This window comes from Oncorhynchus gorbuscha, linkage group LG18 (genome assembly GCF_021184085.1).
Source record: "Oncorhynchus gorbuscha isolate QuinsamMale2020 ecotype Even-year linkage group LG18, OgorEven_v1.0, whole genome shotgun sequence".
Classification (NCBI taxonomy): Eukaryota; Metazoa; Chordata; class Actinopteri; order Salmoniformes; family Salmonidae; genus Oncorhynchus; species Oncorhynchus gorbuscha.
The window spans coordinates 34,359,528-34,431,616 of NC_060190.1; the positions used below are offsets into that span (position 1 = coordinate 34,359,528).

Below are 72,089 nucleotides of genomic sequence, written 5' to 3' on the forward strand. Positions count from 1 at the left end.
ACCATTCTAGTTTGTTGGTGATGTGGACACCAAGGAACTTGAAGCTCTCAACCTGCTCCACTATAGCCTCATCGATGATGCTGCCACCACCATGCTTGTCCTTCTGGAAGATTCTCCTATCTCCACAGAGGAGCTCTGTCAGTGACATTCAGGTTCTTGGTCACCACCCTGACCAAGGCCCTTCTCTTCCGATTGTTCAGTTTGGCCGGGCCGGCAGTTATAGGAAGCGTCTTGATGGTTCCAAACTTCTTCCATTTAAAAATGGTGTTCTTGGGGACCTTCAATGCTGCAGAATTTTTTTTTTGGTACCGTTCCCCAGTTCTGTGTCGACACAATCCTATCTCGGGGGTCTGCGGACAATTCCTTCAACCTCATGGCTTGGTTTTTGCTCTGATGTGCACTGTGTGGGGTGTGTTTTCAAATCCTGTCCAGTCAATTGAATTTACCACAAGTGCTCTAATAATTTTGTAGGAATATCTTAAGGAGGATCAATGGAAACAGGATGCACCTGAGCTCAATTTTGAGTCTCCTAGCAAAGAGTCTGAATACTCAAGGTTTTTATATTTTTAGATGGGGGGGGGGGGGGGGCGTATTTTACCCAATTGAGAATACGGCTGTAGAGGGAAAGGCGTCTGAATACTTTCCGTGTTTGTGTGGTATCATGATTGGCTACGTTTTGATTCAAATGTATTTTGTCAAGAACAGATTGTCTGAAGTGAATCCCACATTGATGAAAATAACTTGGTACATGCTACCATGTCACAAGCGGTAGCCAAACTTGATCCTCCAAGGTGTTTTATGATTTAATTTGGACGGTGCACAAATCGGCATGATGTTATTCCTCTCGAACAACTCGCTGTGTGAATACACCCGCATTCCACCCACTCAATTATATCATACATGCATGACTGGTGATCTCATTTTTTTATGTCAGGCCTTATCTCAGTGATGACCATGCTTGTAAACTAAGCTATTTGAACAGGTTATGGTTTATCGCTGTTGACAGAAAACAACAAGACTCGTCACTGCACATGGACGCTTCCAGGGATCTGTAATATAGCCATTTGAATAAATTTTAAACTTGGTACTTAGCCATTTCTTGTCAAATGTTTATTTATAAAATATTTTAAAATGCCAAATAAAAAAATAATCTTCCCAATACTTTCAGGTTAACATTACTGTAAATGTTTGGAATAATTGGTTTCTTCATGCCTAAGAAGCCTAGTGGGAAAGATGTTTTTTTTAAATTACCAATGCTAGTACTAACTGTTTTTAGTAGATTACTTGTTTTAGAAAATTGTATGTCAAATATTTTGTCTTTCAGGTTGGCACTTCCCCTTTCTAAGTTATTTGTATGTGTTAACATTTTTATGTTCACTAGAAGCAGTTTTTTTTTATTTTGTAAGGGTTTGATTTCTTGTAAACAATTTTAAGCCGTTTATGTTTTGTAGAAGGATTGCTATGTAATTGTTCAGGGGAACTGAAATTGAGCCATATCATTTGTATGGGGGAATAAATATGCTGCTTTGTCACAACGAGATGTGATGCTCAATTGAGTGTAGAAGTCAATAAATCATTGATTTCTGCACGCAGGTTCTGATTATATTTGGGACTAAAGCTATTTTTATGCACATGAATGGTTGGCTCAGTCTCTGTATTCCAGAGGTTTTCAATTCTCAATGCTGCACAAAGATTTGTGAGTTTTCCTGTATACATTACTCTTGTTGCTAGGGCAGTTCACCTGTTTTATTAACCCAACAATTTAATAGGAGCTATAACACCAGAGCTTATGGTGTACACAAGGTGTATGTACGTCATTTAGCAGATTCTCTTATCCAGAGCGACATACCCACAACACCGGTGTTGCAAGCACCCTACTGGAACGACTGAGCACCCTGGGATGGCCTGTACCCTGACATAAGACATCCCCAACATGATTATTCCCTGTACTTGTCCTAATGTTTGAGTACAGGACTGGTGTACTGTAGAACACTAGCTGTTTTGAGTCCACTCTTGATGAGATCAGTCTCGCCCCCAAATTGGCACATGCTCTTTCCATCAGCATAGTCTGTAAAGAGACCGCACCATCCTGATACATCAGAGATGGGCAACTGTGAAGGTGTAGAGGGGCTGCAGTTGCTCACGGGTCTCTGGGTAGTGAGGTTTCTTTACAGACTATGCTGCTGGAAAGAGCATGTGCCAATTTAGGTGCGAGACTGATCTCATCAAGAGTGGACTCAATGCATAGTACATAGTGAACCATTTCAATAACCAAAAACACTATGTCCTCTTGACTCGCCTCTTGACAGCAGAAAATTATTTTGTTTGTGTAATTCTACACATTTTGCAATACGATGGAGAGAAATGTTTGTAGTGTTTGATATCGGAGTGAGACTGATTAACAAGATCAATGGGGGGGAGGCCTCACAGATGGTATTTCGACCATGATTACTACGTTTAGATGGCTGGTCGCTAGACTCATTTGCAATCTACGAACATGTAACTGACATAAGAGAAACTGCTGATGCACAACCAAATGTTGAAATTGCACCTTGTGTGTTCTATTATTTTAACAGTCAGTTGAGACCCGACTGAGTTTGGGGGAATTGATACGAGGGCCAGTTGCCCATCCCTGTGATACGACTTGATTTTTTTTTTTGTCACAATCTTTGAGTGTAGGACAGGTGTTGTGAACCTGATGTACTTCCACCGCAGGACAGTAGCTGTTTTACCGTCTATAGATAGACCTAACCTCTGAAACAGCACATGTTCTTACCTTGCTGCTGGGATGGTTTTGTATGACACTCCCAGCACAGCTGACTGTGAGTACTGTGTTGTTGACGCCCAGACAGAATGGGGAAGCATGCTGATACCTGTTTCTGATGCTGTGCTGCGGGGGAAAGCGCTGGTTGAAGATGTTTCATGTAATCACCCTTTCAAATAGTAAGACCATTTAATGAAAATCCTTATTGTGGGATGTTTTCGCAAATAATTCAGGATCGTTCATCTAAAAAATTATCATGCTGCGTTGCTTGGATCGTGTCCCTCTAATTTGGTCATTGCCTCATTCAACCTGTCTGGGTTTCTCGTTTCAGATTTGTTTTGAGAGTTTTGGAACGCACTGCATTCGACTTGGATATTTTGGGGCGGGAAATTTCCAAATGCAATACTGCCAGGCACACTTTGACCAAATCAATCAGGTCTACTCACTGAACCATTATATTAGGATATAATTGTATAAGAGTGTTTCAACATCTTTCCCAAAGTGTTGAACTTGAAACATTGAGGTAGACAGGCTTTGTCTTGACTCAAGTACAGCTTCGTTCTTATTACGTTTCACAAGCTGTTCTTGAATTTTCTCACCCAGGACAGAATTTATTCTGTAAGCTGGTGCTGTCTGATATATGAACAGGAAGTCCGGGATAAAAGATGAGAGCTCCCCCCCAGAGTCAAAGGGCAAATGAAGATGGATTCCAGGAAATTACACTGAAGTTGGAGCTCTTTGTGGGGATTGCATTCTCAAATGAAGTTCAACGGATTCGTAATCTAGGGTCGCCACAGTCGCTCATTGAACTAAACACGATTAGTTTCAATGTAGTCACTCACTGACTGCATTAACTATCTATAGTGAGCTCGTGCCATGGGGTGTCACAGCATACATTTGGAGTTGTGGTTTGCCTCCAGTTCCCATATGCTGTCAGAGCTATTTTGGATTTAGGGTGGTAGTTTCCATGGCAACAACCAACTGTAGTGGGACGAAGGGGATGATACACCAATAGTCCTTTTTTATTTACTTAGAGCTCCAAAAAACATTGGGCAGCAGGTAAGCAGTGCATCAGCTGGTCTAATGGCAATTAAATAAATATAATATAAAATAAATGCCATTTAGCAGACGCTTTTATCCAAAGCGACTTACAGTCATGTGTGCATACATTCTACGTATGGGTGGTCCCGGGGATCGAACCCACTACCCTGGCGTTTCAAGCGCCATGCTCTACCAACTGAGCTACAGAAGGACCACAATTAAACAAATGTGATCCACATAGCTAAATTGTGTGAGCTATAGCTATATCCTTTCCTCCCAGTGTTGGGGGCAGGTTGCCTGGGTACTGACTGCAGTTTTCCCACAGTCACTGGCAGCCTTTCGTCTCTATTCAAAAACCAAATTCCACACAACCTCTGACACAGTCAGAGACATTCCTTTCCCGCACAACAATGAGGGCTTGTGTGTGCACGCTGCCCTGTGTTTTAATTTCATTTGTATTATTTTGGAACTTGTTGCATGGAAAATGTAATCAACTTTCTGGTGGTTTTGCTCCATTTGAAAATGCTCAATCCCAGCTGTACTAGTGTCTTCCCCTAGAAGTCAAGGACAAAATAACCAAATGCTTTGATGCACCTGACTATTTTTTGTTGAAGTCTTAACGTAATTGTTTTTATGTCTGTTTTTTTGTTGGTGAAAATATGAAGAAACTCTGTTATATTACCAAGAGGGTATACAGAAGCCCAATGAAGCCATGTTTCCTCTACTATTTGGACTCTTAAAGGGGTAATGTGCAGTTACTATATCCCATTTTTAGATGTATTAATTAATGATATGCACACATTGATTCTTGAATAATATAACTCATGAGCTTTGTTCAACTGTCGTACCCCATCAGACCCCCAAATATAAGCTTGTTTTACTCCAATGTTTGTAAACATTAAATGTAAACAAACACTGTACAGCCTCAAAACATGGTAAAAACTATATTTTTGATATCATGGATGGTCAGTCCTTGCATCCATAGCATAGGTCTTGGCCCATCACAGCTTTTTACCAAAACAGAGGCAGGGTGTCACTTTGTTATTGTTTCAACTGGCCCTTTTATATTCTCATTCCTAAGTGTGCCCTGATCACAGCAACACAACAACCAATACAATGTAAAACAAAACCGCAATCAATACCAAACACAGCATTTAAGAAAAACAGTTACTTTCCTTAACTGCCCAAGCGGCACCCAAGCATCCAATTGTTCTGCAAATTGTTTCAGCAGTGAGGAGCAGTAAAACTAAAAGTGATTTTCCTTCATTTGGTTAGGGTAAGGGCTAACCCTAACTGGCAGGAAAGTTGACTGTACAATCTGATTCCTGCTGTTCAGGGAAGGCCAATATATAACGTTTTTCAAATGTTAAATCCTTGTCAATCCAAAGTCCCAGACAGATATTTATAGGCAGGAACCCGATTGATGGGAGAGCCAAAATGCGAGCAAAGGCAGCCAGAAATACATCTTAGAAAGGAATATGAAGGAACCCTGCTTCTACATAATTTTTTACAATGAGAGTACAAAGTAAAGAATATGAAAATGGTTACCTGTTTGCATTTTTTGAAACCTCCCAATTAACCCATTAACCCACACATGTATAACCTTACCCCCAGTAACCACTTACAAAATGAGACCTAAACGTTTCTGAATTTCTGAATTTGTTAACTGATTCACAAAGTTAAAATACATCAAAGAAATAGTGCAACATTTTGGCAACTAAGCCCTTTTTTTTACTAACCCAGAACCAGATGAACTCATGGATGCCCTTTGTATGTCCCAATGTGCACGTCTAAGCCATTGATGAATTACTGGAAGTCTCCAGGAACATCTAGCTTTACTCCTCTCAAAAGCAGGGAAAAGACCTTCTACTCCTCTCAAAAGCTGGGTGGATAGCACTTTGTACTTTTTTTTTACAAGTATACACTGAGTATACAAAACATTAGGAACACCTGTTCTTTACATGACATATACTAAACAGATGAATCCAGGTGAAAGTGATGTCACTTGTTAAATCCACTGTAATCAGTGAGGATGAGACAGGTTAAAGAAGGATTTTTAAGCCTTGAGTCAATTGAGACATGGATTGTGTATGTGTGCTATTCAGAGGGTGAATGGGAAAGACAAAATATTTAAGTGCCTTTGAACAGGGTATGGGAGCAGGTTCCAGGCGCACTGATTTTAGTGTGTCAAGACAGAAAAAAGTCTCCACACACTTCCAGTCAGATGTGTCGTTGTATCTGTCGAACTGCTTTGCTTTATCTTGGCCAGGTCGCAATTGTAAATGAGAACTTGTTCTCAACTTGCCTACCTGGTTAAATAAAGGTGAAAATAAATAAAAAAAGATGCAAATTAATTTTAATATAGCTGCGCTTTCGGTCAGTCGACCTTCAACAGGGCATATCTCCACAACCAACAGTGGGACAGATAAGGCCATATTGCGAGGCAGAGATAATAATTGCAGAGACCTGTGATAATCTGAATGGCCATTAGGTGTCATATCAGATAGAAATACAGGATGGAACAGAACATGTTATAGATGTATTTCTACGCATTTGTCTGTACGCATATGTAGATATTCCATTAACAATCTGTCGTTTCTAGCAACAATAGTAATTTACAACATTAACAATGTCGACACTGTATTTATGATCAATTCGATGTTATTTTAATGGACAAGAAAATGTGCTTTTCTTTCAAAAACAAGGACATTTCTAAGTGACCCCAAACTTTTGAACAGTAGTGTATATATACATAAAATATCTTCCCAAACCTTTCCATGAGTCCACACAAGTTTCTTCAACTGTCTTCTGACTGTGGTCAGAGCGATGTCGATGTGCTGTTATTGCCAGCAGATTACAGATGACCTTTGCTGAGCGCTCATCATCTTCATCCATTAGTGAGTCGATCACTTAAATAGTCTTGCTGGAAACGGAATACCATGTAAAAATGTAAAGCATACAGTAAATACCAGCAGTCGATTTATTTAAACATTATTTTTAGACAAAATGTGCTTGTGACAGTTTTCATGCAAAAGTTGCCATTTATAAAATGAGAATTGACATGAGAATGTACATCTGCTGCTATTTTAAATATTGTATTGCAAGCTGGCAAGTAAATAGGCCTATTGTGTGCAAAAGCTTATTAATAAAAAACTAAAAACAGGAAAACACATTAAGAATGCAGCCATTTGCCGGAGAGTGAAAATCTGTGTTTTATTTTTAGAATCTAAAAAAATTAAACATATTTTTCTTGCATAACCATTGCAGAATAAATTCCTTACCTTTTCTGGCCTTGATGGGTTCCTATTCCCAAAGGAGTCATAGCCTGCAAAAAAATATCATGTGCATCTCTCATTTAATTTGACCTAGTAGCCGAGTAAATGGATAGTCTCTATGTATTTCAAGTTTTGCAATATCACATACTGACACATTTAACAGGTGAACAGTTGATATTTTACATTGAAGTAGTCCTATGTATGCTACTAAGTATTTTAATTGCCTTTTTTGTAGCCTGTGTTACACACCTCGGACTGGAACATGGTCAGCAGATAATACGCCTGAATTAACAGGGTGAAATGATGAGACAGAGAAATATTAGTAGTGTAGGCCCCAAGATGTATTAAAATGTTGTTTTCTTTTGTTAATCTTTTTAATCAAAAGCAGCAGTAATATAATACATTGGATGGCTCCATAAAATAGCCAACAAAATAAAACCAGAAGTACGTTTCCGCGTGTCGCTCCGGCCACCATGAGTGGCTCGCTTGTGGGTGTGCTGACAGCATATAGCAGCAAGTGTCTGGTTATTAAACGGGGCAAATAGTTTAATCCATGTTTAATGAATTTATTCACAGGTAAATAGTAGTACACTCTAAACTGCTCTGTCGACAAACAGACTTTGTTGTCCTGTCTCCAATCATCCGTGTGGATGGGAGAACCTATTCAAGAAAGCAAATACATTTTGAAAATGTAAAAGAAGTATACATTATTAGCTAGCTCGGTACAGTGCAGGCTAAATCGAATGAGCTGCTAACGTAGCTAGCTATCCAATGTTACATACTATATAGATAGCTAGCTAAGTGAATTAAATATCACCAGCTACCTAACTTCATATTAGCTAGCTATTTTGATGTATTTATTATTGTAAATTAAAAACACAAACTCCAAATGCATTTGTAGGTAGTTACCTAACAGCCATGGAAGAGGGTGAAAGGATAGCAGCTCCAACTGTCAAAGAAGGGAGGAGAGCAGGCTTTTCAGGATAGGACAGGTACTTTTGTGTAGTTCCAGTCCCTAGAAAAAAAACTGAGGACAGAGATAATAGCAACATAATATTCAGTGCTGTCTAATACGAGAATACTGAAGCTTGTTTCTTGTGATGTTTTCTTTCATCAGATACAGAAAGCCTGCCTGCAGATGAAGAGGTCCCAATGAAGAGCAGTTGTTCTCAGTCCTGGTCCTGGGGTCTCAAAGGGGTGCACATTTTTGTTTTTGCCTTAGCACTACACTAATAGTCCCCGCGATATGCAACTGTTCAGGGAGGTCAGGAACCAATACACGAAGTCAGTCAGGAAAGCAAAGGCCAGCTTTTTCAAGCAGGAATTTGCATCCTGTAGCTCTAACTCCAAAAAGATCTGGGACACTGTAAAGTCCATGGAGAACAAGAGCACCTCCTCACAGCTGCCCACTCCACTGAGGCTAGGTAACACGGTCACCACCGATAAATCCATGATAATCGAAACGAAAACTTCAACAAGCATTTCTTGGCCATGCCTTCCTCCTGGCTACTCCAACCTCGGCCAACAGCTCCACCCCCCCCCTCCCTCCGCAGCTACTCGCCCAAGCCTCCCCAGCTTCTCCTTTACCCATATCCAGATAGCAGATGCTCTGAAAGAGCTGCAAAACCTGGACCCGTACAAATCAGCTGGGCTTGACAATCTGGACCCTCTATTTCTGAAACACTCCGCCGCCATTGTCGCAACCCCTATTACCAGCCTGTTCAACCTCTCTTTCATATCGTCTGAGATCCCCAAGGACTGGAAAGCTGCCGCGGTCATCCCCCTCTTCAAAGGGGGAGACACCCTGGACCCAAACTGTTACAGACCTATATCCATCCTGCCCTGCCTATCTAAGGTCTTCGAAAGCCAAGTCAACAAACAGATCACTGACCATCTCGATTCCCAACGTACCTTCTCCGCTGTGCAATCTGGTTTCCGAGCCGATCACGGGTGCACCTCAGCCACACTAAAGGTACTAAACGATATCATAACCGCCATTGATAAAAGACAGTACTGTGCAGCCTTCATCGACCTGGCCAAGGCTTTCGACTCTGTCAATCTCCATATTCTTATTGGCAGACTCAGTAGCTTCGGTTTGTCTAATGACTGCCTTGCCTGGTTCTCCAACTACTTTGCAGACAGAGTTCAGTGTGTCAAATCGGAGGGCATGTTGTCCGGTCCTCTTGCAGTCTCTATGGGGCTGCCACAGGGTTCAATTCTCGGGCCGACTCTTTTCTCTGTGTATATCACTGATGTTGCTCTTGCTGGGGTTGATTCCCTGATCCACCTCTACGCAGACGACACATTCTGTATACTTCTGGCCCTTTCTTGGACACTGTGCTATCTAACCTCCAAACGAGCTTCAATGCCATACAACACTCCTTCCGTGGCCTCCAACTGCTTATAAACGCTAGTAAAATAAAATGCATGCTTTTCAACCGTTCGCTGCCTGCACCCTCACGCCCAACTAGCATCACCACCCTGGATGGTTCCGACCTAGAATATGTGGACATCTATAAGTACCTAGGTGTCTGGCTAGACTGTAAACTCTCCTTCCAGACTCATATCAAACATCTCCAATCCAAAATCAAATCTAGAATCGGCTTTCTATTTCGCAACAAAGCCTCCTTCACTCATGCCGCCAAACTTACCCTAGTAAATTTGTCTATCCTACCGATCCTCGACTTCGGCGATGTCATCTACAAAATGGCTTCCAATACTCTACTCAGCAAACTGGATGCAGTTTATCACAGTGCCATCCGCTTTGTTACTAAAGCACATTATACCAACCACCACTGCGACCTATATGCTCTAGTTGGCTGGCCCTCGCTACATATTCATCGCCAGACCCACTGTGGCTCCAGGTCATCTACAAGTCCATGCTAGGTAAAGCTTCGCCTTATCTCAGTTCACTGGTCACGATGGCAACACCCACCCGTAGCACGCGCTCCAGCAGGTGTATCTCACCGATCTTCCCTAAAGCCAACACCTCATTTGGCCACCTTTCCTTCCAGTTCTCTGCTGCCTGTGACTGGAACGAATTGCAAAAATTGTTGAGGTTGGAGACTTTTATCTCCCTCACCAACTTTAAACATCTGCTATCTGAGCAGCTAACTGATCGCTGCAGCTGAACATAGTGCATCGGTAAATAGCCCACCCAATTTTACCTACCTCATCCCCATACTGTTTTTATTTATTTACTTTTCTGCTCTTTTTGTCATGTTTTGTCTTATATTGTCTTGTCATTTTGCTTTCCCTTCTGTTCGTTTCCCCCTGCTGGTCTTATTAGGTTCGTTCCCTTTTTTCTCTCTCCCTCCCTCTCTCTCTTCTCTCTATCGTTCCGTTCCTGCTCCCAGCTGTTCCTATTCCCCTACTCAATCATCTAGTCTTTTCACACCTGTTCCTTATCTTGCCCTCTGATTAGAGTCCCTATTTCTCCCCTTGTTTTCCGTTTCTGTCCTGTCGGATCCTTGTATATTGTTCGCCGTGCTGTGTCTTTGTCTCGCCCTGTCGTGTCTTGTTTCCCTCAGATGCTGCGTGTGAGCAGGTGTCTGAGTCTGCTACGGTCGGTGCCTTCCCGAGGCAACCTACAGTTAATGGTCGAGTCTCCAGTCTGTCCTCGTCACTACGAGTGGAATTAAGTTTTTCATGTTTTGTTTTCTGCTCTGATTGTCCAGGAGTATTGCCTATTTCCTTTACTGGAATAAAGACTCTGTTTTCGCCAAGTCGCTTTTGGGTCCTCATTCACCTGCATAACAGAAGGATCCGACCAAGAATGGACCCAGCGACTATGGATTCTCTATACTCTACTCTCGAGTTCCAGGGAGCGATGCTCGGCAGACACAAGCAGGAATTGTCTGCTGCTCGGCATGCCGTTGAGACCCTGGCCGCTCAGGTCTCCGACCTCTCAGGACAGTGCCACCAGCTACTTCCGGGTCTTCCGAGCCTCCGGAACCTAGGGTTAATAACCCACCATGTTATTCTGGGCAGCCCACTGAGTGCCGCTCCTTTCTCACCCAGTGTGATATAGTGTTCTCTCTCCAACCCAACACATACTCAAGAGAGAGAGCTCGGATTGCCTACGTCATATCACTCCTAACTGGTCGGGCTCGGCAGTGGGGCACAGCTATCTGGGAGGCAAGCGCTGAGTGTACTAACGATTATCTGAACTTTAAAGAGGAGATGATAAGGGTTTTTGATCGTTCAGTTTTTGGGAAAGAAGCTTCCTGGTCCCTGTCTTCCCTATGTCAAGGTAATCGATCCATAACGGATTACTCTATAGAGTTTCGCACTCTTGCTGCCTCCAGTAACTGGAACGAGCCGGCGTTGCTCGCTCGTTTTCTGGAGGGACTCCACGCTAAGGTTAAGGATGAGATTCTCTCTCGGGAGGTTCCATCCAGCGTGGATTCTTTGATTGAACTCGCTATTCGCATTGAACGACGGGTAGATCTTCGTCACCGAGCTCATAGAAGAGAGCTCGCGTTAACTGTGTCTCCCCTCTCTCCGACACTACCATCTTTCCCCACTGACTCTGGCGTTGAGCCCATGCAGCTGGGGGGTATTCGCATTTCGACTAAGGAGAGGGAACGGAGAATCACCAACCGCCTCTGTCTCTATTGCGGTTCCGCTGGTCATTTTGTCATTTCATGTCCAGTTAAAGGCCAGAGCTCATCAGTAAGCGGAGGGCGACTGATAAGCGCTACTAGACGGTCCTCTCCGTCAAGTTCCTGTACTACCTTACCGGTCCATCTACGCTGGACCGGATCGGCAGCTTCCTGCAGTGCATTAATAGACTCTGGGGCGGAGGGCTGTTTTATGGACGAAGCCTGGGCTCGGGAACATGACATTCCTCTCAGACAGTTAGGGAGCCCACGGTCATGTTTGCCTTGGATGGTAGTCCTCTCCCCAGTATATTATGTGAAACACTACCTTTAACCCTCACTGTATCTGGTAACCATAGTGAGACCATTTCTTTTTTGATTTTTTGTTCACCTTTTACACCTGTTGTTTTGGGTCATCCCTGGCTAGTGTGTCATAATCCTTCTTTTGATTGGTCTAGTAATTCTATCCTATCCTGGAACGTTTCATGTCATGTGAAGTGTTTAATGTCTGCTATCCCTCCTGTTTCTTCTGTCCCCTCTTCTCAGGAGGAACCTGGTGATTTGACAGGAGTGCCGGAGGAATATCATGATCTGCGCTCGGTCTTCAGTCGGTCCAGAACCAACTCCCTTCCTCCTCACCGGTCGTATGATTGTTGTTCTGATCTCCTCAAGAAGCGTTTTGCATCCGCTCCTATCCTTGTTGCACCTGACGTCACTAAACAGTTTATTGTTGAGGTTGACGCGTCGGGGGTGGGCGTGGGAGCCATTCTGTCCCAGCGCTCCGATACTGACGATGGGGTCCACCCTTGTGCGTATTTTTCTCATCGCCTGTCACCGTCGGAACGTAACTATGAGGTGGCTAACCGCGAACTGCTCGCCATCCGTTTAGCCCTAGGCAAATGGCGACAGTGGTTGGAGGGGGCGACCGTTCCTTTTGTCGTTTGGACTGACCAAAGGAACCTTGAGTACATCCGTTCTGCCAAACGACTGAATGCGCGTCATGCTCGTTGGGCATTGTTTTTCGCTCGTTTCAAGTTCGTTATTTCTTATTGCCCGGGTATTAAGAACACCAAGCCTCATGCTTTATCCCGTCTCTTTAGTTCTTCTGTGGCTTTTACCGATCCCGAGGGGATCCTTCCTGTTGGGCGTGTTGTCGGGTTGACTGTCTGGGGTATTGAGAGACAGGTTAAGCAAGCACTCACTCACACTCCGTCGCCGCACGCTTGTCCTAGTAACCTTCTTTTCGTTCCTGTTTCTACTCGTCTGGCTGTTCTTCAGTGGGCGCACTCTGTCAAGTTAGCTGGCCACCCCGGCGTTCGGGGTACGCTTGCTTCTATTCGCCAGCGGTTTTGGTGGCCTACTCTGGAGCGTGACACGCGCCGTTTCGTGGCTGCTTGTTCGGACTGCGCGCAGAATAAGTCTGGTAACTTTTTTTCTGCTTCTGCTCCTGGTCTTGCTGGGTCTCAGTCTGTTCCCTGCCACCGCTTCTCTCCTGGTCTTGTTCCTGCCCTTGCTGTGTCTCAGTCTGTTCCTAGTTGTTACTCTCCTGGCCTGTTTGGTCCTGTTTGCTCTAAAGCTTTCAGTTCTCTACCCGTGTCTAATTTTTTTTTTGAGTAGTACCCTAGTTTCCCTTTTTATCGTTTTCCGTTACGGTCCTGAGGAGAGGAGTTGGGTTCATTCTCGGGACGTGCTGGACCGTTTGTGATCTATGATTTCCTCCGTTGCCGCCAGTGTTCCTCCTCGAGTGCGCCAGGAGGCGCTCGGTGAGTGGGGGGGTACTGTCATGTTTTGTCTTATATTGTCTTGTCATTTTGCTTTCCCTTCTGTTCGTTTCCCCCTGCTGGTCTTATTAGGTTCGTTCCCTTTTTTCTCTCTCCCTCCCTCTCTCTCTTCTCTCTATCGTTCCGTTCCTGCTCCCAGCTGTTCCTATTCCCCTACTCAATCATCTAGTCTTTTCACACCTGTTCCTTATCTTGCCCTCTGATTAGAGTCCCTATTTCTCCCCTTGTTTTCCGTTTCTGTCCTGTCGGATCCTTGTATATTGTTCGCCGTGCTGTGTCTTTGTCTCGCCCTGTCGTGTCTTGTTTCCCTCAGATGCTGCGTGTGAGCAGGTGTCTGAGTCTGCTACGGTCGGTGCCTTCCCGAGGCAACCTACAGTTAATGGTCGAGTCTCCAGTCTGTCCTCGTCACTACGAGTGGAATTAAGTTTTTCATGTTTTGTTTTCTGCTCTGATTGTCCAGGAGTATTGCCTATTTCCTTTACTGGAATAAAGACTCTGTTTTCGCCAAGTCGCTTTTGGGTCCTCATTCACCTGCATAACACTTTTGCAGACCATCTGATCATTTATCACTCCATCGTTAATCTGCTAAATTGTAATTATTCGCTTACCTCCTCATGCCTTTTGCACACAATGTATATAGACTCTTTTTTTTAAATGTTTTTTTTCCTACTGTGTTATTGACTTGTTTATTGTTTACTCCATGTGTAACTCTGTGTTGCTGTCTGTTCACACTGCTATGCTTTATCTTGGCCAGGTCGCAGTTGTAAATGAAAGTTGTTCTCAACTAGCCTACCTGGTTAAATAAAGGTGAAATAATATAAAACATTTTAAAAAACACAGCTGAATCAAATGATCAACTCATCAAGCTTCAACTGGTATCTATGCATTCATTTGTGATGCTATCCATGATATGACCCTGCTGCTGTCATGTGCATCTATCTATCCAATGTTATACGATATATGATTCTTTTAGTAATCCACAATGACCTGGTGATGATAAAAATGTAATGATGACATTATCTTCCATATTCCTACAGATACCTTGAAATTCTTTCAAAACGATTGCCTACAGTTACAACACAGAGTTGCACATGGAATAACACTGCATGCATGGTTGGGTGCATTATTGTGAGTGTGACCAGGGACACTTGAGTTGAACGTCCGTGTTGTCCAGCAACAGCCCCAAAACATCACTGCTCTAGAGGAGATCTGCATGGAGCCTTCGCCAGGCCAAAATACCAGCAACAGTGTGTGAAAACCTTGTGAAGACTTACAGAAAACGTTTGACCTCTGTCATTGCCAACAAAGGGTATATAACAAAGTATTGAGATAAACTTTTGTTATTGACCAAATATTTGTTTGGTACTTATTTTCCACCACAATTTGCAAATAAATTCATAAAAAATCATACAATGTGATTTTTTGTTGTTGTTGTGGTTTAGTGATTTTTTTCTCTCTCATTTTGTCTGTCATTGATGAAGTGTATCTATGATGAAAATTACAGGCCTCTCTCATCTTTTTAAGTGGGAGAACTTGCACAATTGGTGGCTGACTAAATACTTTTTTTGCCCCACTGTACCTGGGTGTCTGGTTAGACTGTAAACTCTCCTTTGACTCACATTAAGCATCTCCAAACCAAAATTAAATCTAGAATCGGCTTCCTATATCGCAACAAAGCATCCTTCACTCATGCTGCCAAGCATAACCTCGTAAAACTTCGGTGATGTCATCTATTAAATAGCCTCCAACACTCTACTCAACAAACGGGATGCAGTCTATCACGGTCCTTCTGTAGCTCAGTTGGTAGAGCATGGCGCTTGTAACGCCAGGGTAGTGGGTTCGATCCCCGGGACCACCCATACGTAGAATGTATGCACACATGACTGTAAGTCGCTTTGGATAAAAGCGTCTGCTAAATGGCATTTATTATTATATATATTTTGTCACCAAAGCCCCATATATTAACCACCATTGTGACCTGTATGCTCTCGTTGGTTGGCCCTCGCTTCATACTCGCCGCCAAACCCACTGGCTACAGGTTGTCTACAAGTCTCTGCTAGGTAAAGCCCCGCCTTATCTCAGCTCACTGATCAGCTTAGCAGCACCCACTCGTAGCACGCGCTCCAGCAGGTATTTCTCACTGGTCACCCCCAAAGCCACTTCCTCCTTTGGTCGTCTTTCCTTCCAGTTCTCTGCTGCCCATGACTGGAACGAATTGCAAAAATCTCTGAAGCTGGAGTCTCACATCTCCCTCACTAGCTTTAAGCACCAGCTGTCAGAGCAGCTTACAGATCACTGCACCTGCACATAGCCCATCTGTAAACAGCTATCTACCTACCTGGCATTTATTTATTTATTTTGCTCCTTTGCACCCCAGTATCTCTACCTGCACGTTCATCTTCTGCCGATCTACCATTACAGTGTTTAATTGCTATATTGTAATTACTTCGCAACCATGGCCTATTTATTTCCTTATCTTACCTCATTTGCACTCACTGTGTATAGACTTTTTGTTTTCTTTTGTTCTACTGCATTATTGACTGTATGTTTTGTTATTCCATGTGCAACTCTTGTGTTGTTGTATGTGTCGAATTGCTACGCTTGGCCAGGTCGCAGTTGCAAATGAGAACTTGTTCTCAACTAGCCAACCTGATTAAATAAAGGTGAAATAAAAATAAATAAAAAATGCTTGATAATGTATGTGATATCAACAGAGAGGTATATTTTCTGGGTGATTTAAATATTGACTGGCTTTCATCAAGCTGCCCACTCAAAAAAAAAGTTTTAAACTGTAAACAGTGCCTGCAACCTTGGATCAGGCTGTCAGTCAACCTACTAGGATAGTTACAAACAGCACAGGAATGAAATCATCAACATGTATTAATCACATTTTTACCAAGGCTACAAATATTTGCTTTAAAGCAGTATCCAAATCCATAGGATGTAGTGATCACAATATAATAGCCATATCTAGGAAAACCAAAGTTCCAAAGGCTGGGCCTATAATACAGTGTAGAAGAGGTCACACAAAAGAAGTTTTAGTAGTGATTCATATGTTGATGATGTAAGAATATTTTCTGGTCTGTGGTGTGTAATAAGGATCAACCAGACGCTGCACTTGACGCATTTATGAAACTACTTAGTCAAGTTACTAAAAAGCACGTACCCATTAAGAAAATTACTGTAAAAACTGGTAAATCTCCTTGGATTGATGAGGAATTGAAAAATTGTATGGTTGAGAGGGATGAGGCAAAAGGTATGGCAATTAAGCCTGGCAGCCAAACTGATTGGCAAGCGTACTGCAAATTAAGAAATCGTGTGACTAAGCTAAATAAAAATAAACTACACTATGAAACAAAGATAACTTGTATAAAAAGCTTTAGGGCACCTTAACCTTTTATAACTAGGGGGCAGTATTTTCATTTTTGGATAAAAAATGTTCCCGTTTTAAACGGGATATTTTGTCACAAGATGCATATAATTGACAGCTTTGGATAGAAAACAGTCTGACGTTTCCAAAACTGCAAAGATATTGTCTGTGAGTGCAACAGAACTGATGTTACAGGCGAAACCCAGATAAAAATCCAATCAGGAAGTGCCGCATTTTTTAAAACTGCCTCATGCCAATGACTCCTTATATGGCTGTGAATGAGCTACGAATGAGCTTACGTTTTCTACGTATTCCCCAAGGTGTCTACAGCATTGTGACGTATTTTCACGCATTTATGTTGAAGAATAGTCGTAAGGGATCACATATTACAATTATACAATTTATAAGGCACGTATTTTGTATTTCTTACACATGGATAATGAACTTTCAAAAAAGCTTTTCACATTCTCTGCTGGTTGAAATTAAGTATCTCATGTGCTGATATACTACACCTATTATGTGTCCTCAGATCAGTGCCTCAGATCAGTGCATATCTCCTGATTCTGCCTCCTCAACCCTCCTCTCCTCCCTTTCTGCATCCTTTGACTCTCTATGTCCCCTATCCTCCAGGCCGGCTCGGTCCTCCCCTCCCGCTCCGTGGCTCGACGACTCATTGCGAGCTCACAGAATAGGGCTCCGGGCAGCCGAGCGGAAATGGAGGAAAACTCGCCTCCCTGCGGACCTGGCATCCTTTCACTCCCTCCTCTCTACATTTTCCTCCTCTGTCTCTGCTGCTAAAGCCACTTTCTACCACTCTAAATTCCAAGCATCTGCCTCTAACCCTAGGAAGCTCTTTGCCACCTTCCCCTCCGTCCTGAATCCTCCCCCCCTCTCTCTCTGCAGATGACTTCGTCAACCATTTTGAAAAGAAGGTTGACGACATCCGATCCTCGTTTGCTAAGTCAAACGGCACCGCTGGTTCTGCTCACACTGCCCTACCCCGTGCTCTGACCTCTTTCTCCCCTCTCTCTCCAGATGAAATCTTGCGTCTTGTTGTCAGGCCGCCCAACAACCTGCCCGCTTGACCCTATCCCCTCCTCTCTTCTCCAGACCATTTCCGGAGACCTTCTCCCTTACCTCACCTCGCTCATCAACTCATCCCTGACCGCTGGCTACGTCCCTTCCGTGTTCAAGAGAGCGAGAGTTGCACCCCTTCTGAAAAAACCTACACTCGATCCCTCCGATGTCAACAACTACAGACCAGTATCCCTTCTTTCTTTTCTCTCCAAAACTCTTGAACGTGCCGTCCTTGGCCAGCTCTCCCGCTATCTCTCTCTGAATGACCTTCTTGATCCAAATCAGTCAGGTTTCAAGACTAGTCATTGAACTGAGACTGCTCTTCTCTGTATCACGGAGGCGCTCCGCTCTGCTAAAGCTAACTCTCTCTCCTCTGCTCTCATCCTTCTAGACCTATCGGCTGCCTTCGATACTGTGAACCATCAGAGCCTCCTCTCCACCCTCTCCGAGTTGGGCATCTCCGGCGCGGCCCACGCTTGGATTGCGTCCTACCTGACAGGTCGCTCCTACCAGGTGGCGTGGCGAGAATCTGTCTCCTCACCACGCGCTCTCACCACTGGTGTCCCCCAGGGCTCTGTTCTAGGCCCTCTCCTATTCTCGCTATACACCAAGTCACTTGGCTCTGTCATAACCTCACATAGTCTCTCCTATCATTGCTATGCAGACGACACACAATTCATCTTCTCCTTTCCCCCTTCTGATGACCAGGTGGCGAATCACATCTCTGCATGTCTGGCAGACATATCAGTGTGGATGACGGATCACCACCTCAAGCTGAACCTCGGCAAGACGGAGCTGCTCTTCCTCCCGGGGAAGGACTGCCCGTTTCATGATCTCGCCATCACGGTTGACAACTCCATTGTGTCCTCCTCCCAGAGCGCTAAGAACCTTGGCGTGATCCTGGACAACACCCTGTCGTTCTCAACTAACATCAAGGCGGTGGCCCGTTCCTGTAGGTTCATGCTCTACAACATCCGCAGAGTACGACCCTGCCTCACACAGGAAGCGGCGCAGGTCCTAATCCAGGCACTTGTCATCTCCCGTCTGGATTACTGCAACTCGCTGTTGGCTGGGCTCCCTGCCTGTGCCATTAAACCCCTACAACTCATCCAGAACGCCGCAGCCCGTCTGGTGTTCAACCTTCCCAAGTTCTCTCACGTCACCCCGCTCCTCCGCTCTCTCCACTGGCTTCCAGTTGAAGCTCGCATCCGCTACAAGACCATGGTGCTTGCCTACGGAGCTGTGAGGGGAAAAGCACCTCAGTACCTCCAGGCTCTGATCAGGCCCTACACCCAAACAAGGGCACTGCGTTCATCCACCTCTGGCCTGCTCGCCTCCCTACCACTGAGGAAGTACAGTTCCCGCTCAGCCCAGTCAAAACTGTTCGCTGCTCTGGCCCCCCAATGGTGGAACAAACTCCCTCACGACGCCAGGACAGCGGAGTCAATCACCACCTTTCGGAGACACCTGAAACCCCACCTCTTTAAGGAATACCTAGGATAGGATAAAGTAATCCTTCTCACCCCCCCCCTTAAAGATTTAGATGCACTATTGTAAAGTGGCTGTTCCACTGGATGTCATAAGGTGAATGCACCAATTTGTAAGTCGCTCTGGATAAGAGCGTCTGCTAAATGACTTAAATGTAAAATGTAATCTGAACCATACCTTTATTTGCCAAGGCAGAGTACATGATCAGTGAATATATTCAATGTACAGGCTACACTGTGGGGATCTCATGCTTGGTAATAACTACATGCATATGACTTGCATTCTTGGCATAATAAAGTTATATCATATTCTACTAAAGCCATAGGCTTCATTGGTGCCATTCAGACTGTTATTAAGTTGAACAACCGACTATGATAGCTGAGGTTCATAGCTAGATTCTGAACTAATATTTATACCAAACATTTTTATACCATACACAGATCAGCTACATACACTACATGGCCAAAAGTACAGTTGAAGTCAGAAGTTTACATATACCTGACATTTAATCCTAGTAAAAATTCCCTGTTTTAGGTCAGTTAGGATCACCACTTTACTTTAAAAATGTGAAATGTCAGAACAATAGTAGAGAGAATTATTTATTTAATATTTTATTTCTTTCATCACATTCCCAGTGGGTCAGAAGTTTACATACACTCAATTAGTATTTGGTAGCATTGCCTTTAAATTGTTGAACTTGGGTCAAACGTAGCCTTCCACAAACTTCCCACAATAAGTTGTGTGAATTTTGGCCCATTCCTCCTGACAGAGCTGGTGTAACTGAGTCAGGTTTGTAGGCCTCCTTGCTTTCACATACTTTTTCAGATCTGCCCACAAATTTTCTATGGGATTAAGCTCAGGGCTTTGTGATGGCCACTCCACCTTGACTTTGTTGTCCTTAAGCAATTTTGCCACAACTTTGGAAGTATGCTTGGGGTCATTGTCCATTTGGAAGACCCATTTTGCAACCAAGCTTTAACTTCAAGACTGATGTCTTGAGATGTTGCGTCAATATAGCCACATCATTTTCCAGCCTCATGATGCCATCTATTTTGTGAAGTGCACCAGTCACTCCTGCAGCAAAGCACCCCAAAAACATGATGCTGCCACCCCTGTGCTTCACGGTTGGGATAGTGTTCTTCGGCTTGCAAGCCTCCCCCTTTTTCCTCCAAGCATAACGATGGTCATTATGGCCAAACAGTTCTATTTTTGTTTCATCAGACCAGAGGACATTTCTCCAAAAAGTACAATCTTTGTCCCCATGTGCAAACTGTAGTCTTGCTTTTTATGGCGGTTTTGTAGCAGTGGCTTCTTCCTTGCTCAACGGCCTTTCAGGTTATGTCGATATGGAACTCGTTTTACTGTGGATATAGATAATTTTGTGCCTGTTTCCTCCAGCATCTTCACAAGGTCCTTTGCTGTTGTTGATTGATTTGCACTTTTTGCACCAAAGTACATTCATCTCTAGGAGACAGAACGCGTCTCCTTCCTGAGCAGTATGATGGCTGCTTGGTCCCATGGTGTTTATACTTATGTACTATTGTTTGTACAGATGAACGTGGTACCTTCAGGCATTTCTAAGTTGCTCCCAAGGATGAACCAGACTTGTGGAGGTCTACAATTTTTTTTCTGAAGTCTTGGCTGATTTCTTTTGATTTTCCCATGTCAAGCAAGGCACTGAGTTTGAAGGTAGGCCTTGAAATACATCCACAGGTACATCTCTAATTGACTCAAATTATGTCAATTAGCCCATCAGAAGCTTCTAAAGCCATGACATAATTTTCTGGAATTTTCCAAGCTGTTTAAAGGCACAGTCAACTTAGTGTATGTGAACTTCTGACCCACTGGAATTGTGATACAGTGAAATAAGTTAAATAATCTGTCTGTAAATAATTGTTCGAAATATTACTTGTGTCATGCACAAAGCAGATCTCCTAACCAACTTGCCAAAAATATAGTTTGTTAAAAATAAATGTATGGAGTGGTTGAAAAACAAGGTTTTAATGACTTCAAATGTATGTGAACACCCTTTCGAATTAGTGGATTCGGCTATTTCAGCCACACCCGTTACTGACAGGTGTATAAAAATCGAGCACACAGTCATGCCATCTCCAAAGACAAACATTGGCAGTAGAATAGCCTTACTGAAGAGCTGTGACTTTTAACATGGCACTGTCATAGGATGCCACCTTTCCAACAAGTCAGTTCATCAAATTTCTGCATTACTAGAGCTGTCCCGGTCAACTGTAAGTGTTGTGACATGGAAAACATCTAGGAGCAACAAAGGCTCAGCCACAAAGTGGTAGGCCACACAAGCTCACAGAATGGGACCGCCGAGGGCTGAAGTGCGAAGAGCATCTGTCCTCAGTTGCGAGACTCACTATTGAGTTCCAAACTGCCTCTGGAAGCAGTCAGCAGAAGAACTGTTCGTCAGGAGGTTGATGAAATGGGTTTCCATGGCCGAGCAGCCACACAAAAGCTTAAGATCACCATGCGCATCATGGTGTAAAAGCTCGCCGCCATTGGACTCCGGAGCAGTGGAAATGTGTTCTCTGGAGTAATGAATCACACTTCAACACCATCTGGCAGTCCAACGGACAAATCTGGGTTTGGCAGATGCCAGAACTCTACCTGCCCGAATGCATAGTGCCAACTGTAGGGTTTGGTGGAGAATAAATAATGATCTGGGGCTGCTTTTCATGTTTCGGGCTAGGCCCCTTAGTTCCAGTTAAGGGAAATCTTAACAGTAATGACATTCTAGACGATTCTGTGCTTCCAACTTTGTGGCAACAGCTTGGGTAGGCCCTTTCCTGTTTAGTGTAGATTGGAGGGAAATAAACCATTTTATCAATTTTAGAAAAAGGCATTAATAGTGGAAAAGGTCAAGGGGTCTGAATACTTTCAGAATGCACGGTAAACCAAATAATCTATTAATAAACTAAATGTTTGCCTGCCGTGGCCTGAAGCCAATAGTTCCAAATTATACAGCAAATAAAAAGGAGTTGTCGTCACCATAAAAAGGTGAATGGAGGGCTTATTCCAGGCAGACTTTCACACCCGTGCAGTTTTATGAAAGGTCTGATAACAGGAAACATGCCATGCACCAAGTAAATAAATCTCAATAATTTTGTACATGCGTAGACTTCAGAAATGGAACAAGCAGACATTTAGAAATTGAATGGTTATAATTGAGGTACCATGACATTTTTGCCCAAAACCTGGTTGCCTCTGCAAGGAGGCAAGTGGATATTCCAGCATGAACAAATATTACTCAGTTTAATATTCTTAAATATTTGTGTGTATACCAAATGGGAGGAGAATAGAAGTGTGCTACGGACAGTATTGAGCAAGTAAAGAAACTGGATGACTTTAAAATACATTTTAATCAAGGTCTTTACAAAATCAAATCTTGATTAGAAAACAGATACTGAAAAACCAAATGTCTCTAAATGAGCACAACTGAAATCAGTCATTACGTTTTCAGAGCTCATGGAGCTTAAAACATTGAATAATATTCTGATGTATAATTGAAACTGCAATGTTCGAATTGTATTTTTTCTCCAAAAATAATCAATATCCTCTTTTCTTGTGTCTGGGTGTCTTAAGTTGTACACTTCAGGGAAAACATGCCCATCAAAGCGATCAAACACAAGACAATGTATGAACAAGAATACATTTTACAAAAGATAAAATGGTAAATTGTCCAGATCCACCAATAAACTCTTCAGGGACTATAATCCCTTTATTAGACTGGCTGAAACTCCACCAACACTGTTGGATGTGGCTACGCAAATAAAGCTTTGATTCTTTTCGCCACCAACGTAAGGAAAGTCTCAACAAAAAATAAATGTACTGAAAAAAATAAAATCTTACTTCATCTACTAACAAAAGAAAAACATACTGCCATAACTTGCAGGAATGAAAAACAGACCGTCGACAATAAAATGTCAAACTTTTAAAAAGAGAAAATAATCAATTATACAGTGTCCAACAAATCAGTTTGTCTCTCGCTGTGAGATCATCGGCGAGCAGGAGGGGTCAGGAGCTGGGTAGCCGTCACAGAATCAGGAAAAAGGTTGTGATATGTCGGGAGAGGGACGTATGCCGCTGTGATCATTTTACCTGTGAAGAAAGTTACAGTTCAGACAAAACATCTTCAATAAACAATGACTGCATTACTGACCATTTACAGTCACCAGCCAGTTCATTAAGTACACCACGTCGGTCCCGAAAACGGATCGCTCCTACAGTGAGTCACATTGCCGTGGCAATCAGACAAGCACCCAGTTACTTTTGTTTGAAAGTTAGAAATGGATAAAACGAGGGCCTATGAGACTGAGCGTGGTATCGTCGGTGCCAGGCGTACCGGACCCAGTATCTCAGAAACGACCAGCCTCCTGGGATTTTCACACACGACAAAAGACATTGTCGACAGCAGTCCTGTGGGTGAAAACAGCTCAATGAGGACGAAGGAGAATGGCAAGAACCGCGTGAACAGGCGGGCCACAATTGGACAAATAACAGCGCAGTACAACAGTGGTGTGCAGAAAGGCATCTCGATACACACAACTCGTCGATCCTTGCTTGGGCTATTGCAGCAGAAGACCACACCGGGTTCCCCTCCTATCACCTAAAATGCACATGTTCACAAAAACTGGACAATTGAGCGGGAAAACATTGCCTGGAATATGACAACAAGTTCAGTTTACTTCAGTGGCCTGCACAGTTCCCAGACCTCAACCCAATAGAGGCTCTTTGGAATGAGACAGTTTGCAGCATGAATGTACCACCATCCAATCTGCAGAAACTGATGCCATCGCGTCAGCATAGACAAACATCCATGTGGAAGGTTTCCGACACCTTGTACAATGTCCCCCAAAATTCTGGCTGTTCTGGAGACAAAGGGGGATGCGACAATACTAGATGGGTGTACCTAAAAAAAAAAACTGTCCGGTGAGTGTATAACGAGTACCAGTCAGTCAGTTCTCTTACCTGCAAAATATCGACCATGTAATGCGTTTACTGCAGCCATGGCAGCAGGAATGGTTGGACACTTCACATACACGTTGCCCTAAAAATAAAAACAATAACTTTAATTTCTATTTAAGACTGCAACCATTTCGAAACCATTCAACTACACTTAAGTCTTACTTCAGTGGAATTCTTATCGACGTATATGTGCACAACTCCTCCATGTTTGTTGCATTCCTCAATGACATCATGCTGAATGTCAACATCCCAGCCTGGGTCATCTTCACTGTAAAACCAGATGGGAATTCATCACCCACAAGGGACTAGTGATTGGGACCAGTATTTGGGAACAAATATCGTAAGGTCAAAGAAATGTATGGTTTGTGTACTTTCAGCAGCTGGCCCCACTTGGGTTACAAAGATGCTGCATTGAACAACTAGATTAATAGTTCAATACTTACGACTGAGGGTTGAACATGTTAGACAGCTGGAAACAGTGTGTAGCAAGTGGCTGGGATGGCAAGTTCATAGCTGTATTCATGTTCATATTCAGGTTCATGTTCATAGCAGGATTCATGGCAGCTAAAAAAATAAATAAAAAGAGTCAAAATACATCACACTAAACTAACTGAACTTTATTCGCGTTTAATGTGCATGTCAAGCCAGCCAAGTTCTGAAGCGATTCTCACAGACCAGCTCCTCGCATCATATCAACCAGTCATAGCGTCTCACTGGCAAAATCAACAGATTCAATCAATGCCGGATAAAACATGCCCTTTCCAAATAGCTCAGAGAAAGAGCCATGACCGCGAGATGGGCTTGTACAATTGATCGTCCTTTTATTACCTGATACAGCAGCCATGGCACCAATAGCAATGGCCCCACTCATCTGTAGGGCTTGCTGTGCAGCTGGAGGTATTTGCAGTCCCGTGCCTGAAAGATATTGGGCTCAAGATTTGTACTTGTTCACACTTTATAAATCGGTTCTGAAGTGAAACTCAGTATAGAATGAGACATGATTTAAGTATTATTTCAAGATTCTGTGAATACAGGCCCTGGGCTCTCAGGCTTTACCTTCAGCCAGTCTGGCCATGAGCTGCAGGCGCCCGGTGGTGCCTAGGTCAATGCCCGTCCTCTCCAGCTCGTCGCTGTCCAGGAATGAACTGGCAGTGGAGGCATCTGTGCGCTCCGTGACATGGCCCACCTTCATGGGCCGGCCAGCCAGCTCAAACCCGTTCAACTGCTCCAGGGCCTTCTTGGCACACTCTGCATCCGAGAACTAGAGGACACAAATGCCATTTAAATGACTTACAAACACCAATCAGGGTTTATGCAGACTTTTTTTTATGGGTGGATCGGCTTAATATTGCATAAAGATTGTTGCTTCCATCAATGGAATTGTCAATCCCCCCATATATTTTGGGGGGTAAATAAATAATTATATATACAGTGGGGCAAAAAGGTATTTAGTCAGCCACCAATTATGCAAGTTCTCCCACTCAAAAAGATGAGGCCTGTAATTTATCATAGGTACACTTCAACTATGACAGACAAAATGAGAAGAAAAAAAATCCAGAAAATCACATTGTAGGATTTCATGAATTTATTTGCAAATTATGGTGGAAAATAAGTATTTGGTCAAAAACAAAAGTTTCTCAATACTTCCTTTGTTGGCAATGACAGAGGTCAAACGTTTTCTGTAAGTCTTCACAAGGTTTTCACACACTGATTCTGGTATTTTGGCCCATTCCTCCATGCAGATCTCCTCTAGAGCAGTGATGTTTTGGGGCTGTTGCTGGGCAACACGGACTTTCAACTCCTTCCAAATATTTTCTATGGGGTTGATATCTGGACTGGCTAGGCCACTCCAGGACCTTGAAATGCTTCTTCCGAAGCCACTCCGTTGCCCGGGCAGTGTGTTTGGGATCATTGTCATGCTGAAAGACCCAGCCACGTTTCATATTCAATGCCCTTGCTGATGGATGGACGTTTTCACTCAAAAGCTCACGATACATGGCCCCATATTCATTCTTTCCTTTACACGGATCAGTCGTCCTGGTCCCTTTGCAGAAAAACAGCCCCAAAGCATGTTTCCACCCCCATGGTGTTCTTTGGATGCAACTCAGCATTCTTTGTCCTCCAAACACAACGAGTTGAGTTACCAAAAAGTTATATTTTGGTTTCATCTGACCATATGACATTCTCCCAATCTTTTTTTTAACCTTTATTTAACTAGGCAAGTCAGTTAAACAACCTCTTATGGCTGTACAGGGATCAACATCAGGGGAAATTTAAGAGTGACAACTAAAAATACAACGTCGTAACATTAAACATTCTTGAAAATGCAAGTGTCTTGAATCGTTCAAAAGATTAGAATCTTGATAGTCAAACTACGTTTTCCGACTTAAAATAGCTATTTCAGAGAACAAAATGCTATGCTTTTGTTTGAGAAGAGTAATCAACAGAAACATTTTCCGCCATGACAGTTTTTACACATTCACATCTGAAGGTAAAATTATGACTTACATTCTGATATCTTGCTCTTATTTCTCTTCCTGAGGGTCCCAGTGATCAAATTAAGTGCCGTTTTCTTTGATAAAATCCATTTTTATAGCCTACTTCCTTGCGCACCAATAATTTTAGCGAAGCTTCATTGATTGACTATTTCTGCCCAATGATCTTCTTGAAATCGAGCTGAGGTAAACTCCAGTATGTTTTGGGTTGCACGCTTAAGGAACTCCATTCTCGCCTTGACTATCAGAGGACTTGCTGTGACGCTTGTTACGCGCAGCAGTATTTCGGAAAGTTGTATTTTCCACGATTTCATTGAAGATATCATGGCGAAGAAATCAGGAAAAGCAGAATCAGTCTAAAGTGAAAGTGAAAAAGTGAAAGATTTTGTTTGAGGGATCTGTGTTACTTTTTTTGTAGCATTTCTTCAGAAAAACACTTTTTATCAACTAATATATTTGAGTTTAATCACAATATTTGTTGTATTATTTGTTCTGTCTTTTCAGGTGGATTAAACTTAAATTGCAACCAACTTTAAGGCTCATTTTTAAAAATGACGATATTTGAGGTAATTTCCTTTTCAAACAACGGAAAGTGAGCAGGTGTAATCTGAATAAAGGGGAAAAAGCCATTCTTGAACACTTTACTAGAGAACCAGTTCTGATTTAAGTATGACTTTTGTATGACTGATGCCTTTAGTGAGAGGTCTAAATGCTTTAATATTGAATCATTTCTGGCCTCTGAATTAATATTAGTTTTATAAATGGGGCCTTTTAATTTTGTCTGGCTTGCCATTCCAAATAAAATGGAGGATATGTTCATATCATTTGAAAAGCAAGTCACTAGGTGTAGGACAAACCATAAGAAAATAGGTAAACTGACATAACTAAAGAGTTAATCAGGGTGATTTTTTCACAAATCGACAAGACAAATTGAAGGAGCACTTCAAGCACTCAAGCACTTAATTATAAAATTGAGGTCCTTGAAAATTGTTGTGTAAGAGAAAAGTCCAACTAAACTGCTAAAAATTAAGCATTATGCATTGACATTTTAAATGATAACATTCTGAAATAGGTCCAAATAAAGTTGCCACTGAAAATACACAGCCTGCATCCATGGCGATTTTTACACCAGTAGATGCTCCAGACAGAAACCGTAATTAAAGTTGCAAGCAGCAATGCTGGGGTAGAAGCTATGGCCTCACTGTGCGAACCATAAGGGCACATTACCCTAAGATAAGATACTTCTGTAATCAAATTGAAATAAATTCATTATGAATTCCTTGTATAAACTGTAACTCAGTAAAATCTTTGAAATTCTTGCGTTTACGTCTTTGTTCAGCACAATATAACCCCACTATGGAAAGGGTAGACTCATGAACACGATGGCGTTCTCCGTTTTGCTTCTGATTTGTCTGAAGGTAACCCATACAAAGAAATGGAAGTATGGGAGGTAGTTTATGACAAAATAAAAATGTGTCCAAAAAAACATTTTTTTTTGTATTCTTATATATCCAAGACTTCAAAACCTGATTCCTTTGATTTATATTTTGACTGTCTTTTTTTGCCAAGTATTGCATTTATCATGGATCCTGCCAAAGCAGCAGCTACACTTCCTGGGGTCCAGCGAAATTAAGGCAGTTTATACAATTTTAAAACATTACATTATCACAGATTACACAGCACACGGTGTGTCCTCAGGACCCTACTCAACCACTACAGTACTAAATCCATGTGTGTGTGTGTGTGCCAATGTGTGTGTTGCTTCAGTCCCCACTGTTCCATAAGGTGTTTAAAAAAATAAATAATAATCTAATTTCACTGCTTGCGTCAGTTACTTGATAGAGAGTTGGAATAGAGTTCCATGTAGTCATGGCTCTATGTAGTGCTGTGTGCCTCCCATAGCCTGTTCAGGACTTGGAGACTGAAGAGACCTCGTGGCATGTCTTCTGGGGTACGCATGGGTGTCCGTGCTGCCCTGTTCTGAGCAAATTGCATTTTTCTTAAGTCCTTTTATGTGGCACCAGACCACACGACTTAACAGTAGTCAAGGTGCAACAAAAACAGGGCCTGTAGGACCTGCCTTGTTGATAGTGTTAAGGCAGGGCATCGCTTTATTAGATAGACTTCTCCCCATCTTAGCTACTACTGCATCAATATGTTTCGACCATGACAGTTTACAATCTAGTGTTACTCCAAGCAGTTTAGTCATCTCAACTTGCTCAATTTCCACATGATTTATTAAGAGACTTGGTTAAGGTTTAGGGTTTAGAGAGTGTTTTGTTCCAAATACTAAGCTTTAAGTTTGAAATATTTAGGGCTAACTTATTCCTTGCAGACAGAGGTTGTTCTGAAACTAACTGCAGCTCTTTGTTGAGTGTGGCACTCATTTCATTCGGTATAGTAGTTGACGTGTATAGTGTTAAGTCATCTGCATACATAGAAACTCTGGCTTTACTCAAAGACAGTGGCATGTCATTTGTAAAAATAGAAAAAAAGGGCCTAAACATCTACACTGGGGAATTCCTGACTTTAATTGGATTATATTTGAGAGGCTTCCATTAAAGAACACCCTCTGTGTTCTGCTAGACAAGTAACTCTTTATCCACATAGCAGGGGGTGTAAAGCCATAACATGTTTTTCAAGCAGCAGACTATGATCAATAATGTCAAAAGCTGCACTGAAGTATAACAAAACCACTCCAAAATTAATTGTATCAATTTCTCTCAGCCAATCAATTACATTTGTGTAAGTGCTGTGCTTGTTGAGTGTCCTCCCCTATATAAGCATGCTGCAATTCTGTTGTCAATTTGTTTACTATAAAATAGCATTGTATCTGTTCAAACCATTTTTTCCAGAAGTTTACTAAGGGTTGGTAACAGGCTGATTGGTTGGCTATCTGAGCCAGTAAAGGGGGCTTTACTATTCTTGGGTAGAGAAATGACTTTAGCTTCCCTCTAAGCCTGAGAGCACACAATCTAGTAGGCTTAGATTGAAGATGTGGCAAATAGGAGTTACAATATCGTCTGCTGTTATCCTCAGTAATTTTCCATCCTGATTGTCAGACCCCGGTGGCTTGTGAATGTATGAATGTCATTCAATGTTTTTCTATGGGCTATAGTAAAGGCCAAATTATAATTTTAATATACCTAAAAATCCAAAATCAAACAGCTAAATGATCCATGGTATGACCATGTTAAAACTCTTTATCTTAATTGATTTGCCAAGTTTTAGGTTCTAGTTGTAAAAATATTTAGTTGGTAGAACTTTGGTTGAATAGATGCCACATTATGCTTTGTACAGATCGGTCATTCGGTACCAGAGAAGTAGCGTTGTGTTTTTCACAAAAACGAGACGGCAGGAAATCCATTATGGCGGACCTTATGGGTCAGAGGCAAATGTTTTTTTTAAGGACAAAGACCACATTTCATGACTAGGTCAAATGGGTTGGGGGGCGTGACCTTTCAAAGTTTGCATGTGAAATAGATTGTTATAACGCCATCATGTGGCCTAATGGCATGGCACAAGATGGTGTGGAACTTGGCCCACCATCATGCCAGGTTTGACCCTCCTAGGCCTCATGACACGCGAATTATAATTTCACCCAAATTGCCAGAAGAAAAATTAAATAAAAAATAAATAATAATAACTGCAAGTAGCAATGCCAGGGTTCAGGATGTGGGCCCACAGTGCCACCATCAGGACAAATTTGACACGTCACCTTCTGTACCCCTTATCTCACTTGCCAAATATCACAACTAAAACACATCATGCAATATTCCTATTTTGGACTATTTTATGTTGACGACTTTAAACGTCTTCAACCACAACCGCTAGGCACCAAATTTGGTATATAGCTTGTATGGATGCAAATCTTCAAACGCAATATTTTCCACAACTAGCTGGCTGCAATAAGCCAATGAGCTTGCATGAACGGTTATGTCCAACAGCACGCCCATGCGGCAAACAACCATACTTTACAGGTTAGCTGGACACCGCCCCGAGCATGTGCTAAATTTCATCAGTCAAACAGAGCAAGAGAAACGTGTGCATGTTATAGCACCACCGTGTGGCCGATGTGTATTGGTGTATACTGTTATTTATTTTGCTCCTTTGCACCCCAGTATCTCTACTTGCACACCCATCTTCTGCACATCTATCACTCCAGTGTGTAATTATTTCACCACACTGTCCTTTATACTGCATACCGCCCTTATCCTACCTCATTTGCACACACTGTATATAGACTTTTTTGCATGTTTGTTTATTCCATGTGTAACTCTGTCGCTTTATCTTGGCCAGGTCGCAGTTGTAATTGAGAACTTGTTCTCAACTAGCCTACTTGGTTAAATAAAGGTGAAATAAGTCTGCCGATAAGAATGTGGTGATTGACAGTCGAAAGCCTTGGCCAGGTCGATGAATACAGCTGCACAGTAATGTCTCTTATCGATGGCGGTTATGATATCGTTTAGGACCTTAAGCAGGGCTGAGGTGCACCCACGACCAGCTCGAAAACCAGATTGCATAGCAGAGAAGGTACGGTGGGATTCGAAATGGTCGGTGATCTGTTTGTAAACTGAGGCTTTCGAAGAACGTAGAAAGGCGGGGTCTGTAGCAATTTGGGTCTAGAGTGTCTCCCCCTTTGAAGAGGGGGATGACCGCAGCAGTTTCCAATCTTTGGGGATCTCAGACCATAGGAAAGAGAGGTTAGGTTGAACAGGCAGAATTTGGCAGTTAATTTTAGAAATAGAGGGTCCAGATTTTGCAGCTCTTTCAGATCATCAGCTATCTGGATTTGGGTGAAAGAGAAATGGGGGAGTCCTGGGCAAGTTGCTGAAGGGGCGCAGGGCTGTTGACCGGGGTAGGGGTAGCCAGGTGGAAAGCATGGCCAGCCGTCGAAAAATGCTTATTGAAATTCTCAATGATCATGGATTTATCGGTGGTGACAGTGTTTCCTAGCAGTGGGCAGCTAGGAGGTGGTGCACTTATTCTCCATCTCTTTACCTTAGTGAAATTTGTTGTATTCAGCACGTGACAAACAATTTTATTTTATTTAAATTAAGATTTTACCGTCTTTTATATTTGCTTATTAGAGCTGTTCTTGCCATAATATGGACTTGGTCTTTTACCAAATGGGGAAATCTTCTGTATAACACCCCTACCATGTCATAACAACAGATTGGCTCAAAAACATTAAAGAAATTCCACAGCTGTTAATCTAAAAACATTCTAGGTGACTACCTCATGAAAATGTTTAAGAGAATGCCAAGTGTGCAAAGCTGTCAACAAGGCAAAGGTTGGCTACTTTGAAGAACTGAAAATATATATCTTGATTCGTTTAACACTTCTTTGGTTGTTACATGATTCATGTGTTATGTAATTGTTTTGATGTCTTCACTATTATTCTACAATGTAGAAAACAGTCAAAATAAAGAAAAAACCTTGATTGAGGAGGTGTTCAAACTTTTGACTGGTACCGTGTGTGTAATAAATAAATAAATACATGAATAATACACACACCCCACCTGAGACCTGGGTTCTATCAGTTCTAGCCTAGTTAGTCAAAGCTGCCTGAAAAAAAAAAGAGGGGTCACATGTTGATAAATTATTTCTTCACATTATATGCGCAGCAATGCACACGGCATTAGGCTACATGCGGTTGTTTGTTCCATAATGCAATTAGCAGGGAAACACCATTGTGAAATGTTTCACGTGACAGATGAATATAAGCAACAACTAGCATGGGTTGCTAATATGAATAGGATTGTGCCTTTGGCTACTGGACAACAAAATAAAGTTGATTTGAAAACCAATAGAACAGGAGAGAAAGACTTAATGGTATATGGAAATCTTTAAAAAATAATTGCCTAGACGTTTGTTTGGATTTTGGCTAGGCTACTTTGAAGCAAGATACTACATACGAGTCGTGTCTTAAAACATTTAGGTTTCAAACAATTAAATATATGTTAAAAATGCATACTGCCTCCAGCTCATTTAAAAGTAATGTGACGTGCTGAAGCCTGCTTAGCTGCCTAATCACTTGACTAGTGAAAGAAGCGCACTTCAATTGCCAGCCGAGAAAAAAAATTGAGCTTTTTTTTTTTACACTCTATTGCCTTCAGAATTGTTGCCCAATGATTGAGCTTAATAAAGCACGTTTCACTCCACCAGCAACAAACAGCAGTTTGAACTCTATCAGCAGCTCTCACGCTACATCACTGACATTTCATATCAATGAATATGCAAAAATACATTACTTCGCAATGGGATTTTTTCTTTTTTGGGGACAATAGTCAACTTGATTAATCTGCTTTACATATATTTTATCGTCCAAAAACCGGATATTACCGACTAACGGAAACCCCGGTGTGCATGTAAACGAGGGGATTTAAGTTCATAGAGGAAAAGATTAGATTGACTGGATTTAGTGTGATACTTACAGTGATGAAGCCATATCCTTTAGATCTTCCAGTCTCACTGTCCATCATGAGCTGAATACTCTCAATCTGGTGGAAAGAAATGGATAACAGATTAAAATCTGCATAGCACTGATATACTGTAGCCCTACAATCTGTGTCCACTCTTTTCATAGGCTTAGGCTTTTGGTTGCATTCAAGACAAGGTTGTTTTTATTGACCTCTGTTTTTTGGCGTACGAGTGGCCTGTCATTTTGATATTAAAAAGATGCTGCTAATGTCTCCAGTCATATGAAATGACATAATGACATGAAATGGTTTTATAAAGGGCAATATTTTTTCACGCCTAGTTAAATAAAATGTTAAAAATGCATACCCTAATAAACGCTTACGCTCAGCTCTAGGCCTGCTCATCTGCTCTCTGTTCAGAACTGTTATTTTTGTAAACAGAGTTATATTAACTTACAACAATGACTTGGCCTACTGTTAACAAATCTACACACCGGTCAACCTTAAAGTATTTTTATCAGTACCACTTTAGCCCTGGACCCCATGACGGCACACATGCGATACCCACACTGCTCAAATCATAGGAAAATGCATTTTTTTTGCCTATTGATGTCATGTTGGCCAGTAGGAATGGTCGGCTATAGACTTATGGGTCCTTGGCTGCTCTTCAGTAGCTAACTAGAAATATGTTTAAAACTTCTTTGGGATAGGGGGCAGTATTTTCACATCCGGATGAAAAGCGTGTACAAAGTAACCTACCTGCTTCTCAGGCCCAGAAGATAAGACATGCATATTATTAGTAGATTTGGATAGAAAACACTGAAGTTTCTAAAATTGTTTGAATCACGTCTTGAGTATAACAGAACTTATGTAGCAGGCAAAACCCAGAGGACTAACCATTCAGAATTATTTATTTTTGAGGTCAGTCTCTGTTCAATGGGTTCTCATGGGGAAACGATATTTCTCAGGCACTTGTTTGCAGTTCCTACCGCTTCCACTGGATGTTACCAGTCTTTGGAATTTGGTTGAGGTTATTCCTTTGTGCAATGAAAAAGTACGGCCATCCTGGAAAAGGGTAACGCTGTTGAGAGTTGGCATGACTTGAAAAGTAGCGTTAGTTTCCTCTCGTCCTCTATTGAAAACAGATAGACCAGTCTTCAATTTGATCGATTATTAACGTTAAATTACCTAAAGTTGTATTACAAAAGTAGTTTGAAATGTTTTGGCAAAGTTTATAGGTAACTTGAGATATTTTGTAGTGACTTTGCACAAATCAGAAGCTGCTTTTTTCTGGATCAAACGCGCCAAATAAAATGGACATTTTTGATATATATGGACAGAATTAATTGAACAAAAGGACAATTTCTGATGTTTATGGGTCATATTGGAGTGCCAACAAAAGAAGCTCGTCAAAGGTTAGGCATGTTTTATATTTTATTTCTGCGTTTTGTGTAGCGCCTGCAGGGTTGAAATACTTGTTTACTGCTGTGCCATCATCAGATAGCTTGTTATGCTTTCGCCGAAAAGCATTTTTGAAATCTGACATGTTGACTGGATTCACAAGTGTAGCTTTAATTTGCTATCTTGCATGTGTGATTGAAAGTTTGAATTTTATAGTATATTATTTGAATCTGGCGCTCTACATCTTCCCTGGCAATTGGACAAGTGGGACATTTGCATCCCCCTATCCCAGAAAGGTTAACAAGTGTAGCTTTAATTTGGTGTATGGCATGTGTGATTTCATCAAAGTTAAATTTTTATAGTAATTTATTTGAATATGGCGCTCTGCATTGTCACTGGATGTTGGCCAGGTGAGACTTGACCATCCCACCTATCCCAGAGAAGTTAAATGTACAATCAGGGCTCTCCCTAGGATTTTCTGACAAGATGGTGCTGATGTAGGCCTAAGGTTAGGTTAGGTCAGGAAAGGGTCCGTGAACTTTCCCCTCAGGTTTAACATTTAACTTTTTTTTAAACCCTTAACCTCTTAAACCTAGCCCTGTTTACTGCCCCTAATGGAGGTATTGGGTACCCATATAAAACAGGATACATTTTTGTCAAAAGTTGCTAATATTTGCATATAAAAAATATTATCGAATAGAAAACACTCTAAAGCTTCTAAAACCGTTAACATTTTGTCTCTATGTAAAGCAGAAGTCTCCAGGGCATGCATTCTCCCAAAATCTCTCGTCATGGAAAAAGTTGGCCCAACTTTGACGTCATCTTAAACGCCTTCCCAAACAACTACCGCTCTGGGAACAGTTCCTACGTGTTGAGCGCGAAGCCTGCTTTCAGTGGGGCTTCTCATTGTGTGAATCGCGCGCTCACGAGACGTTGAGCGTGCCCGAAAGGTCTCGGTCACGCGAAAAAAAAGTGTACGTTTATGCGCGCTCTGCTCCCGCTCTCTCTTTTCTTCATGATCAATTACAAGACGTGTGTGTTTCGCTTCGTCCTCACAATTGCTGTACACCTTTATAACATGTTAAAGCTTAATTATGAACATAGTTTGACAAGTTTACTCGACATATAATATATAATTTCGACTTTTTTGGTGCGCATCCACTTGAATTTCGCCTACATTTCGACCGAAAAGTGGCTATTTTGAGAACCGAAAGACGCAGACTTGAAAACTAAACGCTGTTTTGGTAAGTATAATCCCTTCCAGGTCTTTTGATGGAAGAACAGCAAAGGTAAGGGAATATTTGTGTGTTAATTTTGGGTTTCTGTCGACTCCAAGATAGAGGCATAATGATACATTTGGAGCGCCGACTCCTAGTATAGCCTAGTGAACGCAACCTGTAACGTTAAAAATAAATGTAACACAGCGTTTGCATTTAGAAGAAGTGTATCTTCCTATACATATGTAAAACATGCATATTTAGTCAAAGTTTATGATGTGTATTCCTTGTTAGCTGACGTTATCCATTTCATTTCTCCTGACATTTTAGTAACATTTTTTGAACAATGCGTCATTGTAAACAGATTTATGGATATATATATTGCAGATTATTGAAAAAAAAATGAATGTACTGTGTAACATGTTATATTACTGTCATCCGATGAAGATTTCAAAAGGTTAGTGAAATGATTTTTTTTTAAAAATCCTGCGTTTGTTGATTGCATATTTTTTCCTACTTGGCTATGCTAATGAGCTATGTCTACGGTGGTGGTTTGACATAAATATGTGCTATGTTTTCGCCGTAAAACATTTTAGAAATCTGACTTGTTGCCTGGATTCACAACGAGTGTAGCTTTAATTCAATACCCTGCATGTGTATTTTAATGAACGTTTGAGTTTTAACTAATACTATTAGCATTTAGCATAGCGCATTTGCATTTCCAGAGCTCTAGATGGGACGCCTGCGTGCCAGGTAGAAGCAAGAGGTTAACTGCCATTTCCTGAATCCGTCTGAAATTATATCAAACGAATGAAAACAGTCGTGTTTGATCAAAAATTAAATTGAGGTGGTTTCAATGACACTTCGCATTTTATAAGTTACATTTACGGTTAATCATTCCAATTAACAGGTGTTTTTATGTGGAAAGTCAAGCAAAATTGTACATTGGCTTCTCAACTATGTTTGGGGAGAAAATACTGAATAATTCAATTACCAGATGCAATGTAGTAGTCCAGCCTCTACAGGATCGGTGTCCCCGCGGGACAGTTTAGCTAACGTGCACTAATGTGATTAGCATGAGGTTGTAAGGAACAAGAAAATTTGCCAGGACAGACATCTGATTTCAGCAGAAAGATTAACAATAATTTTTCGCTAACTGTACTGTCCAATTTACAGTAGGCATTAGTGAAAAAATACCACGCTATTGTTTGAGGAGAGTGCACAGTTATGAACATGAAAATATATTAATAAACCAATTAGGAACATTTGGGCAGTTATTTTAGGCAAAAATAAACCATTTAAAAAAGGGTCCGATCCTTAAAACCTCTTGAGGATAGGGGAGATGCTAGCGTCTCAACTGGCCAATTGCCAGGGGAAATGCAGAGCGCCAGATTCAAATAAAATGCTATAAAATTCAAACTTTCATTAAATCACACATGTAAGATACTCAATTAAAGCTACACTCGTTGTGAATCCAGCCAACATGTAAGATGATAAAAATGCTTTTCGGCGAAAGCATATTAAGCTATTATCTGATAGCCTGCAGCCATCCTCACCAGCAGTAAACATAGGAACTAGCGTAGCAGGCGCTACACAAAACGCTGAAATAAATTACCTTTGACGAGCTTCTTTTGTTGGCACTACAATATGTCCCATAAACATCACAATTGATCCTTTTGTACGATTAACTTCTTGGATGTAGGGGGCGCTCTTTTAATTTATGGATAAAAAAAACGTTCCCGTTTTAACTTGTTGAGGATGTGGTACCGAAGTGGGGACCACAATCAGCAGAAATGCTCAAGAGCGCCACCATAGAGGTTAACCTCAAACTTTCATTAAAATTGACATACGATATACTGAATTAAAGCTACACTCGTTGTGAATCTATCCACCAAGTCAGATTTGTAAAATGCTTTTCGGGGGAAAGCATGAGAAGCTATTATCTGATACCATGCACCCTCAAAATACTGCACCGTCACCTAAAACGACAGATTTTGCGTTATCCGTCGCAAACGAAAACGCTGAAATAAAATAGAAAACATTCATTACCTTTGACGAGCTTCTTTCTTGGCACTCCTAGATGTCCCATAAACATCATTTAGGGTCTTTTTTCGATTAAATCGGTCCATATATAGCCTAGATATCGAGCTAAGAATTACGTTGCGAGTAAAGAAAAAAATTAGCATTTCATAACGTAACGTAATTTTTTTAAATTCAAAAAGTCGACGATAAACTTTCACAAAACACTTCGAAATACTTTTGTAATGCAACTTTAGGTATTAGTACACGTTAATAAGCGATAAAATTGATCAGGAGACGATGTTACATCTGTTTCTTGTCTGTGTAGAAAAACATGTCTGACCAGAGGTCGACCAAAAATCAGGGCGGAGCCATCAGGGAAGGTGTTCCCTTGTTTGGGTTTGACCAAGAATCAATTGCGAATCAAATGACATGACTCTAGAGACCCTGTGGAAGCTGCAGGCAATGTAAACTCGGCTCTATTTAATTCGGTTCACTTTGAACAATGCCTTGAAGCGGCGGAAGGATATATTTTTCCATTTTCAGTGAACAGATTTCCTTGCACTTTCCGATGAAACGCCCGTTCTGTAAATGCCACAGACGTGATTTAAACAGTTTTAGAAACGTCTGAGTGTTTTCTATCCACACATACTAATCACATGCATGTACTATATTCCTGGCATGAATAGCAGGGCGCTGAAATGTTGCGCGATTTTTAACAAAAAACAACATTAAACAAGATATTTTGTCACGAAAAAATACTCGACTATGCATATAATTGACAGCTTTGGAAATAAAACACTCTTCCAAAACTGCAAAGATATTGTCTGAGTGCCACAGAACTAATGCTACAGCCAAAACCAAGATGAAATTTCATAAAGGAAGTGCCCCAGATTGAATGCACTGTGTTCCAATGTCTCCTTATATGGCTGTGTATGGGTCACGAATGAGCTTAGACTTTCTGTCGTTTTCCCAAGGTGTCGACAGCATTGTGACGTATTTGTAGGCAAATCATTGGAAGATTGACCTTAAGAGACTACATCTAGGTGGCCGCTTGGTGTCCTCCGTTGCAATTATTGCGTAATCTCCAGCTGCGTGTATTTTTCGTTTGCTTCGAGGAGAAACACATCTGCCACGAATGATTTATCATCGCATAGATATGTGAAAAACACCTTGAGGATTGATTCTAAACAACGTTTGCCATGTTTCTGTCGATATTATGGAGTTAATTTGGTAAAAAGTTTGGCGTTGTAGACTGCATTTTCAGATTTTTTTTCTTAGCCAAACGTGATGAACGGAGCGATTTCTCCTACACAAGTAATCTTTTTGGAAAAACTGAACATTTGCTATCTAACTGAGTCTCCTCATTAAAAACATCCGAAGTTCTTCAAAGGTAAATTATTTTATTTGAATGCTTTTCTTGTTTTTGTGAAAATGTTGCCTGCTGAATGCTAGGCTTAATGCTATGTTAGGCTATACAGGAAGCGCTTGTGTAACTTTGGTTGAAAAGCATATTTTGAAAATCTGAGCTGACAGTGTTGTTAACAAAAGGCTAAGCTTGTGAGTGAATGTTCCATTTAATTTGCGATTTTCATGAATAGTTAACGTTGCGTTATGGTAATGAGCTTGAGGCTATAATTACGCTCACGGATACAGGATTGCTCGACGCTAGAGGTTCATTCCATCCATATACACTGCTCAAAAAAATAAAGGGAACAGTAAAATAACATCCTAGATCTGAATGAATGAAATATTCTTATTAAATACTTTTTGTTTACATAGTTGAATGTGCTGACAACAAAATCACAAAAAGTATCAATGGGAATCAAATTTATCAACCCTGGATAAGACGCTGGATAAGAGCGTCTGCTAAATGACTTAAATGTAAATGTAACCCACGGAGGTCTGGATTTGGAGTCATACTCAAAATTAAAGTGGAAAACCACACTATAGGCTGATCCAACTTTGATGTAATGTCCTTAAAACAAGTCAAAATGAGGCTCAGTAGTGTGTGTGGCCTCCACGTGCCTGTATGACCTCCCTACAACACCTGGGAATGCTCCTGATGAGGTGGCGGATGGTCTCCTGAGGGATCTCCTCCCAGACCTGGACTAAAGCATCCGCCAACTCCTGGACAGTCTGTGGTGCAAGGAGACATGATGTCCCAGATGTGCTCAATTGGATTCAGGTCTGGTGAAGGGGCGGGCCAGTCCATAGCATCGATGCCTTCCTCTTGCAGGAACTGCTGACACACTCCAGCCACATGAGGTCTAGCATGGTCTTGCATTAGGAGGAACCCAGGGCCAACCGCACCAGCATATGGTCTAACAAGGGGTCTGAGGATCTCATCTTGGTACCTAATGGCAGTCAGCCTACCTCTGGCGAGCACATGGAGGGCTGTGCGGCCCCCCCAAAGAAATGCCACCCAACACCATGACTGACCCACCGCCAAACCGGTCATGCTGGAGGATGTTGCAGGCAGCAGAACGTTCTCCACGGCGTCTCCAGACTCTGTCACATGTGCTAAGTGTGAACCTGCTTCATCTGTGAAGAGCACAGGGCACCAGTGGCGAATTTGCCAATCTTGGTGTTCTCTGGCAAATGCCAAACGTCCTGCACGGTGTTGGGCTGTAAGCACAACCCCCACCTGTGGACATCGGCCCCTCATTTTACCACCCTCATGGAGCCTGTTTCTGACCGTTTGAGCAGACACATGCACATTTGTGGCCTGCTGGAGGTCATTTTGCAGGGCTCTGGCAGTGCTCCTCCTGCTCCTCCTTGCACAAAGGCGGAGGTAGCGGTCCTGCTGCTGGGTTTATTGCCCTCCTACGGCCTCCTCCACGTCTCCTAATGTACTGGCCTGTCTCCTGGTAGCGCCTCCATGCTCTGGACACTACGCTGACAGACACAGCAAACTTTCTTGCCACAGCTCGCATTGATATACCATCCTGGATGAGCTGCACTACCTGAGCCACTTGTGTGGGTTGTGGACTCCGCCTCATGCTACCACTGGAGTGGCCAGCATTCAAAAGTGACCAAAACATCAGGAAGCATTGGAACTGAGAAGTGGTCTGTGGTCCCCACCTGCAGAACCACTCCTTTATTGGGTGTCTTGCTAATTGCCTATAATTTCCACCTGTTGTCTATTCCATTTGCACAACAGCATGTGAAATTTATTGTCAATCAGTGTTGCTTCCTAAGTGGACAGTTTTTTTTCACAGAAGTGTGATTGACTTAGTTACATTGTGTTGTTTAAGTGTTCCCTTTATTTTTTTGAGCAGTGTATATCGAAAATGCCCATTTATAAAGCGCGTTTGATCCATAAAAAAACAGCTTAGAAACGCAACGTCACTACAAGATATTTCAAAAGTTGCCTAATAAACTTTGCCAAAATATTCCAAACTACTTTTGTAATACAACGTTAGGTATTTTTAAACGTTAATAATCGATCAAATTGTAGACAGGGCAATCTGTATTCAATTCATGAACGAAAAGTAAAAGCTCTGCTCTTCACGTCTTGTGCAACTCACAAAAGTGTCCCCTGTTCAGAGTTGGCCTACTTCCCGATAAGAAAGGAATAACCTCAAGCATATTCCAAACACTGGCGACATTGTGTGGAAGCGGCAGGAACTGAAAGTAGGTTCCTATTAAATGTCCAATGGCAAAGACAATATAGGGAAGAGAGATGGGAAAAAAAAATCTGAACAGTTAGTCCTCTGGGTTTTGCCTGCTACATAAGTTGTGTTATACTCACAGACATGATTCAAACAGTTTTAGAAACGTGAGTGTTTTCTATCCAAATCTATGAATAATATACATATCTTATATTATTGGCATGAGTAGCAGGAAGTTGAAATTGGGCACGCTATTTAACCAAAAGTGAACATTCTGCCCCCTAGCTTTAAGAGGTTTTAACTTACCGTAGGCTATTTGGAATCCATGGATGGAAACATGTGGCCGCAGGAGCTGTTCCGCTAATAGCGTCCTTCAAAGTTATTTTAGGCCTACTAATCTTTGTCTGTTAACAAATCAGTTCTTGATCTCTCCTCTTGATTTAGCTGTATGTCAACAGTAGGCTTCAAATTATATGATAATAGTCAGAACACCAATGACAACAAAACATGAATGGTAGCCTAGTAATCAGACCCAACTTGGATTATTAGGTCAAGGGTGGCTCTCTGAAACAAGCTCATATAGGCTTAGTTCAGTTTCATATTCCAAATTGTAAGTAACAAGAAAATCTGCCAAGACAGAGACATATCTGATTATACCTCAATACAGCACATTTCCTTGCTCTTCAATGCGCTTGCACCTACTACCGGTGGCAATCAAAGCATGTGCGGGCAAGAAAGTGTTCTCGCTTAGTTGACTAAACGCTGTCACTAACTACCTTGTCCGTAACGACGCCTTAGTAGCTAAGGCGCTAACTACAAAAGTGGTTGTGTGCTTGACTAACACTTGAACAGTTTGTTCTACATTTATTGTCACAGTGTTATCAACGGACAAAGTGGAGAGCTGCCATCCAAGCTTGAGCGAGGAAAGTAATACTATGACTACAGTTCGACGCAGAGCGCTACTGATTGGCTCAGCACCATCTTCAGACGGTTGAGTCAAAAACCACAATGTGCCAACTAAAAGCCCATTTGTGCGTATTTTAGGGTCTTTTTTATATCAGCGTGCCTTGACCTGAAACTGCATGCATGGTACGCAAAATGCATGCAGGTTGGCATGTTTGAATCTACTCATTACACTATGATTTTAACCTTATGTTAGTCTGCAAATGTGATAGACGCATTGGAATGATTTATTATAAAAGGTGATTTATTAGTGTGTGGAGAACCAGCTTCCCCAAACTTGAAACAAATGTGCCACCTATGGGTACATTGTACAACAGCTCTTACCCTTCCAAAAGGCTCAAAAATTCCTCTCAGCATCTCCTCTGTGATGTTAAAGTGTAAGGATCCGACGTAGAGCCTCATCGGGCCAGCGTTACCCTTCTGCAGGTTGTTGGCCATGGCAGCAGCCCTGTTTTTCTCAGCCTAGAAAGAACACACACAAAGTGACCGTAGGGAAATGGTGCAAATCGCCTTAGGCTGTTAAAATAAAGGCTGTCGAATTATTTAAATAATTAGGTAAAGTTAAGCACATGGATTTCTATAGTTAACTATGGATAATTTACATTTTTCCAATTTGACCCTAATCAAAAGTGTTGCAATTTAAAACATTCCATTGGGTTGTATAACCTATTCTAAGACATTAAGCCAGGTCTGATATAAAAGTAAAATATCAGTTAGATCTAGCCTAGGCTACTTCGTATCCATGTTTAAGATAAACTAACCACAAGCTGCTAATGCATTAGAATTGGGATCATTTCAAAATATTTTGACCTGAGAACTACAACAAAAACTAACTAAATGGAATAGAATTCGATTCTGTTTTGATTAAAATAATTGTCGGAAATTAGTGTTGAATCTAGAGGCTTTCAGCCAAGGCATTCTAAACATTCTCATTTGGATCGCTAGCGAATGTTAGCATAACTGACTACCGGTAGCTACTTCAGTGCAAATCAAGTTTCTGCTGTTATCTAAAGAAATGCCAGGGAAAGTGTTTATGGTTGAACTTTCTGTACGTTTTCCTTCTAATTTGTGGCTGAGGTGCACGCATAGTGGATGGTTTTAGCACCACAAGTAGGGTGTCCACCCACTCTGCCCAGAGTTGGTGAAAACTCACTTTAGTTATGAAATTTCACTTATGTTAGAAAATACATTTTACCGAGACAAATATGATTATTCATGTACTGAAACGTTCGAGGGGCCTTTCTCAAACATTAACATCATATCCAAAAAGTCATTTAGCATAACACGAGCTAAATTAAATGTAGAAGGCGGTGAAAATAAAAGGCTTGTGTCCATTGACATTTCAGAGGTACGCTTGTTATTGTGAGAAATCTTCAAGGAAAAACCAGCATTTCTAATTAGTATCTAAGTGTATACTAAAATATGAAAACTCTACATCATGTCTCAAAATTGATATCACCTCTATATTAGGGATGTGAGCACTTAAACAAAATTGGGATCCTGACGATAAGAAAAATCCCGAATGGAAAAATTACATTTGGTGGGTTTACCCCCACAAAATTAAAATCTGTGCAGCTGGTTTGTCTGCTCTTTCTCATCGCTAATGATACCAGTGTGTGTTCAGTCGGTTGCACTGTGGTCTAAGACTCTCCTGCGAAGTGCTAGTGATGCCACTAGAGATCCTGGTTCGAGTACAGGCTCTGTCGCAACCTGGGGAGACCCATGGGGCGGCGCACAATTGGCCCAGTGTCGACTGGGTTAGGGAGGGTTTACCCGGCAGGGATGTCCTGTGCCGGGCCGGGCGCAATGCACGCTGATACAGTCGCCAGATGTAGTGTTTCCTCCGACACATTGGTGCGGCTGGCTTCCGGGTTAAGCGGGCATTGTGTCAAATCAGGCTTGGTTGGGTTGTTTCTCAGAGGACGCACAGCTCTTGACCTTTGCCTTGTGGATACCACAAAATTGGGGAGATGGGGGTAAAAAATAAAAATTAAATCTGTAGGCCAGTTGTTAAACAAGTATTTTTTCATTTTTATAAATGACATACTGCAATTCACATAGTTGCAAACACTTAATTCTTTCAAATTTACCTGATGTTGTTCCATTTCTTCTCTTAACATGTATGGACCAAGAACTTAATTGACCACCTGTTCTGTTTATTTTTAGAGACATTTTTCCATGTGGAAAAAAAAAGTGCTCAATCTCAATGTTTGATTTTATATTTAACCATCCATTTTGAGATATTTGGGCTTTTTTAAAACTTAATTTCTGTTTTAATAAAATACATAATTTGAAGAACAAACAATTCATATCTGGCAGTAAAATGATTTAAGAGACAAGTTTAAGGTTAAAAAAAGGTAATGTTCTTAATTAAATTGTCCTGATCATATATATAGGCAATATCCACCCAAAATAGAATTTATGAATTCAGTGTGTTCTATCATTTAAATTGTAAACAGCACAACAATTTCTCTCAATCTGGAAGGTAAACTCAAAGTATTCAATTTCACGGTGTATTTCGGATGGAATCGATGCATTTGAATGTACCAGAGACCAAAAGAGCTTTTTTTGCCAAACAATCTTAGCCCATAGGACACTGGCTGGCTACTCCACGAGCTTGTGGAAAACACTGCAAACTTCATTCTTGCACAGAATCCAGCCTTGAAGACGCGATTATTAAAAAAAAAAAAATCTGATTTTTACCACATTTTGTCTCTGGACTCCATTAATTCAGTAACCCTAATTCTGACCATCCTACCTACAAGGGTAAGAACTCCAATAACTTTTGAACGGATTATGATAGAGACGTACTGTTGGGACCATTGGTTTTCTTAAAAGAGTAACTACACAATTAACATTATTTTACAAAAGATGCATTTTTGAATGGACACCCTACCACAAGAAAGACTGACAGCTCTACTGCAGCTGCCGAGAGCATGTTGCGCTCAAAAGGGGGTGATCGGGGAAAAAAACAATAAAAAAAATTGCCGCAATTAAATAAACATTTTAAGGCATGAACTTCAAAAGTTAACTACATTTCATGAATTCAGTTTGACAGCTCTAGTTAAAATAAATAGAAAATGTAAAATGCATGTGAGATGATTACTGACCATTACCTGCGAGGCCTGAACAATGATTGGCACCCCCAGAAGTCGCTGACCAGACAATCCTATAGCCAGCGGCACAGAGTTGGCCTCCACAAACTCAATGTAAGCTATTCCCTTCGACCTCCTCGAATTTCTGTCAGAGATCATGCGCACATCTCTCACCTTGAAAATGAACAAAAATAATCGGTTTTCAAATGGATGGTTTAGGCATAAGAGGAAAAGACATTGCTAAATCCCATCGGTCTTGGTGGCTGTGATAAGTCAAAAATAAGAATTTGCACCAGGTGCAGCACCCATCTTCTCAAGATAAAGTTTTTTCAGCAGGAATGACAATGAGATAAGCAGAGACACTCACTTTTCCCACTGCAGAGAAGAACTCTTCCAGGTCTCGTGGACGGATTCTGGCTGCCAGCTGCATGCAAAACACAGTGCGAGCATCCCTTTCCTCTGGAGTCAGGTTGTCAATTGGCTGCCTGTAGAAACAAAGCATTGAATTACTCTTATGAGGTAAACCCTTTAGTCTTTCACAGTGGCCTCAATCTTTGAGAAAAGCACTTGTATTTTACTATATTTTGCCATCAAAATGGTAATCTTGGCAATCCAGAACAAAAATCATGTGCCAGCTACTCTGCAAGTTTCCGGCAAGTCCACTATGGGTCAAATGTCCCCTCCCCTTTTGAATCGCAGTCTGGCGACATGTGTTAAGATACCATATGTTACATAACGCTGTCCGCAAAGTATATTCAAAATGGTAAGCCTACTTTGTCGAGCAAGGGTACACAAGCTTTAAAACTGGAATGTCAACCTGATTGAGCTACGATGCGTCTTCTCTAAAGTAGGTAGGTAAGAGTGGTAGGGCCACAGATCACACACTAGCATGATACACATCCTACACCTAGGGGGAAATGGCTGCCGAGGACAGGAAAAGAAGCTCTGTGGGATGCACAGGCAAGGGAGATTAACAAGCTAATCAGCTGAACAAGTGATCTCCCGACCCACGGGGCTTTCGATATTGTGTCTTTTGTTTGACACCCTTGGAGTTTGATTGTTATTTGTTTGTTACCAACTGAACATAAATGACGCGCTTGGGCTGGCTAACCACGGAGTCACAGAGCTGTCCCCCTGGAATGCAAACCTGCTGTCCGCAGGCACACACCCCCAACACTGTCCACACAATCATACTTTCATGTTAATGCACACTGTCACGTTACAGAGGAAATAGGCAAGAGTAAGTCCCCTAGACAAAGAGAGTATAGTGCAACAGTAAGGTTGTTTAAACACTTACCTCACAGGACTCTTCTCTTTCTTGAAAGGGCTTCGGCTTCTGGAACGCCTTCGGCTGAAAGAAAGGGCTCCATTAGAATCTATACGAGTTGATTCATTGCAGGGTCACACAGCACAAAACTACCCACACAAACAGCAGAAAATAGTGTAATAGAAACCTTAGCTTGATGACAGGTGGAGGGCCAATCTTCCCTCTGGAACCACCGTTAAATTTCGGCCCAGAGCTGCGATTGAAAACAAGGTTTATCTCAGTACCTAAGGCCACTACTACTGATCTCATAAGGGGGATAAGGCACTCCAGGAATTAAATTGTGCCAGTCAAGACACTGCAGGCAGGAGTGGGAGGGTTGTTATTTGTTTATTTGGATTCCCATTAGCTTTTGCAGAAACTACTCTTCCCGGGGTCCAAAATAAACAGTGGTTTTGGGGTCCATGTGATGGCACTTGCCTTTCTAAACACTTAGCCTAATCAATCTCTTCACTTGAACAAAACCCTTTAACCTGAAAGCCTAAACGTTCCTCATCTTTTCTCAACTACTGATAAAAAGCAATGCCTTAATTGTCCATTTGAACTGGAGTTGAATGCGAAAGAGACGCTCACATTTTCCTATACAGACTGGAGTGATGCAGACTCAAGGGAGATGCTGACACCAGATGAGGCATACATACAAGGTAGTCTTGTGGTCCCTGTAGCGGCCACTGCGCTCCCTGCTCCGAGTGCGGCTCCGGCGCCTCTCCTTGCTGCGGCTCCGCTTTCGCTCGCGGCTGCGGCTCCTCTTGTGGTCATGGCTCTTCTTGCGATCACGGCTCTTGCTTCTCTTCCGGTCTTTGCTTCGGCTCCTGCTCTTCTTTTTCCTGCAGAAAGAGAATTACTCAACGTAAGGCAGTTAAGGAGACCAATAAACAATAATAAATACATAGAATAAGTACATTTGGGTGAGTTTGCATGCATGTTTCACTTACTTCTTGCTGCGCTCCTCATGGCCATTGGGACTACTAGGCTTGATCTCATCCTAAGCAGGGCCAACAGAAGAACAGCATAAGGACGAAGAGGCAACATTTCAAGTTGTCAGGATCAAGATGTGTGGGAACAAGAGAAAATATAGTTTAAAAATAGTATTCATACAAAAGTTAACATAGGGACAGATCTACAGTTAAGTTATTTTAATGAGTGTCTACCAGCCCCCAATCATAAATGTTGATTACTCATTTTGCATAAAAATCAATGAGTACTAATACATAACCTACATCTCAGGTGCATTTGTCTTCAGCAGCACCATCAGGATCATTACCAAGGCTATTATTTCCCTAACATGCTGACCACACCGCTCAGGTTGCGTGCACGGCAAAATAAATGTACACATACATGTTATTCAATCATTGTGGCCAGGTGCTAAAATAGAAACATGTTCTATTTGTGATGCTCAACACGCTGCAAGTCCAGCTTCTCCCATCTCCTCATTGGTTTTTAAGAGCATATACCCACGTCCCAAGTTCTCATTGGTGTTTAGGAGCATATACCCACATGGGTGATTGAAAGATGAACTAACGTCCACACGCCAGCCGGTTGTAATAATGTAACGTAAAGCTGGTTGCAAACACCATATTAAGCCGAAAGATAAAATAAAAAGCCAGAGGAAGGAGAGATTACGAGAAAGGAATTTGGTTTACCATTTTATCTGTGGATTAATTGTCTGCGTAGAGGACCTTGTGCATTTCAGGTAAAACAACCCAATGTTTATATCCCAGGACAAATTAGCTAGCAACGGCAAGCTAGCTAAATTGCCATAGATGTTCAAAATGCCTTTTGACCTGTTCCCAAATGAATTATAATTGGTTCAGTTTGTTTTGATATTTCAACCTGCGTGTCCTGATCGTGTCTGGTGTGGAGGTACAAAATCACATGCGTGTGTCCGGTTTGGTCAGCATGTAAGACCAATGTGCCCATGCTAGCAGCGAGACAGATCGATTTCCAGTGGGGGGGATGCCATTCTAGTGATCTCCACCCAGTTTAATTTTGTGGACTGTAAGAGCTCACCCTGAAGCAAACAGGGATTCACACTGCTTAGAAATATTGACTACCAAGGAAAGTCATGATTAAATTATAAGATGAGGTACACAAAATTCCTTAGTTGGTGCTGTAGCCAGCAGCATAGAAGAGTTCCATGTTTCCTACAGTTTGTACTTAGTCCTATCAAATTTAGCCTTTACATAAAACAGTGACAAATATAATGGACTTATGGGGAAATAAACATTTGTGAATGAGCATGCAAAAATAATTACATTCTGGTCAACCATGGAGAAAACCTGTTTAACACAAAATAGCGTTATGTAAAATAACTTGGTGAAAGCAGCATAATAACAAAATCCACACATTCCCTCTCACTAGAATGAGAGTGAACAGACCTGCTTCCTCTACTTAACCACACACCTCATTTACTGAAGGTAAAGGACATACAATCATGTATTTCAATAATGTGTCAGCTTACCAAACCTTTCATCATTACAGAGGCAGACAAAGTCAACCATGTGGAACAACTACAACATGCATACAAATAATTGAATACCGTCTCCCATGGTATGTCTTTTAAATTAAAGGAACTGTCTTCTCAACCAGGCCCAGTCAGCATTTGTGTTTTTCCTAATCAACCGGACTAACGTTCTGCAATCTGTCACAAAGCAGCGTAATGGCCATATGTGAGGTGAAACAGTCAGAAGAGTTGAAGTAACATTACAATTGTCTGTAATTTAGGCTAAAATAGGGAATCTATTCTGAACACCTCACATACCGCCCTGGATTCTACTTTGTGACAAACTCCTCAGACATGTGACAAGAATGGTTTGACAGTTGTCAAATTCTTGGGTTACCACCCACATGAGCATAAGATTCACCCAACTGAAAGGCATAGCAATGGGTTTCGCATAGCCCATGCACAAAGTGTTAGCCCAGTTGATAAAATATAGGAGTGCGCCAATTGGGCCTGATCAAGAACCCAGTTCCTAAATTAAATGTTATTTTGCATCCACTGCATTCGCCTTGTAGACTGGCCATTCGATGACCACAATTATGTTACCAAGGGGACCACAGTACAGCAATACATTGGGCAATTACTACCTTCATTTTTTGACAGATCACACTGGAATTCATGGAAGTAGAGGTGAGATATCGTTAGGCAAGTCTACAAAAAGAGATAGATGGGCGTTTATTCATAGTCTCAAAAGGAACTGCAGCATCACATCAGAAACACAGAATAAGCTACTAGAAATATAGGGTCTGGGGCAAAGTGGTGACATAGGCCACCACAGTACTTACAATAAGGTGCATTAAAATCACAAACGTATTGCCTGGGCCTGTCTGACATTTGACACTGACTAAAATATTTTATTCCAGCGTTCATCGTGGGGTCATTTGGAAAACGCCACTGGAGTTAAAAGGAATGGTTTTGTTGCGACATGGACACAGTATTTACAATACAGTGCATTACAAACCACAAACAATACCTTAGGCCAAAACCCACCTTTCTATACGGAGCCTCAAGCATTGCTTCTATATCAAAGTCATCAGCCATGATGATGGCGCACTAAAGGGGAAGATGGACACAATGTGAACACATCATTAACGTTAGCTACAACACGTCATACGAGAACCGTGTATATCCACCCCGTTGATGCAAGAGTTTTTTTGAATGAATTGTACCACAACCTGCTAACTAGCCAACACATGCTTGTTAACGGGATGTTAAGCTAGTTAACAGGTAAGCTTCAGTTCCCCCCGCTAAATATGAGCGGTGTGTGTCTACCGTACCGGCTTGTCCATATGAGATGATTGGTTAGGTAACATGTTCACTTGACCACGTTAGCTAGCACATAGATGAACTCCGGAGGTAGCGAGCCACAACTAACGCTAGCTATCGAACGTTACCTAGCTAGCTATGGCCACACACGCAGTAGCAAGCTAACTAAGCAACTATAAGAAAACTAGCTGGCTAGCAATTACTATACAACGTATTAAGAAAGACAATGTTCAGGTATTAAATGTACCTGAAAAATGTGTTGTTTCTTCTCAAACAAGACGGACTCCTGAGGGTGTCTTGTTGCCACAAACTAGCTAACAGGATAGCTAACGTTAGCTAGTAGGCCTCTAGTTGTTTTCCTTCCGCGTTGCTAATAGCAAACAAACAATAGCTACATGCAACTTCAAATGTGGGTTTTGATACCCCAAAGCAGTAGAAACTGTGTAAACAGATAATTTAAATAACCTTGATGTGCTGAGAAAAATGTACGCGAGTTCGAAAATACTGTTGCTGCGTCTTGTTCCCCGCGCTCATCTAATGGCGCATGCTGTAAAGAATCCGTGGTCGCGTTCCAGGCTCACTATATTCAAAGATTGTCTATTCTAATGAAAAGATATTCGAGTGACCACTTTAACAATGGAAATTACATGTCCTCATAGATGGAAGGCAGGCGGGAGGAGGCGAGGTCAGGTGGCACCCTTCTAGCCAATGAGAGGGCAGATACGTGTGTGAACAATAGGCCATACACAAGCAGTGTTTCACGGAGGTTTACCTGGCGGGACGTTTTGATAAACGTGTAAATCTCTCTAGGTAGGATAAGGTGACTTTTATCAACATATTCGCCTGTATTTACTCCCGAAAAATGAAACGCTAGTTAGCTGCTAATGTGGCTATCATAAAGAGTTACAAATGCTATGATCTGGACGAGACTGCCGAACCGAGGCAAAGGTAAGATTTTTTATTTTTTTAAATTTTATTTCACCTTTATTTAACCAGGTAGGCTAGTTGAGAACAAGTTCTCATTTGCAACTGCGACCTGGCCAAGATAAAGCATAGCAGTGTGAACAGACAACAACACAGAGTTACACATGGAGTAAACAATTAACAAGTCAATAACACAGTAGAAAAAAAAGAGAGTCTATATACATTGTGTGCAAAAGGCATGAGCAGGTAGGCGAATAATCACAATTTTGCAGATTAAATGATCAGATGGTCATGTACAGGTAGAGATATTGGTGTGCAAAAGAGCAGAAAAGTAAATAAATATAAACAGTATGGGGAAGAGGAAGGTAAAATTTAGTGGGCTTATTTACCGATAGACTATGTACAGCTGCAGGGATCGGTTAGCTGCTCAGATAGCAGATGTTTGAAGTTGGCGAGGGAGATAAAAGTCTTCAACTTCAGCGATTTTTGCAATTCGTTCCAGTCACAGGCAGCAGAGAACTGGAACGAAAGGCGGCCAAATGAGGTGTTGACTTTAGGGATGATCAGTGAGATAAACATGCTGGAGCGCATGCTATGGATGGGTGTTGCCATCGTGACCAGTGAACTGAGATAAGGCGGAGCTTTACCTAGCATGGACTTGTAGATGACCTGGAGCCAGTGGGTCTGGCGACGAATATGTAGCGAGGGCCAGCCGACTAGAGCATACAGGTCGCAGTGGTGGGTGGTATAAGGTGCTTTAGTAACAAAATGGATGGCACTGTGATAAACTGCATCCAGTTTGCTGAGTAGAGTCTTGGAAGCCAATTTGTAGATGACATCGCCGAAGTCGAGGATCGGTAGGATAGTCAGTTTAACTAGGGTAAGTGTGGCGGTGTGAGTGAAGGAGGCTTTGTTGCGGAATAGAAAGCTGACTCTAGATTTGATTTTAGATTGGAGATATTTGATATGAGTCTGGAAGGAGAGTTTACAGTCTAGCCAGACACCTAGGTACTTATAGATGTCCACATATTCTAGGTCGGAATCATCCAGGGTGGTGATGCTAGTCGGGCGTGCGGGTGCAGGCAGCGAACGGTTGAAAAGCATGCATTTGGTTTTACTAGCGTTTAAGAGCAGTTGGAGGCCACGGAAGGAGTGCTGTATGGCATTGAAGCTCGTTTGGAGGTTAGATAGCACAGTGTCCAAGGACGGGCCGGAAGTATACAGAATGGTGTCGTCTGCGTAGAGGTGGATCAGGGATTCGCCCGCAGTAAGAGCAATATCATTGATATATACATAGAGACTGCCAGAGGACCGGACAGCATGCCCTCCGATTTGACACACTGAAGTGTGTCTGCAAAGTAGTTGGTGAACCAGGCAAGGCAGTCATCAGAAAAACCGAGGCTACTGAGTCTGCCGATACGAATATGGTGATTGACAGAGTTGAAAGCCTTGGCAAGGTCGATGAAGACGGCTGCACAGTACTGTCTTTTATCGATGGAGGTTATGATATCGTTTAGTACCTTGAGCGTGGCTGAGGTGCACCCGTGACCGGCTCGGAAACCAGATTGCACAGCAGAGAAGGTACGGTGGGATTCGAGATGGTCAGTGATCTGTTTGTTGACTTGGCTTTCGAAGACCTTAGATAGGCAGGGCAGGATGGATATAGGTCTGTAACAGTTTGGGTCCAGGGTGTCTCTCCCTTTGAAGAGGGGGATGACTGCGGCAGCTTTCCAATCACTGGATATATTATCTAATATTTGCTAAATATAGTCATCAATAAATTAGCGTAAATATGTATTTAAATGGACAATTATGTACACAAGTGCAAGTTTTAAATTGACACAATGCCTGTTAGTAAAGGACGTGCAGGAGCTTGCAAGGATTTGTAGTTTTGCATAATGTTGACGTTGATGCTATGGGTATTATGACACCTCCAATGTGGAGCGCTATATGGGAGACTCCTGGGAATAACAGCTGCTGTAAACTTTCTGCCCAGTAGATAGTACTGTTGTAAACTTTGTATTATTTAGAACGGTGAGAATATGGTTTTATTAAATAGAGCGTCTATGGTCAATTTGGTCACTGTCTTTAAAGGTGGTGCTGATAAATGTGTTGGTCAGATTCATTTTCCTTCTAATTTTTTAGAGCTGGAATCTTTATGTAAAGTTCTCAGTATTTCAGGTTAATAATCTTCAGGCTATATCCAAAAGATTAAGGAATACATGGTGGTTTGTAATCTGTTTCAATGGGCATTAGAAATGTAATAGCTATTCTAGTCCATCTACATTTTTGAGTTACATGCTTATGGCCCATACCAGACCATATTTGCCAGGATCGGGCCTGGTTAGTACTTTGATGAGAGGCCACCTGGGAATAACAGGTGCTGTAAACCTTTTTGCCCAGTAGTTACTGTTGTAAACGCTCTTGTATTTATAACATTAATAATATAAAGTCCATTTTAAAATGGAATGGCTATTATAGTCTCCCAACTATTTTGGTGTGCACAAACTTGAAATAGTCTATCCAAATCTCTTTTCATACCTTACCAGGCTGAATACCCCAGAAGCTTTTGCCTGGTCTTTTTTTATACCTTTATTTAACTAGGCAAGTCAGTTAAGAACAAATTCTTACTTACAATGACAGCCTACCGGGGAACAGTGGGTTAACTGCCTTGTTCAGGGGCAGAATGACAGCTCAGGGATTTGATCCAGCAACCTTTCAGTTACTGGCCCAACACTAACCACTAGACTACCTGCCACCCCTGGTCAGTGCTGTGATAGGAGACCACCTGGGAATAACAAGTGCTGTTAGCTTTTGCCCAGCAGAGTGTACCGTTGTAAACACTCTTTTATTTATAACAGTAATAAATTAAAGTCCATTTTCAAATTTAGTGGCTATTCTAGTTTTTAACTTTAAATCGTCTATCCAACTCTTGTTCTGTAGCTTACATGGTTGTAACAATGTCAAACTCTGTTATGCACATTTGCTGTATAAACCTTAAGCTGGTACATTTCCATTATATGTTTGTTTCATGTAAAAAGAAGCTAGTATTTTTCCTGTCTTGTCTGTGTCACTTGGTCACGCGGCCAAAGACAAATAGCCTCGGAGAGTGACCACAGTTTTTGAATCCACCCTGTTCTTTTTGTATCTTTCAAGCGCACAGCTGTGTGGAGATATGAAGAGAACAGAGGCTAACTTGAGCAGCAATGACAATTCTATCAACAAAAAGGAGTAACAAAACTGGCAATATCACTTGTTTACGCTAAGTTCCCATCATGATCTCACACACCTGCTAAACTGCAACGTAGACAAAGGTTATAAAAGCTGAGACCCAACTCTTGTTCGTTGGGCTCTTAACACTGCACCTTTTGAGTGATTCATTAACCGCTCCAGAATTGCAATTCTTATAATAAATGCTTGTTGTTTGAAGAATCTACACTCTCTCTTCATTTCTGGTTAGAATTCACAACCCATACCAGCCGGAATATGCCTGATATCGTCTGATCTCTGAAGCTAAGCAGGCTCGGGCCTGGTTACTACTTGGATTGGAGACCACCTGGGAACACCAGGTGTTGTAAGCTTCTTGCCCAGTACTGTTGTGAATGCGCTTTTATTTATAACAGTAATAATATAAAGGCCATTTTAAAATGGAATGGTTATTCTAGTCTTTCGACTATTTCGGTGTACATTAATTAACTCTAAATAGTCTATCCAAATCTCATTCTATATCTTACGGCCATACCAGCCTGAATACGCCTTATGTAATCTGATCTCGGAAGCTGAGCAGGCTTGCATATTGTTAGTACTTGGATGAGAGACCGCCTGGGAATTTCCAGTGCTGTGAGGCGACCGGGAGACCCATGAGGTGGTGCACAATTGACCCAGCGTTTTCTGGGTTAGGGGAGGGTCTGGCCAGCCGGGATGTCCTTGTCCCATTGCGTTTTTGTGACTCCTATGGCGCGTCGGGCGCATGCATGCTGACACGGTTGCCGGTTAAACAGTGTTTCCTCAAGCACATTGGTGGGGCTGGCTTCCAGGTTAAGGGAGCAGTGTCTCAAGAAGCAGTGTGGCTTGGCAGGATTGTGGTTCAGAGGACGCATGGCTCTCGACCTTCCCAATCGGGAGTTGCTGCGATGGGACAAGACTGTAACTACCAATCGTCTGATCTCGGAAGCTAAACAGGCTTGCGTCTGGTTAGTATTTGGATGAGAGACCTCCTTGGAATAACAAGTGCTGTAAGCTTTTGCCCAGTAGAGTGTACTGTTTTAAAAGCTATTTCATTTATAACATTAATAATATAAAGGCCATTTTGAAATGACTACAATTAGTCTTTCAACTATTTTGGTGTAGATTAACTTTAAATACTCACTTTATGGCCATACCAGCCTGAATACTCCCCTTTTTGCAGTTTCAGGAAGTGGATAAGCAGCAGGTGGCTGAGCGTTCAAGAGAGAGAAGAATACCGCTTTCTTTAGGTTTATTTGATTCATAAGTTTGTGTGTGAGTGTAGTTTTTTTTTGTGAAACATTTGTGTTATTATCCCTCAACAGCTGTTTGGGGGATCCTGCGTATATAAAAAAAAATACAGAATTTAAAAAAATAAGATATGAGAAAGTACTGACGGTGAATGTGGAAATGATTGGGGAAGAAAAAATAACAATGATGGAATTGCTGAGAGGAATAAAGGAAGTTTGTGGAACGATACTTGGATGTAGAACGAAAGATCAAAAGAAATATGAAGTGAAAATGTCGCATGGAAATGGAAAAGAAAGACTAGGTGATGGGCTAAAGATAAAAAAAACTGTCAAATCATCGCTAAAGAACTGGGGAACGACGAACTTCAAATCAAATTTTAATAGTAACATACATATATATGGTTAGCAGATGTTAATGCGAGTGTAGCAAAATGCTTATGCTTCTAGTTCCGACCATGCAGTAATATCTAATATCTGGCCTAGCGTCGTCCGGGTTAGGGAGGGCTTGGTCGGTAGGGATGTCCTTGTCTCATCGCGCACCAGCGACTCCTGTGGCGGGCCGGGCGCAGTGCACGTTAACCAAGGTTGCCAGGTGCACGGTGTACACTCCGACACATTAGTGCGGCTGGCTTCCGGGTTGGATGCGTGCTGTGTTAAGAAGCAGTACGGTTGGTTGGGTTGTGTATCGGAGGACGCATGACTTTCAACCTTCGTCTCTCCCGAGCCCGTATGGGAGTTGTAGCGATGAGACAAGATAGTAGCTACTACAACAATTGGATACCACGAAATTGGGGAGAAAAAGGGGTAAAATTATTTATTTATTTTTTAAATAAAATTAAATTAAAAAAATTAAAAAAGAAGACCAAAGGGTCCCAGTTACACAATGAATGGTCGTTTTGTTCGGTAAAGTCCTTCTTTTATACCCCCAAAATATCAGTTATTTGGCGTGTTTGATTCAGAAATACACCTGTTCCAACTCGCCCAACGTGCCTACAAAGGAATCTAAAAAGTTACCTGTAAACTTCGTCCAAACAATTCAAACATCGTTTCTAATCCAACCCCTAATATGTCAATAATCGATAAAATTTAAGACATAATTAAATACCTGAGAAAAAGAACGAAGAGCACGCAATTTTTCACATGAGCCAAAAGACTGGAGGGATACTTTGAAAGAATACGAATACTTCTTCATTTTTCAAAAAATAAGCATGAAACAATTCTAAAGACTGTTGCCATCTAGTGGAATCCATAGGAACTGCAATTGGGGTCCTAATTATTAGTCTTCCCCATAGAAAAGCATTGAAAAGTCCAATGACCTCAAAAAAATGAATTGCTGGATGGATTGTCCTCAGGGTTTTGCCTGCAAAATCAGTTCTGTTATACTCAACAGACATTATTTTAACAGTTTTCGAAACTTTTTAGAGTGTTTTCTATCCAATACTACCATGCATATCCTAACTTCTGAGTAACAGGCAGTTTACTTTGAGAAACTCAGTCATCCAAACGTCCAAATACTGCCCCTAAGCCTTAAACTAAACTAGATGATAAGAACACTGTGGACAATTTCAGGCAGGATGCAACCATGAAATACAGTTATAAACTGTTTTACATAAACAAGGTCTAAATCATGTTTGATGGAACGCTGTGGACAATTTTCAACAAGATGCAACCAGGAAATACAGTTATTGTTATGCAGGTGAATGAGGACCCAAAAGCGACTTGGCGAAAACAGAGTCTTTAATCCAGTAAAGTAAATCTACAATCATAAAGCATAATTCCACTCGTAATGACAAGAACAGACTGGAGACTCGATCATGAACTGCAGGTTGCCTCGGGAAGGCACTTGAACGTAGCAGACTCAGACACCTGCTCACCACGCAGCATCTGAGGGAAACACGACACGACAGGGCGATACACAGACACAGCACGGTGAACAATAGACAAGGATCCGACAGGGCAGAAACGGAAAACAAGGGGAGAAATAGGGACTCTAATCAGGGAAAAAGATAGGGAACAGGTGTGGGAAGACTAAATGATTGATTAGGGGAATAGGAACAGCTGGGAGCAGGAACGGAACGATAGAGAGAAGAGAGAGAGGAAGGGAGAGAGAAAAAGGGGAACGAACCTAAAAAGACCAGCAGGGGAAAACGAACAGAGGGAAAAGCAAAATGACAAGACAATAAGACAAAACATGACAGTACCCCCCCACTCACCGAGCGCCTCCTGGCGCACTCGAGGAGGAATCCTGGCGGCAACGGAGGAAATCATCAATAAGTGAACGGTCCAGCACGTCCCGAGACGGAACCCAACTCCTCTCCTCAGGACCGTAACCCTCCCAATCCACTAAGTATTGGTGACCCCGTCCCCGAGAACGCATGTCCATGATCCTACGTACCTTGTAAATAGGTGCGCTCTCGACAAGGACGGGAGGGGGAGGGAAGACGAACGGGAGTGCGAAGAAAGGGCTTGACACAGGAGACATGGAAGACAGGATGGACGCGACGAAGATGTCGCGGAAGAAGCAGTCGCACAGCGACAGGATTGACGATCTGGGAGACACGGAACGGACCAATGAACCGCGGAGTCAACTTACGAGAAGCTGTCGTAAGAGGAAGGTTGCGAGTGGAAAGCCACACTCTCTGGCCGCAACAATACCTTGGACTCTTAATCCTACGTTTATTGGCGGCTCTCACAGTCTGTGCCCTGTAACGGCAAAGTGCAGACCTCACCCTCCTCCAGGTGCGCTCACAACGTTGGACAAACGCTTGAGCGGAGGGAACGCTGGACTCGGCAAGCTGGGATGAGAACAGAGGAGGCTGGTAACCCAGACTACTCTGAAACGGAGATAACCCGGTAGCAGACGAAGGAAGCGAGTTGTGAGCGTATTCTGCCCAGGGAGCTGTTCTGCCCAAGACGCAGGGTTTCTGAAAGAAAGGCTGCGTAGTATGCGACCAATCGTCTGATTGGCCCTCTCTGCTTGACCGTTAGACTGGGGATGAAACCCGGAAGAGAGACTGACGGACGCACCAATCAAACGACAGAACTCCCTCCAAAACTGTGACGTGAATTGCGGGCCTCTGTCTGAAACGGCGTCTAACGGGAGGCCATGAATTCTGAACACATTCTCGATGATGATTTGTGCCGTCTCCTTAGCGGAAGGAAGTTTAGCGAGGGAATGAAATGTGCCGCCTTAGAGAACCTATCGACAACCGTAAGAATCACAGTCTTCCCCGCAGACAAAGGCAGACCGGTAATGAAGTCTAGGGCGATGTGAGACCATGGTCGAGAAGGAATGGGAGCGGTCTGAGACGACCGGCAGGAGGAGAGTTACCCGACTTAGTCTGCGCGCAGTCCGAACAAGCAGCCACGAAACGGCGCGTGTCACGCTCCTGAGTCGGCCACCAAAAGCGCTGGCGAATAGACGCAAGAGTGCCCCGAACACCGGGATGACCAGCTAACTTGGCAGAGTGAGCCCACTGAAGAACAGCCAGACGAGTGGAAACAGGAACGAAAAGGAGGTTACTAGGACAAGCGCGCGGCGACGCAGTGTGCGTGAGTGCTTGCTTAACCTGTCTTTCAATTCCCCAGACTGTCAACCCGACAACACGCCCATAAGGAAGAATCCCCTCGGGATCAGTAGAAGCCACAGAAGAACTAAACAGACGGGATAAGGCATCAGGCTTGGTGTTTTTGCTACCCGGACGGTAAGAAATCACAAACTCGAAACGAGCGAAAAACAACGCCCAACGAGCTTGACGGGCATTAAGTCGTTTGGCAGAACGGATGTACTCAAGGTTCTTATGGTCTGTCCAAACGACAAAAGGAACGGTCGCCCCCTCCAACCACTGTCGCCATTCGCCTAGGGCTAAGCGGATGGCGAGCAGTTCGCGGTTACCCACATCATAGTTGCGCTCAGATGGCGACAGGCGATGAGAAAAATAAGCGCAAGGATGAACCTTATCGTCAACTGGAAGCGCTGGGATAGAATGGCTCCCACGCCTACCTCTGAAGCGTCAACCTCGACAATGAATTGTCTAGTGACGTCAGGAGTAACGAGGATAGGAGCGGACGTAAAACGTTCTTTTAGAAGATCAAAAGCTCCCTGGGCGGAACCGGACCACTTAAAACACGTCTTGACAGAAGTAAGAGCTGTGAGAGGGGCAGCAACTTGACCGAAATTACGAATGAAACGCCGATAGAAATTAGCGAAACCTAAAAAGCGCTGCAACTCGACACGTGACCTTGGAACGGGCCAATCACTGACAGCTTGGACCTTAGCGGAATCCATCTGAATGCCTTCAGCGGAAATAACGGAACCAAGAAAAGTAACGGAGGAGACATGAAAAGAGCACTTCTCAGCCTTCACGTAGAGACAATTCTCTAAAAGGCGCTGTAGAACACGTCGAACGTGCTGAACATGAATCTCGAGTGACGGTGAAAAAATCAGGATATCGTCAAGATAGACAAAAACAAAGATGTTCAGCATGTCTCTCAGAACATCATTAACTAATGCCTGAAAAACAGCTGGCGCATTGGCGAGACCAAACGGCAGAACCCGGTACTCAAAATGCCCTAACGGAGCGTTAAACGCCGTTTTCCACTCGTCCCCCTCTCTGATGCGCACGAGATGGTAAGCGTTACGAAGGTCCAACTTAGTAAAGCACCTGGCTCCCTGCAGAATCTCGAAGGCTGATGACATAAGGGGAAGCGGATAACGATTCTTAACCGTTATGTCATTCAGCCCTCGATAATCCACGCAGGGGCGCAGAGTACCGTCCTTTTTCTTAACAAAAAGAACCCCGCCCCGGCCGGAGAGGAAGAAGGCACTATGGTACCGGCGTCAAGAGACACAGATAAATAATCCTCGAGAGCCTTACGTTCGGGAGCCGACAGAGAGTATAGTCTACCCCGAGGAGGAGTGGTCCCCGGAAGGAGATCAATACTACAATCATACGACCGGTGAGGAGGAAGGGAGTTGGCTCGGGACCGACTGAAGACCATGCGCAGATCATGATATTCCTCCGGCACTCCTGTCAAATCGCCAGGTTCCTCCTGAGAAGTGGGGACAGAAGAAATGGGAGGAATGGCAGACATTAAACACTTCACATGACAAGAAACGTTCCAGGATAGGATAGAATTACTAGACCAATTAATAGAAGGATTATGACATACTAGCCAGGGATGACCCAAAACAACAGGTGTAAAAGGTGAACGAAAAATCAAAAAAGAAATAGTCTCACTGTGGTTACTGTGAGGGTTAAAGGTAGTGTCTCAAATCTGATACTGGGAAGATGACTACCATCTAAGGCGAACATGGGCGTAGGCTTGTCTAACTGTCTGAAAGGAATGTCATGTTTCCGAGCCCATGCTTCGTCCATGAAACAACCCTCAGCCCCAGAGTCAATCAAGGCACTGCATGTAGCACCCGAACCGGTCCAGCGTAGATGGACCGACATAGTAGTACAGGATCTAGATGAAGAGACCTGAGTAGTAGCGCTCACCAGTAGCCCTCCGCTTACTGATGAGCTCTGGCCTTTTACTGGACATGAATTGACAAAATGTCCATCAAATCCGCAATAGAGGCACAGGCGGTTGGTGATCCTCCGTTCCCTCTCCTTAGTCGAGATGCGAATACCTCCCAGCTGCATGGGCTCAGTCTCTGAGCCAGAGGAGGAAGATGGTTGCGATGCGGAGCAGGGAAACACCGTTGACGCGAGCTCTCTTCCACGAGCTTGGTGACGAAGATCTACCCGTCGTTCTATGCGGATGGCGAGAGCAATCAAAGAGTCCACACTGGAAGGAACCTCCCGAGAGAGAATCTCATCTTTGACCACTGCGTGGAGTCCCTCCAGAAAACGAGCGAGCAGCGCCGGCTCGTTCCAGTCACTAGAGGCAGCAAGAGTGCGAAACTCTATAGAGTAATCCGTTATGGATCGATCACCTTGGCATAGGGAAGCCAGGGCCCTAGAAGCCTCCCTACCAAAAACTGAACGGTCAAAAACCCGAATCATCTCCTCTTTAAAGTTCTGGTAATTGTTTGAACAATCAGCCCTTGCCTCCCAGATAGCTGTGCCCCACTCTCGAGCCCGGCCAGTAAGGAGTGAAATGACGTAAGCAACCCGAGCTCTCTCTCTAGAGTATGTGTTGGGTTGGAGAGAGAACACAATATCACACTGGGTGAGAAAGGAGCGGCACTCCGTGGGCTGCCCGGAGTAGCAAGGTGGGTTATTAACCCTAGGTTCCGGAGGCTCGGCAGGCCAGGAAGTAACAGGTGGCACGAGACGAAGACTCTGGAACTGTCCAGAGAGGTCGGAAACCTGAGCGGCCAGGTTCTCCACGGCATGGCGAGCAGCAGACAATTCCTGCTCGTGTCTGCCGAGCATGGCTCCTTGGATCTCGACGGCAGTGTTACGAGCGTCTGTAGTCGCTGGGTCCATTCTTTGGTCGGATCCTTCTGTTATGCAGGTGAATGAGGACCCAAAAGCGACTTGGCGAAAACAGAGTCTTTAATCCAGTAAAGTAAATCTACAATCATAAAGCATAATTCCACTCGTAATGACGAGAACAGACTGGAGACTCGATCATGAGGTTGCCTCGGGAAGGCACTTGAACGTAGCAGACTCAGACACCTGCTCACCACGCAGCATCTGAGGGAAACACGACACGACAGGGCGATACACAGACACAGCACGGTGAACAATAGACAAGGATCCGACAGGGCAGAAACGGAAAACAAGGGGAGAAATAGGGACTCTAATCAGGGAAAAAGATAGGGAACAGGTGTGGGAAGACTAAATGATTGATTAGGGGAATAGGAACAGCTGGGAGCAGGAACGGAACGATAGAGAGAAGAGAGAGAGGAAGGGAGAGAGAAAAAGGGGAACGAACCTAAAAAGACCAGCAGGGGGAAAACGAACAGAGGGAAAAGCAAAATGACAAGACAATAAGACAAAACATGACAGTTATAAACAGTTTTCCAAAAACAAGGTCTAAATCATGTTTGATGCACTGTGTAAGTTCAATTTTTTGCAGTATTGCTTAAAATAGATGATAGGAACACTGTGGACAATTTTCAGCTATTTGCAAAAATGAAATAGTTATAAACAGTTTTCAATAAACAAGGTCTAAATCATGTTTGATGCACTCTGTCAGTAAATATTTTTTGCAGTACTGTTTAAACTAGATGATAGGAACACTTGTGGACAATTTTCAGCAAGATGCAACCATGAAATACAGGTATAGACAGTTTTACATAAACAAGGTCTAAATCATGTTTGATGCACTCTGTAAGTAAAATGTTTTTCTGTACTGTCTAAACTAGATTTTCAGCAAGTTGCAGCTGTCATGACTGTCCTGACCAGGTCAGGTTACAGGAGACCACAACCCTACAGATGATCTCTCAACCCAAACAGAGGAGGAGAGATCTAGGGGTCTGAAGATGTGGGGGGTTTTATGACCCCTCACGCTCCTGGCGAATCTCAGGCCACAGACACATTCCTTTGTCCTGTTACTATGGAGAACCAGCCTCACAACATTAAACATCAAATAAAGGGACTTTGGAACAATGGTTTCCGTCAGCCACAATGGTGGTCATGACGATAGATGGAATCTGAAAATGTATGTCATTTTTGTTTTGTTATTAAAGGTTAATAGATGACGATATTACCAAAACATTGTATTGTGAAGAGTTTTCCTTGTATATGTTTGATGTTTATACATTTGTACGTTTTATGGAAAATATCCAAATCAAAGAGAATGTTTTGGGAAAGATGAAATGTTAATTAAGCTGGTTGTCTAAAATTGGATTTGAATCCAATCTAGACCATGCTGTCACGTTCTGACCTTAGTTCCTTTATTTTGTCTTTGTGTTAGTTTGGTCAGGGCGTGAGTTGGGGTGGGTATTCTATGTTCTCTTTTCTATGTTGTATTTCTGTGTTTGGCCTGGTATGGTTCTCAATCAGAGGCAGCTGTCGATCGTTGTTTCTGATTGAGAATCATACTTAGGTAGCCTGTTTTCCCCATTTTAGTCGTGGGTGATTATTTTCTATTTAGTGTTTTTTGTCACCTTACAGGACTGTTTGTTTGTCGTTTTTGTTGTTTTGTTCAGTGTTCAGTTGTTTTATTAAAATAATGGAGACTTGCTGCGTATTGGTCGGAACCGGAACCCCTCAACTGAAGCTAGCCAGCTAACTACCAGCTATCAGTCAGCAAACCTTTAGCTCGGAAAGCTCTCGCCAGTTCGAACAACGCGACTCTAACCAGAGCATAACGGACCTATTATTTTTATCCCCGGATTCCCACCGCAAACTGAACTTTTTCATCTGGAACTTCACAACTAGCTAACTAGCTAACCGCAACCCCGGATGACTACTCCTGGCTAGCATTTCCATCCACTTAGCTTGAAGCTAGCCCGGCCAGAACTCCTGTGCTACCACCGAAGCATACTCCTGGGCTACAATATCCGGACCCACGACCGGTCTATCGATGTCACCGCATGAAGAGGCATAAACAGACTCAACCCCCATCGCGACGTCCCCCAAAAGCTTTCTAGCCCTTGCTATCTGCTTGCTTGCTAATTCGGCCTGCTAACTGCTAGCTTGTTTAGCCCCGGCCTACTAACTGTTAGCTTGTTAGCACAGGCCTGCTAACTGTCTGAATCGCCGCGTCCCCAGCCAGCCCATCCACTCACTGGACCCATATATACTTTCAATCTCTTTTCGATTTTTAATTCGATCATACCTTCCGATAACCTGCCTCACCCAATGTGATACGGAATCGCTATTATTTTTCATTTTATGAACACATTCAAGAACCTCCAGAAGCCAACCAGCTAACTAGCTACAAGCTATTTAGTAATTGTTAGACACTGCTAGCGGCTTTTACCTTCTGCACAGCCAGCCAGTTTTTTTAGCCTGGATAATACTCGCCAGTCTAGCTTCCCTGTCCCATCCACCGCTGCCCCCTGGACACTGTGATCACTTGGCTACATAGCTGATGCATGCTGGACTGTCCATTAATCACGGTACTCCATTCTGTTTGTTTATGTTTTATCTGTCGGCCCTAGCCGCACTCAGGCTCTGTGTGTAGTTAATCCGACCCTCTCTGCCTAGTCAACGCCATTTTACCTGCTGTTGTTGTGCTAGCTGATTAGCTGTTGTTGTCTCACCTACTGGTTTAGCTAGCTCTCCCAATCAACACCAACTATGGGTACTTCCGGGTTGGAGCGAGCGGTCGCATCGGCACTTCGCTCCTCAGGTAGTATAACTTTTTCATTACATTTCATTATAGTACAACGGTTTGATTTGTCTAATCTTAGCAATTTCTTCTTAGCTAGCTACATAGCCGTCTTTGTATCAAAGATAAGTGCATAATTATCGTATTTCGTCGTCCTAACGTAGTCTTCACTGCTATTTGCCCAGCAGCTAGCCAGCTAGCAAACGCCCACCGATTAGCATCACCGTAGAAACTATTACACTCAACCAAACGACTTGATTAGTGTAGTGTTAGCTAGCTACATAGCTGTCTTTGCTGTCTTCGTATCCAAGATAATTGTGTAGTTTAGAGCAGTGGTTCTTAACCTGGGTTCGATCGAACCCCAGGGGTTCGGTGAGTCGGTCTCAGGGGTTCGGCGGAGGTCAAGACAAACATCCGATTCATATGATTCGTGATGACACGCTCCGCTTGGCCATCATTGGCTGCAGGTGATCACGCTACATCGCTTGGCCTATCTGTGCTGCAGGGAATTTGGTGCGCTCAGTTTGTGACTGTGGTGATGGTACGTCTTGTGATTTCTTTCTTAATATTTTAATCCCTTCATACTTACTATGTCGAGCAAAAAAAGAAAGTGGTCGGACGAATATGTACAATATGGATTTACATGTATAACCGAACGTGATGGGAGTCAGTGTCCTAACTGCATGATTTGCAATGCCAAGTTGAGCAATTCTAGTCTAGCACCTTCAAAACTAAGAGAACACTTCCTTAAGCTGCATGGAGATGGAAAATACAAGAACACAACGCTCGCTGAATTCAATGTGAAGAGAGCCAGATTCGATGAAAAGGCTACTCTGCCGGTTCTCGGCTTTGTACCCATCAACAAACCGATCCTCACAGCATCGTACGAAGTTGCTTACCTGATCGCAAAGCAGGGCAAACCACACACCATTGGTGAAACACTCATAAAACCAGCTGTGTTGAAGATGGCGAATATCATGCTGGAAAAAGAGGCTGAAGTTAAGTTATCCCAAATTCCTCTTTGAAATGACACCATCAGCGACAGAATAGAGGACATGAGCAAAGACATCTTGGCTCAAGTAGTTGCAGATCTGATTTCAAGCCCGGCAAAATTCAGCCTTCAACTCGACGAGACCACAGACGTTTCCAATCTAAGCCAGCTTGCTGTATTCGTGCGCTATGTGAAAGACGACGTGATAAAGGAAGAATTTTTATTTTGTAAGCCTCTTACAACAACAACCAAGGCAGCCGATGTGAAGAAACTTGTGGATGACTTCTTCAAAGACAACAATCTTTCGTGGGATATGGTTTGTTCGGACGGAGCTCCAGTCATGCTGGGAAGAAAGTCTGGTTTTGGTGCGCTAGTGAAAGCCAATGCACCACACATCATTGTTACGCATTGTATTCTGCATAGGCATGCGTTGGCAACAAAAACCTTGCCTCCAAAACTGGCAGAAGTATTAAAAATTGTAGTTGAATGCGTGAACTATGTGCGAACTAGTGCTCTGCGGCATCGCATCTTCAGTGAGCTGTGTAAAGAAATGGGCTCTGAATTCGAGGTACTTCTGTACCATTCTAACGTTAGGTGGTTATCCTGGGGACAGGTGCTGAATCGTGTTTTTGCCGTGCGTGTGGAATTAGCCCTGTTTTTGCAAGAGCACCAACATTGTCATGCAGATTGCGTCAAAAATTCTGAGTTCATTCTCATTTTAGCATACATGGCCGATATCTTCGCAGCTCTCAATCATCTCAATCAAAAGATGCAGGGCGGTGGAGTCAACATCATCGAAGCTGAGGAAAACCTGAAGGCTTTTCAAAGCTACTGTTATGGAAACGACGAACAGAGAACAATAACTTCGCAAACTTTCCCCTGCTGGACGACTGTGTAAGTAAGATCGAAGATGTATCTGGAATCGGAGACATTTCTGTACCCGCTGAACTGAAGCAAGCAATTGCCATGCACTTAGATGAGCTTGCAAACTCTCTCGACGGATACTTCCCTACAAGAGAGTCATATCCAGCATGGGTGAGACAGCCATTCACGTTTAGTGTTGAGACAACAGATGTCAATGATGAATACCTCGATGAAATCATTGAAATTCAGCAGAGCCAGGTTCAACAGCAACTTTTCAGAACAACAACTCTTTCAACGTTTTGGTGTCAACAAATGGTAACGTACCCTGTTATTGCTAAGAAAGCTCTGGAGATTTTCATACCGTTTGTTACAACATATCTTTGCGAGCAATCCTTTTCGAGGATGCTGGACATAAAAACGAAGAAAAGGAACAGACTTTGTTGCGAAAATGACATGAGAGTGGCACTTGCCAAGGTGAAGCCGCGCATTTCTGAACTGGTCTCTGAAAGGCAACAGCAGAAGTCACACTGATTTGCAGTAAATATTCATTATTATGTTTTTGTTTTTGTGTGAAAATGATAATCTGTGTGAATGTTTTGATGATTTTGTTCTTTGAACACAGTGATGTTGATGCACGGTTCATTTTGTGCACCAGTCAAATATATACCTATGTTTTGAATTAGATTTTTTTTTTTCAATTAAGAAGGGTTCGGTGAATGCGCATATGAAACTGTTGGGGTTCAGTACCTCCAACAAGGTTAAGAACCACTGGTTTAGAGTGTGTAGTCTTAGAGTGATTATCTTAATTTACCGAGGTTAGCTAGCCAGCTATTTGTCGTCCTCAACGTAGGAGACTCTGCTAGCTAGCCAACAGCTAGCCGACAGCTAGCCAACAGCTAGCCAACGTCTACCGAATAGGACTCAACAACCCGGTCGCATTCACAGGTAGTATCACATTTTCATTTCATTACAGTACAACGGTTTGATTTGTTTGATCGTAGCTAGCTACATAGCTAGCTACATAGCCGTCTTTGTATCAAAGATAATTGTGTAGTCTAGAGCGATTTTCTAGGTTAGCTAGCCAGCTATTGTCGTTCTTTTAACGCAACGTAACGTAAACAACACTGCTAGCTAGCCAGCTAGCCCCCGAATAGCAGAACTGCAAAAACTATTACACTCAACGGCACGACTTGATTAGTGTAGTGTCAACAACGCAGCCACTGCCAGCTAGCCTACAAAGTCAACAACGCAGCCACTGCCAGCTAGCCTACTTCAGCAGTACTGTATCATTTTAATCATTTTAGTCAATAAGATTCTTGCGACGTAAGCTTAACTTTCTGAACATTCGAGACGTGTAGTCCACTTGTCATTCCAATCTCCTTTGCATTAGCGTAGCCTCTTCTGTAGCCTGTCAACTATGTGTCTGTCTATCCCTGTTCTCTCCTCTCTGCACAGACCATACAAACGCTCCACACCGCGTGGCCGCGGCCACCCTAATCTGGTGGTCCCAGCGCGCACGACCCACGTGGAGTTCCAGGTCTCCGGTAGCCTCTGGAACTGCCGATCTGCGGCCAACAAGGCAGAGTTCATCTCAGCCTATGCCTCCCTCCAGTCCCCCGACTTCTTGGCACTGACGGAAACATGGATCACCACAGACAACACTGCTACTCCTACTGCTCTCTCTTCATCCGCCCACGTGGTCTCGCACACCCCGAGAGCTTCTGGTCAGCGGGGTGGTGGCACCAGGATCCTCATCTCTCCCAAGTGGTCATTCTCTCTTTCTCCCCTTACCCATCTGTCTATCGCCTCCTTTGAATTCCATGCTGTCACAGTTACCAGCGCTTTCAAGCTTAACATCCTTATCATTTATCGCCCTCCAGGTTCCCTCGGAGAGTTCATCAATGAGCTTGATGCCTTGATAAGCTCCTTTCCTGAGGACGGCTCACCTCTCACAGTGCTGGGCGACTTTAACCTCCCCACGTCTACCTTTGACTCATTCCTCTCTGCCTCCTTCTTTCCACTCCTCTCCTCTTTTGACCTCACCCTCTCACCTCCCCCCCCTACTCACAAGGCAGGCAATACGCTCGACCTCATCTTTACTAGATGCTGTTCTTCCACTAACCTCATTGCAACTCCCCTCCAAGTCTCCGACCACTACCTTGTATCCTTTTCCCTCTCGCTCTCATCCAACACTTCCCACACTGCCCCTACTCGGATGGTATCGCGCCGTCCCAACCTTCGCTCTCTCTCCCCCGCTACTCTCTCCTCTTCCATCCTATCATCTCTTCCCTCTGCTCAAACCTTCTCCAACCTATCTCCTGATTCTGCCTCCTCAACCCTCCTCTCCTCCCTTTCTGCATCCTTTGACTCTCTATGTCCCCTATCCTCCAGGCCGGCTCGGTCCTCCCCTCCCGCTCCGTGGCTCTGTCTCTGCTGCTAAAGCCATTTTCTACCACTCTAAATTCCAAGCATCTGCCTCTAACACTAGGAAGCTCTTTGCCACCTTCCCCTCCCTCCTGAATCCCCCCCCCCCCCCCTCCCTCTCTGCAGATGACTTCGTCAACCATTTTGAAAAGAAGGTCGACGACATCCGATCCTCGTTTGCTAAGTCAAACGGCACCGCTGGTTCTGCTCACACTGCCCTACCCTGTGCTCTGACCTCTTTCTCCCCTCTCTCTCCAGATGTAATCTCGCGTCTTGTGATGGCCGGCCGCCCAACAACCTGCCCGCTTGACCCTATCCCCTCCTCTCTTCTCCAGACCATTTCCGGAGACCTTCTCCCTTACCTCACCTCGCTCATCAACTCCTCCCTGACCGCTGGCTACGTCCCTTCCGTCTTCAAGAGAGCGAGAGTTGCACCCCTTCTGAAAAAACCTACACTCGATGTCAACAACTACAGACCAGTATCCCTTCTTTCTTTTCTCTCCAAAACTCTTGAACGTGCTGTCCTTGGCCAGCTCTCCCGCTATCTCTCTCTGAATGACCTTCTTGATCCAAATCAGTCAGGTTTCAAGACTAGTCATTCAACTGAGACTGCTCTTCTCTGTATCACGGAGGCGCTCCACACTGCTAAAGCTAACTCTCTCTCCTCTGCTCTCATCCTTCTAGACCTATCGGCTGCCTTCGATACTGTGAACCATCAGAGCCTCCTCTCCACCCTCTCCGAGTTGGGCATCTCCGGCGCGGCCCACGCTTGGATTGCGTCCTACCTGACAGGTCGCTCCTACCAGGTGGCGTGGCGAGAATCTGTCTCCTCACCACGCGCTCTCACCACTGGTGTCCCCCAGGGCTCTGTTCTAGGCCCTCTCCTATTCTCGCTATACACCAAGTCACTTGGCTCTGTCATAACCTCACATGGTCTCTCCTATCATTGCTATGCAGACGACACACAATTAATCTTCTCCTTTCCCCCTTCTGATGACCAGGTGGCGAATCGCATCTCTGCATGTCTGGCAGACATATCAGTGTGGATGACGGATCACCACCTCAAGCTGAACCTCGGCAAGACGGAGCTGCTCTTCCTCCCGGGAAGGACTGCCCGTTCCATGATCTCGCCATCACGGTTGACAACTCCATTGTGTCCTCCTCCCAGAGCGCTAAGAACCTTGGCGTGATCCTGGACAACACCCTGTCGTTCTCAACTAACATCAAGGCGGTGGCCCGTTCCTGTAGGTTCATGCTCTACAACATCCGCAGAGTACGACCCTGCCTCACACAGGAAGCGGCACAGGTCCTAATCCAGGCACTTGTCATCTCCCGTCTGGATTACTGCAACTCGATGTTGGCTGGGCTCCCTGCCTGTGCCATTAAACCCCTACAACTCATCCAGAACGCCGCAGCCCGTCTGGTGTTCAACCCTCCCAAGTTCTCTCACGTCACCCCGCTCCTCCGCTCTCTCCACTGGCTTCCAGTTGAAGCTCGCATCCGCTACAAGACCATGGTGCTTGCCTACGGAGCTGTGAGGGGAACGGCACCTCAGTACCTCCAGGCTCTGATCAGGCCCTACACCCAAACAAGGGCACTGCGTTCATCCACCTCTGGCCTGCTCGCCTCCCTACCACTGAGGAAGTACAGTTCCCGCTCATCCCAGTCAAAACTGTTTGCTGCTCTGGCCCCCCAATGGTGGAACAAACTCCCTCACGACGCCAGGACAGCGGAGTCAATCACCACCTTCCGGAGACACCTGAAACCCCACCTCTTTAAGGAATACCTAGGATAGGATAAGTAATCCTTCTCACCCCCCCCTTTAAGATTTAGATGCACTATTGTAAAGTGACTGTTCTACTGGATGTCATAAGGTGAATGCACCAATTTGTAAGTCGCTCTGGATAAGAGCGTCTGCTAAATGACTTAAATGTAAATGTAACACCTGTGATTACTGTATGCCTCGCTGTATGTCGCTCTCAAATGTCAATATGGCTTGTATACTGTTGTTCAGGTTAGTTATCATTGTTTTAGTTTACAATGGAGCCCCTAGTTCCACTCTTCATACCCCTGATACCTCCTTTATCCCACCTCCCACACATGCGGTGACCTCACCCATTACAACCAGCATGCCCAGAGAGACAACCTCTCTTATCATCACCCAGTGCCTGGGCTTACCTCCGCTGTACCCGCACCCCACCATACCCCTGTCTGCGCATTATGCCCTGAATATATTCTACCATGCCCAGAAATCTGCTACTTTTATTCTTTGTCCCCAACGCTCTAGGCGACCAGTTTTGATAGCCTTTAGAAGGCGACCAGTTTTGATAGCCTTTAGCCGCACTCTCATACTACTCCTCCTCTGTTCCGCGGATGATGTGGAGGTAAACCCAGGCCCTGCATGTCCCCAGGCACCCTCTTTTGTTGACTTCTGTGATCGAAAAAGCCTTGGTTTCATGCATGTCAACAACAGAA

General features: G+C 43.1%; 1 protein-coding gene and 1 pseudogene across 6 annotated transcripts; one reads left to right on the forward strand and one right to left on the reverse strand.

Annotated features, from left to right (window-relative positions):
- Nucleotides 1-22,761: 22,761 nt before the first annotated feature.
- On the reverse strand, nucleotides 22,762-51,296 carry LOC124002577 (RNA-binding protein 39-like). 6 transcript variants are annotated; one of them, XM_046310084.1, is made up of 17 exons: nucleotides 50,950-51,295; nucleotides 50,427-50,489; nucleotides 50,024-50,087; nucleotides 47,872-47,921; nucleotides 47,578-47,763; nucleotides 47,067-47,132; nucleotides 46,910-46,963; nucleotides 45,980-46,097; nucleotides 45,628-45,786; nucleotides 42,842-42,979; nucleotides 33,319-33,384; nucleotides 25,443-25,647; nucleotides 25,215-25,301; nucleotides 24,830-24,950; nucleotides 24,549-24,654; nucleotides 24,390-24,468; nucleotides 22,762-23,519 (listed from the first exon to the last, which is right to left on the reverse strand). In XM_046310084.1, exons 3-17 carry the CDS (start codon nucleotides 50,054-50,056, stop codon nucleotides 23,416-23,418), a joined length of 1,572 nt encoding a protein of 523 aa, XP_046166040.1. In that variant the 5' UTR covers nucleotides 50,057-50,087; nucleotides 50,427-50,489; nucleotides 50,950-51,295; the 3' UTR covers nucleotides 22,762-23,415. The 6 variants fall into 6 exon arrangements, with proteins under 6 accessions (XP_046166040.1, XP_046166038.1, XP_046166035.1 ...); XM_046310082.1 differs by lacking the exon at nucleotides 50,024-50,087 and having other exon boundaries at nucleotides 50,950-51,296; XM_046310079.1 differs by lacking the exon at nucleotides 50,024-50,087 and having other exon boundaries at nucleotides 45,634-45,786; nucleotides 51,168-51,293.
- A 3,791-nt stretch (nucleotides 51,297-55,087) lies between these two features.
- LOC124004474 lies at nucleotides 55,088-55,207 on the forward strand (annotated as a pseudogene).
- Nucleotides 55,208-72,089: the final 16,882 nt, after the last annotated feature.

Coding starts and splice junctions, on each gene's coding strand:
- LOC124002577 (XM_046310078.1), bottom strand. CDS start 51,236: ATGAGCGCGGGGAACAAGACGCAGCAACAGTATTTTCGAACTCGCGTA. Junction 33,385..42,841: donor TTTTTGAGCCTTTTGGAAGG/GTAAGAGCTGTT, acceptor TCTTTCCACCAG/ATTGAGAGTATTCAGCTCAT. Junction 25,302..25,442: donor CATGGCCAGACTGGCTGAAG/GTAAAGCCTGAG, acceptor AATATCTTTCAG/GCACGGGACTGCAAATACCT.